The sequence below is a fragment of the Haliotis asinina genome, chromosome 10 (assembly GCF_037392515.1).
Source record: "Haliotis asinina isolate JCU_RB_2024 chromosome 10, JCU_Hal_asi_v2, whole genome shotgun sequence".
Classification (NCBI taxonomy): Eukaryota; Metazoa; Mollusca; class Gastropoda; order Lepetellida; family Haliotidae; genus Haliotis; species Haliotis asinina.
This window is the reverse complement of record NC_090289.1, coordinates 22,563,976-22,624,923: the sequence shown is the minus strand read 5'-3', so window position 1 is coordinate 22,624,923 and position 60,948 is coordinate 22,563,976. Positions and strand designations below refer to the sequence as shown.

The window sequence follows — 60,948 nt, the reverse complement described above, 5'->3', positions numbered from 1 at the left end:
TGATCACTTATTCTATCCCGCAGAGCGTATGCCTGTGTAGGAGTTTTTGCGCTTTGATATCAGGCTGCCAGCTGGGGACTTGAAGGGGTGTTCCTTGCTATCGAGTCGGTTTTACTTTTATGTAATGGTACACGTTTACATAATTTCACGCTCAAATTTACACGTTATTTGGTACGTCAACAAGTCAAAACCACGTATATAAACACATTGAACGTAACATGAACTACAGATACAAGTTTATTGTACAAAATGAACACATTTTCGGATAAGAGTTACAAATATACATGTTTCATGTCATGATCGATAGCTGCCTGGAAACCCATACATCTTATCACAAATATTATTTCCGAACAGCAACATAACTGACAACCACGTACGAAGTTATCATATGATTTTGTTCCTTCTTTGATGGCCTATCAAACTAAACAAATGACCTTTTCTTGCAGAAACCTACGGAATCCTAGACGGGACATTATGACCTATCGATAAATGTTGACACTTACTGCTTTTTTTTCTAACACCGACTGTACGACACCGAAACACTGTGTTCTCTAGGATTCCATAGGGCGCCTGTACGGTTTGTGACCCGGCAAAGGATATCGCGGAGTAAAGTCTGGGTATGCATCGGTAACCAACGGTGATCCGTGCGCTACATAACCCACACACCATTCCTGAATATAGTAATCACTTCAAATAGATAATGGCCACTGGACCGCTTTTATAACAATTCTCAGTGAGTACACTATTTGGCAAACACACCTGGTTTTGGTGTAGGGTGCTACCTGGCTGATATCAGGGACATGCCACCATCTACGCCATACTGAATATACTGTCCTACATTAACACGCACTGCCCCTATACTCTACTGTACAACACAAACACGAGTGTTACAATATCATATTGACCACATACTATACTGCGTATGTCTATAAACTGTGGAACACGTGCAACAAGTGTCATATACTGTACTTCTCTGTGTCCATATACTGCAATACACGTGCACATTGCGTCCATATACCTTTCTACACGTACACAAAGTGTCCATACATTGTACTACACATAGACAAGTATGTCAGTATATTGTACTACAGCTGCATAATATGTCCATATACTCTACTTCACGTTCACGCTATGTCCACTTCTGATGTCTGCATATGCTGTCATGTATACCCCAGCTGTTAGTTCATACTGAGTCACATGTATGTGTAAGTGTACGCTTGTTGTTTTCCACAAAGGCGCATTCCATACAAACTCAACGCCAGGATATATTGTTCACATATGTGTTGAAGTCAGGAGCGGGGAGTACGTTGGTTTACGTTCAGGACTTCCTCGTATATATTCTCAACTGCTGTGCCGTCTGCTGCAACAGGGAATAAACACACTAGCAGAATCACTACATGGGTGTCTTACACAACACCTGACGTTCTCACCCACCATCTCTCCTGCTGCAACACAGACTACACACACCAACAGGATCACTACAGGGGTGTCCTACTCAACACTTGACTTTCTCACCCACTCTCTCTCCTTCTGCAACAAGGAGTACACACACTAGCAGCATCACCACAGGGGTGTCCTACTCAACACTTGACTTTCTCACCCACTCTCTCTGCTGCTGACACACAGACTACACATACTAGCAGCATCACTACAGGGTGTTCTGCACAACACTTGACATTCTCACCCACTGTCTCTCCTTCTGCAACAAGGAGTACACACACTAGCAGCATCACTACAAGGTGTTCTGCACAACACTTGACTTTCTCACCCACTGTCTCTCCTTCTGCAACAAGGAGTACACACACTAGCAGCATCACTACAGGGTGTTCTACACAACACTTGACATTCTCACTCACTCTCTCTCCTGCTGCAACACAGACTACACACACTAGCAGCATCACTACAGGGTGTTCTGCACAACACTTGACATTCTCACTCACTCTCTCTCCTGCTGCAACACAGACTACACACACTAGCAGCATCACTACAGGGGTGTCCTACTCAACACTTGACTTTCTCACCCACTCTCTCTCCTGCTGACACACAGACTATACACACTAGCAGCATCATTACAGGGTGTTCTGGACAACACTTGACATTCTCACCCACCATTCTCCTTTTGCAACACGGACTACAGACACTAACTGCATCACTACATGGAAGCATTAACAAAGCACACTGAAGCATGTGAACTACTCTGAAGAAACCACAGCGAGGTATTATACATATGACAGTCGGGTTAACAAATACCACATCATTTACGTTCTGTATGGCTCGACGATCGTCAAATGTTGTGATGACTTGGGATGTTAATGATGCGAACCTTTGCCTTGATTTGACGAGGTGTCAGTGTCCTGGAAAGAGAAACAGGCACACCAATTTTTTGTGAAGTCCAAATATTATGGCATTATGACCACTTTATCTAAACACAAGATATACAAATAATATATATTATGTACATACTAATGCTAGTTGTTTAGGGATAGTGACATTACGATTGTAATGAGTGAATGAATACTTACCACGAGGTACGCATCAACACAGACTAAAATGATGGCCTGAAAAAGAAAAGGGAAACTGAATGAATGAACGTGTAAGTGATTCTTTAGTCTGGACATGTTCCATGACAACAACGGTTGCAGCTGCGTACTCCGACTGAGATACACTAGGTTATTTGATTAACTGGGTAACAGCAACAACCGTCACATAACGAATCCGTAAGAGATGTATATCTTGTATGTATGCAGGAATGTTTTCTTGGTTCCAGTCAGAGTGTTTCAAGGCCGTTGCATGCAATACACGAATTGGCTTGAATGTGGTTGTGTACAGTTCAATGCGCATGTTGCAATAAATGATTGAGTGAGTCCAGTATTATGACGCATTTGAGTGAGTCCAGTATTATGACGCATTTACAATATTCCATTCACGTCCCGGTTGGGGACTTCAAGAAGGGGCACCACGCGTTGTGCCAGTGTGCCAGGTAGAATCGGGGTCTCCATCGACCTTGCGTACCTTTAACACCGTACAGACTGCAAACACATACTCCAGCGTGTTCCCGTGAACGTGTGTCGTCACCATCAGCACCAGCATGATCTCAGCACAGAGGTCCAGTACCAACATAACAGTCCGAAAACCTTGTCTGGAAATAAACTTGCTCATGTTTATCAATCTAGTCTGACTGCAAAGATGGAATTACTACTTGCTTAAGAATAAATATCGCCATTGTCAAAAAATGTTTACAATGTTACCAAGTATATAATAATAAATTTATATATGTGGAAGGCTGCATATGACTGACTGCGATGACTTTGTTTGTTATTACAGTTTCCCCTTCCCTGTTCCACATCCGTATGGTGTCCAGGCTGGAGTGACAGTATGGAACAACTGGCGGCAGACTATCCTCCTGGTGGCGTACACATTCCTCAAATGAAGAAATGGTTCTAAATTTGGTGAATACTGAGGCCAACACAAACACAACACAACTGTTGTCAACTGTTCCAAGGGTGACGTCAAATGTACTGTCTAGGTAGTGTTTTTATTTAGCAATCATCCATCTGCATAGCAGTTGAAGGTGGTCCAGACATTAGGTCACTTGGGTTACTCTCTTGAATCCTACTCTCCATCTCTGAACGAGCAACGAGAAGCAGTAGTGGAATCTGTCCGAGTGATGGTTGTCATTGTAGCCCTTTCAGTTGGGCATAGTCTGATGTCTGTTTTCTGATTGTCTAACTGGTTCAGTGCAGCCTGTTAGCCTTGAAGGTGTTGTACAAAACATTTGCACGTAAAGGGTGCACTCTGGATGTTTTACACTCAGGCCCAGGACTATTCAGCAACCTTCCATACATCTACTAGCCACAAGTAGCTGAGGATATGTCAGATAGTGTTGATTAGTACACTAATTAAATGAAAGACAAGAGATTCTATATACCTCACTTACAAGTGATTCGTGTCACTCCTAGATCACCCATCAACTTAAGACTATGCATTACTGTTAATTGGCTGGTTAAAATGTCCATATGTCCCTATTTCCCTCATACGGATGCGTATTAGGGCCACGGTGAAAACTTTTTGGTGTCACTATCACCTACGTAGGACTTAGTATCTCCTACGTAGGACTTAGTATCTCCTACGTAGGAGATAGTAAGTCCTACGTAGATGATACGTAGGAGATTCTAAGCCTTTCGTAGGTGACAGTAAGTCCTACGTAGGTGATAATAAGTCCTACGTAGGAGATAGTAAGTCCTACATACGAGATATTAAGTCCTTCGTAGGAGATAGTGACACCAAAAACATTTTTCACCGTGGCCCTAATACGCTTACGCACACTCACGCTGCATGAATAAACAAATATATAATTCAGTGTTACTTAATCTGCAAGTTACATTTACTAACTTGAGAAGAATGTGTTTCCGTGTATGTTGTGTGTCCACATCCAAGTATTTTTTCATTGGCACCCCGCTCTGCATGGGTACTTTTTCTTCTACATTTCCTTCGCTGGGGTTACAGCGCCCAGCACAAGCGCACAGTATAAGGACTCCAACATGAAGCTGGAAGTAAACGTATCTAGCATGAACGTCTTATATGCATTGGAAATTGAGCTAACACGCTTAGCCCTATTACATCCCCCACAATCAACATGGGAGCGGAAGTAACACGCAGGGCCTAGTTACATTTCTCACCACACACATGGAATCGGTTGCTGGGGAAACAAGCAACACCTCCTCATATATCTAACAATCAACATGGAACCAGAAGTAGGAGTAACAAGCGTAACCACTCACATCTCTCACCACACACATGGAACCAGAAGTTGGAGTAACAAGCATAACCAACTCACATCTCCACCACACACATGGATCCAGAAGTTGGAGTAACACGCATAACCAACTCACATCACTCACCACACACATGGAACCAGAAATTGAAGTAACAAGCATAACCAACGGACATCACTCACCACACACATGGAACCAGAAGTTGAAGTAACAAGCATAACCAACTCACATCTCTCACCACACACAAGGAACCAGAAGTTGAAGTAACAAGCATAACCAACTCACATCTGGAGGTACTGACTGTGCCCACCTACCAGTAATGCCAACGCTGTCGTCCCCAGTAACGACAAGGCCGCGTCTCGTCTCGTGTTCACCCAGCATCTGAAATGAGGGGAGGTAAGATGAGACGGGTGTGTGATATAAAATTAAGGGAAATAGTGCTCCAGGGATTCAGGAAACAGTTGTAATAATATTTGCCAGACACATGTTTAACGACATACCACAGTAATTGTAAACTTGAGACAATGGAACATCATATACACATTGTCATTGTGTATATAAGTAACTACCACCCGTTTGTACTCACAGACGTGTTGTGCTGTAGCTCTCAAGACTAGCCACCAATGCTGTTGCCGCAACTATTCCTGCACCAACCACTGGAAACACAGATGTAAATTATACAAGAAACATCACTAATTTGCCACGTCTGACCATCATATATAATGGTCGATCATACAAAAAAGTGAAATGTCATGAACCCAGTCTTGGTCCTCGTAAACCTGTGACAATTGGAGTGTTTCTTTCCCAAATTTGAAACGATTTCGCATTCACTAGGGACATGAGAACACACCCACGTCCCTTCTCAGCAGTCACTGCAACCCGACTGAACATAATACTGAATATCAATCTTACAAGAGTGTTCCCATGAATCATTGTAGATAGCGTCAAGATTTCTGTACACCGAAAAAGTATACTTCTACCACACCCGCAGCTACACCCACTCTCCCCAACACACACACGCACTCACGCACTCACGCACTCACGCACACATACATACATACATACGCACGCACGCACGCGCACACACACACAGACATACATACATACATACATACATACATACGCACGCACGCACGCGCACGCACGCACACACACATACATACATACATACATACATACATACATACGCACGCACACACACACATACATACATACATACATACGCACGCACGCACGCACGCACGCACGCACGCACACACACACACATACATACATACATACATACATACATACAATAGCGGGGGTCCTGTGTGAACCTGATGAGGGTTGGTTGATGGTTTTGTGACTTACCCCACACCGCTATGACGAGAAAGAGGTAGAGCCACTTGGATGTATGTACCACAAAAGAGGTGAGATGGCGCGTGAAGATGATTCCTTGATACACCGTCTGAGCGAACATGCCTAAAGTCATGACTGTAAAGAGGAAGTGCAGCGCGATGCCGACGCCAAGGCAGAGACCCTAAACAATGTAGACTACACATTAGACACGCCTGCGACAGTCAGAAAGCTAACGTAAATACAGCTTTGTCAATGTGACAAATGCGACTACATATGTACCACGTGATATTTGACTTGGACTTCGACAATATTGCACATTACATACATACATATATGAGATATTACACACATACATATGTGAGATATGTCTTGATACATGAATTCTGACGTACATACCTCGTCCTTTGTCATGTCAATGCCTACTGCAAACACTGTGTAAGCTCCGACGATGGCACCACAGACGTTCAGGGACAAGGCAGTCGAACCAGTCATTCTGCAAAACACGACCCACCTATATGATACATCCGCCATGATTTGCAACACGTGGGTTCTGTAAACCATGACACTGACTCACCACAACGTGTATATTTAATGTTCTCCGACGTACCGAATAACACCGAACTAGAGGTATATGTGTCAGTCTGTATACGTGAAGCCACGTGCATCAAATATGTCAATGGTATACCCGAATTAGAGTAGAGGTATATGAAAATTAACCTCTTAGATGTGTAAATATGTATATGTGCCAATATGTATACGTAGAGTAAATACCTGTAGAGATGTGTGTCACTACATTTACATCGAGTAAATTAGTCAACATCCGCTAAATAAATGAGATAAATATGTGGCAGTACAGTTTTATAGACATGGGACGACTGACTTTACTAACGCTCTTCGTTTGATCCCAACAATAATGATGATGAGAGCCCCCAGCAGAGGCACTGAACATATTGCTTTCAGGAGAGTCAGGAACAGCGGTTGTATTTTCGGTGTCACCTGTTCCTGTGAAGATAGAAATGCCACCGAGTTCTGTAAAGCTGCAAATCTCTCACTGACATAATGTTACATGACATTCATTGTAGTGGTGATACGGTGATTAAGGATGTGTAAGTTGTCCACTAACTGCTTACAAGGAAATACGTGAAGCACCTACCACTGTGAGGACAGCGATGTGACCAAGCCTGCTACACTCACACACGACACCACTGCTGTCGACCACCAGCTGGCAACCGGCAGACACCCAGCTGCTCGTGTTGCTTCTAGACACAAGTGTAGTATCATTAAGTGATGTGCAACAAATTGCAGAATAACAGCAGGGCAGGAGTTTGGAAGAGTCAACTGCTGTAGGACACTGACACAAGCTAGGAAAGCTGAACAACATGACATGATATCCAGTACATTTTAAAACGTACAAGGCACAGCAACTAGTCATTTCATAAACATAACGAACGCCATAGTCAACCATTACGGAAACGAAACAGGTATAAACTTGCATAATTACCCTTCGATCGGAATGAACCTGCCGCACATCTTGTGGGTATCAGTATTGAGGGATGTCTACAACAAATACAGGAATACAACCTTGGATGGGTAATATTACACCAGACAATCGAATATGCCCAGCCAGTTCATCGTCTCAACAGAAAATCTAGAAATGTTCCAGTTACCATACAGTTCGAGGTACATATGTTCGTTAAGAACGCCCTAATCCATCATCCCGGTCTTGTTGTTTTCTGTCTCTGAATGCATATAGCAAAGAACGTATGCTCTTGATCTATTGACAGTTGGTACCATCGAGAGTCATCTACTAACCTCATCCTCCTGTATCCTCATATACATCCGGGCTCTAATAGGTGGGTGCAGTTCAGCTCCCTCTTTCGACTTCACCATGAAGGAGACAATATCTGACACGACCTTTACTCGCTCCCTCTCAGTGAATGATACCGACCTGTGGGATAATGCAGTGCAGGAACATGGCTTGGTTGATGTAGTATGATGTGGTATAAAAGTGTCCTTCCACCTCAAAGTATCATTAAATGTATTTTGCCAGAACGATAGATGCTCCTACCTTATGCTCTCCGAGTGACCGTCCAGGTTCATGATGTCTGGTAGTGTCTTGTAAATAGAGTACGTCCACTTGATCTCGTCTGTGGGGCCTGTTGAAACAGTGCTGGGTGTAAGGATTACGAAGGGGGAAACATCACCGTTCTCGCCCCTATTGCAAAAGGTATATCATTAATATGTAGTATTTTGTCACGAAACGCGTTACTTATCATGTACCTGAAAATGTAGAACTCACCGTCCATTAAGTTGACGAGAGTAGCCTTCTGAACAGCGACTGACGTGCTCTCCCTGTTAGACCTTCTGTATCTAGGGACGCCCGCTAGGGGAAATAGTCAGATATAGTAAGTTTCGAGAAAAAAATCATCTGTTATATGTGGTCATAACCATCAACCAAATGTATTCCTGTTGAAAGGGAAGCAATAACTGTGGTGATTTGTCGGAACCTGCACCATGGACATTATCGAAGATGGCACTACAAGAGATTGGGTTTGCATGTATTTGGTTAGACTTTTAATCGTAGGTCGTGATTATGTGATGATTCTTTAGCTACATGGTACAGTAGCTCGTGATGATGTATAGCTGAGAATCTATCTAGCTACATGCTACAGTAGTTCCTAATGATGTATAGCTGAGAATTTATCTAGCTACATGGTACAGCAGCTCGTGATGATGTATAGCTGAGAATTTATCTAGCTACATGCTACAGTAGCTCCTAATGATGTATAGCTGAGAATTTATCTAGCTACATGGTACAGCAGCTCCTGATGATGAATAGCTGTGATGATGATCTATACCTAGATGACACAGTGGCTCGTGATGATGTATAGTTGTGAATCTATCTAGCTACATGGTACAGTAGCTCCTAATGATGTATAGCTGAGAATTTATCTAGCTACATGGTACAGTAGCTCCTGATGATTAATAACCGTGAGGATTATCTATAGCTACAGTACATGGTACTGCAGCTTCTGATGATGAATAGCCGTGAGGATTATGTATAGCTACAGTACATGGTACTGCAGCTCCTGATGATGAATAGCCGTGAGGATCATCTGTAGCTACAGTGCATGGTACTGCAGCTCCTGATGATGAATAGCCGTGAGGATGATGTATAGCTACAGTGCATGGTACTGCAGCTCCTGATGATGAATAGCCGTGAGGATGATGTATAGCTACAGTACATGGTACTGCAGCTTCTGATGATGAATAGCCGTGAGGATTATCTATAGCTACAGTACATGGTACTGCAGCTCCTGGTGATGAATAGCCGTGAGGATTATGTATAGCTACAGTACATGGTACTGCAGCTGCTGGTGATGAATAGCCGTGAGGATTATGTATAGCTACAGTGCATGGTACTGCAGCTCCTGATGATGAATAGCCGTGAGGATTATGTATAGCTACAGTGCATGGTACTGCAGCTCCTGGTGATGAATAGCCGTGAGGATTATGTATAGCTACAGTACATGGTACTGCAGCTCCTGATGATGAATAGCCGTGAGGATTATGTATAGCTACAGTACATGGTACTGCAGCTCCTGATGATGAATAGCCGTGAGGATTATGTATAGCTACAGTACATGGTACTGCAGCTCCTGGTGATGAATATCCGTGAGGATTATGTATAGCTACAGTACATGGTACTGCAGCTCCTGATGATGAATAGCCGTGAGGATTATGTATAGCTACAGTACATGGTACTGCAGCTCCTGATGATGAATAGCCGTGAGGATTATGTATAGCTACAGTACATGGTACTGCAGCTCCTGGTGATGAATAGCTGTGAGAATGATCCCTAGCTACAATACATTGCACTGCAGCTCCTGATGATGTATAGCTACAAGGTTTATCTATAGCTACAGTACATGGTACAGTAGCTCCTGATGATAGCTAGTGCTGCATTACCATGTTCATCATTTGTATCTTCGGGGAACACAATGTCTTCAGGGGACGTCTTTCCGGCTCCAAATACTGAAACAGAATAAAGAGAGAATACTGAAAACTGAATATGGTATTGGTTCTCTATGACAGCACGGGCCACTTGTATCTTGCATGGACAATTGGTTAGAAGAACAATTAAATGTGCATTTGCGTTACTGTTGTAAGTACATTAGAAACTTACATATTGTCTCCTTGACCATATGAGCTGGGTCATCGTTGATAGCGTGTTCATCTGCAGTTAGCAATCCAAAGTCACTGACCGAGCGCAACAGAGAGCTAACTGTTGATTGGTTGAGCTGTGGCAACAAAGAGAATTATTTCGTATACTGGATGTCCATTTCAATGGCACATCAACTCCATTGGGAGTACACATTATGTACATACATGGGTTGGGCTATGTATAAGGATCTTTGGGCACTACACGTTATGTTGCTATGTACTGATGATAGGAAGTTACTACATTTTGCACATCATGGTTGGGATTGATATGAAGCTATTGACACTCACCGCCTCCTTCAGTATAATATTCCACTCCTGTAGATTACCCTTTGCCAAGGCGCTGTTCACAACGTTGATGAAGGACTGGAAAACAAGCCCCGACACGATCAATGTGCATGTGCTGTGCATACAGTATCAAAGGATGGCACCCCGAATGCTTGTGAAACAAATCCACAGTACAACAATGTACCCCTGTGACGTCATACCAAACTTATTGAATATGTGTCGAAGGTGAACATTCTCTGTACTCTGCAGTTCTCTCTTACCTCACGCCCCTCTTCCCCCAGTTTCCGCCTGGTGACCTTCACAAGGATGATGATGTCAGAGATGGAAGACACGATGCCGCCAATGTCACCACCGGTCAGATTCAACTCCGTTGCTGCAGTGTCAAGTTGCACTAGTACTGGGGTTATGTAGTTGGCAGACAACGCCCCTGTCTTCATTTTCCTCAGCTGCAAGTATACGTGCATAAGTGCGTGGTGTTTGCTTGTTGTCGTAAGCCACACTCAGCAATATTTCAGCTACATGGCGGTGTTCTGTAAATAATAGAGTTTGGCCCAGACAATGGACTGATCAACAACATGAGCATCGTCCTGTGCAAATGGTATATGATGACATGTTGTCAACCAGATCAGCGATCCTGACCATCCGATCAAGTTCGTCGCCTCTTACGACAAGCATGGGTTACTGAAGATCAATTCTAGCCCGAATCTTCATGGGTCGTAGATCAGAGGATTTCAAACATCTAAATGTTACAAATATTGAATGACGTTACTTTAACCTGTTTGATATGTTGTGTAGTTGAACAATAAAATGTTTTATTAAAACAGATCAAAAAGATTTAAAAAATCAAATATTTTTCATCAGTGGCTGAGGAAAAAAGAAGTATAACGATATGCCCAGATAAACAGCACCCCGTGTTCACACAGTTCAAATCTGCTTATGATGTAAAACATCAAAGGGTTAACTTCAACACACTCTGATTTTCGCCTTTGAAGTCATCAGAGAGAGTTAACAGCATGGTCAGTTTATGCTCAGTTTTACAAGCCAATGGGTAAGTACATGAAAAACATGTATCTATACGCTATAGATTAAATTGTACTATTTGCATCAAACTATAGGAATAAGCCGCCATTTGAAAATTGTTTTCTGTATCTTATCTCACAGGTTGACGTTCACTGCTGGACTGAAGTATGTCCTACTGCAGGTAGGAGTTGACAGAAAAGCTTTGCACAAGGCCTAGTTTGAGTGCTATATCTGTATATATTGTAGTTGACAGAAAAGCATTGTACAAGGCCTAGCTTAGAATGCTATATCTGCATATATTGTAGTTGACAGAAATGCATTGCACAAGGCCTAGTTTAGAGTGCTATGTCTGCATATATTGTAGTTGACAGAAAAGCATTGCACAAGGCCTAGTTTAGAGTGCTATGTCTGCATATATTGTAGTTGACAGAAAAGCATTGCACAAGGCCTAGCTTAGAGTGCTAACCTGTATATAATGTAGGTGACAGAAAAGCATTGTACAAGGCCTAGTTTAGAGTGCTACGTCTGCTTATACTGTAGTTGACAGAAAAGCACTGTACAAGGCCTAGTTTAGAGTGCTAATCTGTCTATATTGTAACTTACAGAAAAGCATTGCACAGGGCCCAGTTTAGAGTGCTATTTCTGTATGTCTGTCTGTCTGTGTGTGTGTGTGTGTGTGTGTGTGTGCGTGTGTATGCATGCATACATGTATGGGGTATGTGCCTGTATGTGTGTGTGTATGTATGCATGCTTACATGTATGGGGTATGTGCCTGTGTGTGTGTGTGTGCGTGTGCGTGTGTGTGTGTGTGTGTGTGTGTGTGTGTGTGTGTGTGTGTGTGTGTGTGTGTGTGTGTGTGTGTGTGTGTGTGTGTGTGTGTGCGAAGTGCAGCGTCCGCTGTTGTATGTGTAACTGTGTACCTCGCTGTCAACGTGAGATATCCGGTGACTGACACAGCGGTAGTAGTTGGGGTAAAACCACGTGGAGACATCGCTGCACAGCCGACTGGCTCTCCCTGTAATACACGTTGAAACGTATCTCAGTGGACAGTCTACACCTTTACTTGTTACCAAAATAATATCATAAAACACATGTAAATATTGAAAAGCATCGAGCAAGCGGCGTATCCTTGACAATGTGTTGTTTAAGAGACGTGTTGAATCCCTACCGGAATAGCCAACTGGACACGGTGCGACCATGGACTTGCTGGCGGGTGTCCACGGCCACTTGTACCTTCTGATGTCCACAGACACAGGGCAGCCGCGGTCAGCTGTAACATTGCACGGGTTGTCAAACAAACATGCAACAGATACAACTAATACTGTGGGAACAGGCTCTTGTACACAAATATCTATACTATATTCTGTCTATCGCTATGTATATACGAATGTAAGGTTACACATATTCATCAACAAGGTATATAAGCGTCTCAACAGATATTAAGACTGTACCTGAAGTTTCCTATATTTGTAAACACTACCGCACAGTGTCCCTAGACGCCTTGATGCCTAGGCCATCTCTAAACGCCGGTCAAGTTCTGTTTATGAAGCTCGACCACACGCAGCCTGATGAACATTAGCATCACTATCACATGCTATAATCACTTATTTTTATATAATTTTGCCAATGTACTTTTCTGACACAGTATTTTTATTTTCACTCTTGTTTGCACTGCCATTGCAGTTCGTTTCCAGACTTGTACTGATCAGTCACCGCAACATTTCTTTGTTAGTTCAACACCAAAAGCTTCTACAGGGAGATTTCCGGTTAACATGTTGTATCAACAGGGGAATGGACACATAACAGAAATCAGTATCACAAATTTATTTCGCAAAATACTTGGATTAACATTTTATTGTCTGTTATCTTGTAAAACTTGCAATCACTGTGATGTTAAGTGTTTAGTTGTGTGTAATCCAACCTTCTGCAGGGCAGCTGATGGTCACAAACTGAGATGTGGTCACGTGCCGAAACATCGGGATCTGGTTGTAAGCTTAACGCATACGACGAATAACTATTTACACACATTACAATCTTTTTCTAGGTACTGATTCAGAACAACATATATACGTCTCTACTCAGTCTACTGGAATATAGTAACTGTGCACTGTGAGACGTTATGCCATTGCTTAAAGCAAAACGATAACATGATTTGTGGTGTTTTCCTTAACCACTGTTTCACTGTTGACCGGATGATATCGTAATTTGTATGATTTGACAATAGGCGTCGTGGTTCACCGTCTAAGAGATGTGGCGGCAAAAGCTAGCTCACAAATTCGATATCGTGTGTGTCCAACATTGGCGTTGCTGTGGGCTTGACAACACGACACAAAGACGATACCAATGGAAGAGTGCTTGGGCAATATTGTTCCGTGTCTGAACTATCGCTTGTCCCAATTCAGCTAACGTCAATGGCTGATTCTGGGCTTCACGTAAACGCTCCTCAATATCATCCCAAGCGTGCTCAACAGATGACAGTTCCGAAGAAACGGCTGGAGAGGGGAGTGAAGGAATGTTCTGCCGTCTCAGGAAATCTGCCACAAAACGAGAACTATGTTGACCGGCATTATCTTGCTGAAGCCTGAAACCACGTCTGTGACGTAAGTCAGGAATGGTCCGAGTAGTCAAGCCGGCAGTCTGTAATAGATTCCATGGACGGGTCAGCCGAATGTGATTGTCTCACTGACGTGACGTCACGTGTGGACAGACGGTCCGTGGAAAATCTTTTGTTTTCCCATTATATTGAAAACGTTTCATCAGAGATGAGATCGTGTTTTGATGGACACTAAATTGTCTGGTCACTTCACATTGGACCATTCCAGTCCCCAGTATTCACAGGTCGCGGAGACTCTGATATCCCCTAAGTCGTGGCATGACGTACGCGCAATAACATGTGTTTAAACATCAGGTGTCAACGAGCGTTCATTGTGCACAAAGTGCATGTGCCATAACCGATACGTGACATCCACATTCACTCAAATGACTTTGCTTAATGTTTATTTAAGGTTATTGTTATAACTTTTCAAATAACATTTATTTTATGCGGTTTTATGTAATGCACAGTTACTTCCATCCGCTAATATATCACTCTGTAGAACGTCACCAACGGTACATCCGCAGTTTCTAAATGACTGACAGAACGAGACACAGAGGTTACAGATAACATACCGTTAGGCAGTACCTTGACCTCAGCTGTCACAGTGCAGTCCGTGCTGTTGAGGCCGCAGCCTATCACAACATCCCCGCTCACGTTGGTCAGTCGAATTGTCTCCTCTCCGAACCCGTGATAGTGGATACCGTTGTTGTCTGCAAAAAGTATGCCAGCTGTGTGTGTTTCACCACCGTCCATTGTCCACGTATACAACGAATGGGTAATATCACATACATTAATGTAAGGTCAGATGTCAGGGTTACACGCGCATACACAATTAAGTGATGTCAAAATTCTGTGTAAAGTGTACATACAGTAGTGTCATCTGTGACAAATGTACGTACTAAGGGTGATGTTACGTATCTGTTTTACACGTACGTACTAAAGGGTGATGTCAGATATCTGTAATGCATGTACTTACTAAAGGGTGATGTCAGATATATGTATTACGTGTACGTACTAAAGGGTGATGTCAGATATCAGTCTTACGTGTCATATACCAAAGTACATATACCAAAGTCAGCCTCCTGTGCTATATGTGCATACCGTAAACTAGTGCCAACCACCAGTGCTGTATGTACATACAGTTCCCTAAAGTAAGCCTCCAGTGCTATATGTGTATACAGTAAACTAGTGCCAACCGCCAGTGCTGTATGTACATACAGTTCCCTAAAGTAAGCCTCCAGTGCTATATGTGTGTACAGTAAACTAGTGCCAACCGCCAGCGGTATATGTACATACAGTTCCCTAAAGTAAGCCTCCAGTGCTACATGTGCATACCGTAAACTAGTGCCAACCACCAGTGCTATATGTACATACAGTTCCCTACAGTAAGCCTCCTGTGTTATATGTGTATACAGTAAACTACATCCGACCTCCAGTGCTACATGTACATACAGTTCCCTACAGTAAGCCTCCTGTGTTATATGTGTATACAGTAAACTACATCCGACCTCCAGTGCTATATGTACATACAGTTCCCTAAAGTAAGCCTCCTGTGCTCTATGTGTATACAGTAAACTACATCCGACCTCCAGTGCTACATGTACATACAGTTCCCTACAGTAAGCCTCCTGTGTTATATGTGTATACAGTAAACTACATCCGACCTCCAGTGCTATATGTACATACAGTTCCCTACAGTAAGCCTCCTGTGTTATATGTGTATACAGTAAACTACATCCGACCTCCAGTGCTACATGTACATACAGTTCCCTACAGTAAGCCTCCTGTGTTATATGTGTATACAGTAAACTACATCCGACCTCCAGTGCTATATGTACATACAGTTCCCTACAGTAAGCCTCCTGTGTTATATGTGTATACAGTAAACTACATCCGACCTCCAGTGCTACATGTACTTACAGTTCCCTAAAGTAAGCCTCCTGTGCTACATGTGCATACAGTAAACTGGTGCCAACCGCCAGCGGTATATGTACATACAGTTCCCTAAAGTAAGCCTCCTGTGTTATATGTGTATACAGTAAACTACATCCGACCTCCAGTGCTACATGTACATACAGTTCCCTACAGTAAGCCTCCTGTGTTATATGTGTATACAGTAAACTACATCCGACCTCCAGTGCTACATGTACATACAGTTCCCTACAGTAAGCCTCCTGTGTTATATGTGTATACAGTAAACTACATCCGACCTCCAGTGCTACATGTACATACAGTTCCCTACAGTAAGCCTCCTGTGTTATATGTGTATACAGTAAACTACATCCGACCTCCAGTGCTACATGTACTTACAGTTCCCTAAAGTAAGCCTCCTGTGCTACATGTGCATACAGTAAACTGGTGCCAACCGCCAGCGGTATATGTACATACAGTTCCCTACAGTAAGCCTCCTGTGTTATATGTGTATACAGTAAACTACATCCGACCTCCAGTGCTATATGTACATACAGTTCCCTACAGTAAGCCTCCTGTGTTATATGTGTATACAGTAAACTACATCCGACCTCCAGTGCTACATGTACATACAGTTCCCTAAAGTAAGCCTCCTGTGCTACATGTGCATACAGTAAACTGGTGCCAACCGCCAGCGGTATATGTACATACAGTTCCCTAAAGTAAGCCTCCTGTGTTATATGTGTATACAGTAAACTACATCCGACCTCCAGTGCTATATGTACATACAGTTCCCTAAAGTAAGCCTCCTGTGTTATATGTGTATACAGTAAACTACATCCGACCTCCAGTGCTATATGTACATACAGTTCCCTAAAGTAAGCCTCCTGTGCTCTATGTGTATACAGTAAACTACATCCGACCTCCAGTGCTATATGTACATACAGTTCCCTACAGTAAGCCTCCTGTGTTATATGTGTATACAGTAAACTACATCCGACCTCCAGTGCTACATGTACATACAGTTCCCTACAGTAAGCCTCCTGTGTTATATGTGTATACAGTAAACTACATCCGACCTCCAGTGCTACATGTACATACAGTTCCCTAAAGTAAGCCTCCTGTGCTACATGTGCATACAGTAAACTACATCCGACCTCCAGTGCTACATGTACATACAGTTCCCTACAGTAAGCCTCCTGTGTTATATGTGTATACAGTAAACTACATCCGACCTCCAGTGCTACATGTACATACAGTTCCCTAAAGTAAGCCTCCTGTGTTATATGTGTATACAGTAAACTACATCCGACCTCCAGTGCTACATGTACATACAGTTCCCTACAGTAAGCCTCCTGTGTTATATGTGTATACAGTAAACTACATCCGACCTCCAGTGCTACATGTACATACAGTTCCCTACAGTAAGCCTCCTGTGTTATATGTGTATACAGTAAACTACATCCGACCTCCAGTGCTATATGTACATACAGTTCCCTACAGTAAGCCTCCTGTGTTATATGTGTATACAGTAAACTACATCCGACCTCCAGTGCTACATGTACTTACAGTTCCCTAAAGTAAGCCTCCTGTGCTACATGTGCATACAGTAAACTGGTGCCAACCGCCAGCGGTATATGTACATACAGTTCCCTAAAGTAAGCCTCCTGTGTTATATGTGTATACAGTAAACTACATCCGACCTCCAGTGCTACATGTACATACAGTTCCCTAAAGTAAGCCTCCTGTGTTATATGTGTATACAGTAAACTACATCCGACCTCCAGTGCTATATGTACATACAGTTCCCTACAGTAAGCCTCCTGTGCTATATGTGTATACAGTAAACTACATCCGACCTCCAGTGCTACATGTACATACAGTTCCCTACAGTAAGCCTCCTGTGTTATATGTGTATACAGTAAACTACATCCGACCTCCAGTGCTACATGTACATACAGTTCCCTAAAGTAAGCCTCCTGTGTTATATGTGTATACAGTAAACTACATCCGACCTCCAGTGCTATATGTACATACAGTTCCCTACAGTAAGCCTCCTGTGTTATATGTGTATACAGTAAACTACATCCGACCTCCAGTGCTATATGTACATACAGTTCCCTACAGTAAGCCTCCTGTGTTATATGTGTATACAGTAAACTACATCCGACCTCCAGTGCTATATGTACATACAGTTCCCTAAAGTAAGCCTCCTGTGTTATATGTGTATACAGTAAACTACATCCGACCTCCAGTGCTATATGTACATACAGTTCCCTACAGTAAGCCTCCTGTGTTATATGTGTATACAGTAAACTACATCCGACCTCCAGTGCTATATGTACATACAGTTCCCTACAGTAAGCCTCCTGTGTTATATGTGTATACAGTAAACTACATCCGACCTCCAGTGCTACATGTATACATATGGAAATTAATTAAGCAACACCAAATTCAAAGACACATAAAAACTTAACAAAGTTTAACGAAGTAATTTTGATGATTGATTATTCAATTTTGATGTATTGACATACAGCATGAGCTTTTCATGGGTTGATATGACGCGCGTGAAGCTTGCACAGCGCACGTGCATTGCTTTAACCTCAACTTTCGAAAAATGCACTTTTTCCCTGGGGTGTTTACAAGCGCAGGTTGTCGATTGCATTCGGTTTTTCATTCATTTCAATGTCATGGCACGTAGGAAATTATCAGAGGCCACTCGTTGGCAAATAATCGGCATGAGGAATGCTGGTATGTCTCTAAGACAAATCGGGACTCAAATCGGACGACATCATTCCATAATTTCAAAACTTTTGAAAAAATACCGGGCCACTAATGAAGTTAAAGACCTGCCTAGACCAGGAAGACCCAGGAAGACCACAGTCCGGGAGGACAGAGCTTTACTGAGACTTGTACGGCGCAGGTCCTTCGACTCGAGCTCTCGGTTGAGACAGGAGTGGCTTCCAGGGAGACCCATCTCGAACAGGACTGTTCGGAATCGTCTGAAAGCTGCAGGATACCGGGCAAGGAGGCCAATCAAGCGACCCAGACTGTCTCCAGCCCATAAGGCAGCCCGACTGGCCTGGTGTAATGACCGTTTGCACTGGAACATTGCCTCTTGGAGGAAGGTCCATTTCTCAGATGAGAGCCGGTTCTTGCTGCACATGGTGGACGGTCGTACTCGGGTCTGGAGGCAGAGGAACACAGCAATGGCTCCACGGAACATCCAGGAGACTGTGGCCTTTGGGGGAGGTTCCGTTATGGTATGGGGGTGCATTTCCATGAACTGCAAGTTGGATATCATTACCATCCGTGGCAACCTTAACGGTGTTCGTTACCAACAGGAGGTTCTTGACAGGGCTGTGGTACCTCATTTTGAGAACCATCCTCTGGCAACGAGACCCATATTTATGGACGACAATGCTAGACCTCACAGGGCGCATGCTGTAAATGATTTTTTGCGGCAAAATGCAATTGACAGAATTCCATGGCCTGCCATGAGCCCTGACCTCAACCCCATTGAACATTTGTGGGACTTTATTGGCCGTCGTGTGAGGCAGAGAGACCCACCAGTCCATAATCTCAACGAATTGACGGCTGCCCTGCATGAGGAGTGGAACAGGATCCCCCAGAATCAGATCCGGAGACTCATCCAAGGAATGAGGAGGCGTCTGGAATCGGTGGTGCGTGCGCAGGGAGGACACACTAGATATTGATGAAAGTCGGTGTGCAGACTCTCAGATGACTGTTCTTTCTTTCCATGTGACATTTGTGTTAATACACCTGACAACAACGTCTGTGGATGAATAGTAAATTGTGTCCATTTTTTCATGAATTTAAGACAGTTTTAAGAATTTGGATTTCGTTGCAATAAAGCAAAGTCTTGATACTTTTTCCCTTTAAGTTGTTTGTCAGAGATCGTCTGTTGAATAAAAAAGTGTCAAACTATATCAACCCGGCATATTTTGATTGTCAGAACACTTCAAAGTTGCTCCAATAGAAAAAATTGGGGTGTTGCTTGATTAATTTCCCTAAAGTAAGCCTCCTGTGCTACATGTGCATACAGTAAACTGGTGCCAACCGCCAGCGGTATATGTACATACAGTTCCCTAAAGTAAGCCTCCTGTGTTATATGTGTATACAGTAAACTACATCCGACCTCCAGTGCTACATGTACATACAGTTCCCTACAGTAAGCCTCCTGTGTTATATGTGTATACAGTAAACTACATCCGACCTCCAGTGCTATATGTACATACAGTTCCCTAAAGTAAGCCTCCTGTGTTATATGTGTATACAGTAAGCTAATGTCAGCCTTCTTTGCTATATGTATGTATACACACTTGCATTGCTGAGCCCTCGGTGACACCACTTCAGTTTGATGCCGGTTTTGTAGTATGGGTTGGTTTTGTCCAGATTGACAATCCTGCACGTCAGATCCACCTTGTCCCCGGAGTAGACAGTGCTCAGTGAGGGGTGAATCTCGATCTCAGGACTGTTGAAGATCGTCAGATTGACGGCGTGGCCATATTTCTCACGACCTGAGGTGACAATCATGGTGTATGTACCTGAAACACCAATATGTCCCTGCCAGGTCTATCGTTTACAAAATATAAATTCCCCTATCACACAATTATATTTCAGTGGTAAACTATAGGCAGTTAAGTCAACATTGAACTTTATACATGTATCGCAACACAACATATTCATTTATGTATCAGAATCTTACCTTTCACCACAGGCAAACTTCGATACACTTGCCGTCAAGAAATAATTAAATGACTAAAGGAGAGAAAAGTTTTGGTATAATCTTAAAAGAATGCATGGCATAAAATTTACTCAGTTTTTAACCGGTGATAACTATGGCCATATGACAAGCTTGCTCATTTTCATGATTCTGGCATGCAATCCTCAATAAATCACATAGATATAATGAACTGAGTACAGTGTCTGTTGTGACCTACGTTCATACCTCTGACCCTCCTCTTTAATGACTGTCCGACGTTCAATATGACGTGCTGCCTTCTTGATGGAGGGGCTTGTTCAGTGCATAAATATTTTGTAGACAGCTCTCTGACTAATTCTGCAACCCACACTACCCTAAATATGCTCTAAGAGATTGAGATGTTGACTCCTGGCGGGTCAAAGAAAAGTTGCCGGGGTCTTAACGAACGAAATCACCAACGGCATATGCATGATTTGGCCTCGTATTGTTGGACATGAAGACATGGGTTGTCATCAAACGTCATTACTTTGCTGCTGGTCGATAGATGACATCATCACTTGCAAAGGTCCTTAATGACATGCCAGCATTGTGCATACCAATAATTTGAAAACAATGAGCAGATTCATTTCAGGAGACCCCAACAGTTTGCTGAAACTTTATATTTACACAAACATACGATAATACTAAACTAGCGTCCAAAAGAAACATCTCCAAATATTTTTGTTGTCTAAAACAAAACTTTAGCTAAATATGGTAACATTAAATGTTTTATAGCAAAAACCAGTCATTCAGCAACAGTATTTAATGGATAACAAGAAGAAAAACGACGCAGCTCGTGATCTAATATCACATGAATGACACTGGGGAGCATTATCCAGTATTTGGTCATCAATGCAGAATCCACTTGGAGCTTTTACAACTTTCTGGATCGCTCATATAGTTCAATGAGGGATGTGGCAACATTTAGAACTGATGCAGGCCCGAACCCGGCATCGACTGGGTAACAGGGTGTTCTGACGACTTGATTGGGATCCGACGCCATTCTCTTAGCAGAGCAGCTGCCAAAGCGTTCTTCGTCAATGGCTGATTTTGGGGTTTAACGAGGTGTTAACGAGGCATGTTCCTGGTTAATGATTAGAATGATGTGAGGGAATAAACCTGGTTAGTTTTTATACCCTAATTTGATACGGGTAACTCTGTGCACAGTTTCCGTTTTATTCGTGTAAATCAGGGGTTTTATTTCATAAAATACGAAATGCAAGTGCAAATGTTCACTGGGAATAGACATGTTGTTTTCGAGATATGTGCTTCTACCTATTTTCAAAGAAACTGACAATTATTTTACAAGTTACAGTCGTTTTTATTTTGGTGGCGTTTAATTTGGCAGCTAGTTTATAAATGGCCCTTTTTTAACAGATACGAAACTCCATAGATACGTGATTCTGTAACAGACAAGGGCAGTCTCACCGGCGTCGTCACTCTGTATTCTATCAAACATTAGATGTGTTTCCAAACTCCGACAATCTCGATCCTTGCAGGTCTTCATGCTGTGGACTCGGCCACGTCCGTTCGGCAGGGACGTGCGACCCTTATACCATTCTACCTGCACGGGTGTGGTAGAGTTGACCCTGAGTTGGCAGGACAAGCGTACATCCTCCTCCCCTATGGCAGCGTTCTCCTGATAGGAACAGTCTCCCCTCACCGTAGCTGAAATCGGAACATGTTGACAGGCATATTGAACAACATCAAAACCGTCACATTCCATTAGGGATGAAGGAGGTTCCGAAACCACAAGTTTAAGGATTTGTTGTTGTAGTGGTTGACGGGGTGGGAGGGGTAATTTACCTGTGATGAAGGCCTCCACGGGTGACCACCAGCACGACTTGCCGCAGGGGAAGTTGCAGCACCGACCCATGTTCAGGCAGTCGGCATCAGAGTGGCAGGGATAGTGACAACGGAAGTCCCGGGGGTCTGAGGGGGCCGGGCAGATGACGGCCTTGACTAAACAAACACGTCACGTCAGACACAGAAAATACTTTTATATTTGGTTTGATGAATATTTGTTTAGATTCAATATGTTCGTCTAATATTACAGTCATCCTCAGGCAAGTTTTAATGACGTTTCACAGTAAATCGTGGTTGTAATTGGCGGCATTACTGATGCTGGTGTCCCCATGTCATCAATCATCACTAACCCTTCTCATACTTGATTGGTGGGTAGCAAGTGAGGCCGCAGTCTGTGTGACTTTGGCAGCATTTCCTTCCTCCCTGACAGTCACTGTCTGTCCAACACCCATTGTAGCAACTGGTGGGCTGGATCTCTGTGTGGGCTGGGCAGTTCAGCATGTCTACACCAACAAACGTTCAATGTACATGAGCAGCCTTGGATCAGGCACGATATACGAGTCTGTACACATGAATCTACTAGACCACGTGGCTCTGGAATGCGACATCAGGTACACTGGACACTTGGTTTGCTGATGGGGGTTTCCTGATATGTATTGTATATATGTGACATTAACATGCGCTAGAGACACAGACATGTGGTTATAATAGACAGTCGGCATGAAATAAACAATGGACATTTTACTGTATATCGTGTCGTGGGAACTACCAGCCAAGTACCAAACAGTTCGTTGGTGACTCATTACTGACGATGTTTGTCGGCTACAGCAGTTTACCTCGATTGTATTGCACCAGCGACCAGCACGAGTAGGTGTGGTCGATGGCGCAGCACTTGCCGTCGCTGGTACAGTCACGGTCGGAGCGGCATTGGTGGCCACGGACTTCCCTGGCCACAGGACATTCCCAAGACACTGTAATAAATGTATACGTCAACCGCATACAATGTGTAGTTAATGCCTTATATATATTCACAAAACATGATAAAATATATGTCATGTATGTGTCGTCTCCGATACGGGTCGTTGTCCAGAACAAGCTAGTTAAAGGTTCCTAGGCGAGATCTATCTTCTGTTGTGCTGCTTGACACATATCCGTGTCAGCTCTCCCAGCGGAGTGAGAGAAATAGGAAACCTGGAAAAAGCTGCAGCAATGTTGGTAATCTCATATCCGAGGTGATCTGTATATGAACAAAACATAACAATGAAAAAGAAGGGACAGTAGCACCTGTAACTGAGAAAACCTGAAATCTCCTACATCACTGAGAACACACACAGGTCAGACAGGCAGGTGGACGTAATACTGGCAGTCATACCTACAACCTCCTACGTCACTGAGAACACACACAGGTCAGACAGGCAGGTAGACGTAATACTGGCAGTCATACCTACAACCTCCTACGTCACTGAGAACACACACAGGTCAGACAGGCAGGTGGACGTAATACTGGCAGTCATACCTACAACCTCCTACATCACTGAGAACACACACAGGTCAGACAGGCAGGTGGACGTGATACTGACAGAAATACCTACAACCTCCTACATCACTGAGAACACACACAGGTCAGTAAAGATGTTACTGGTAGTTTTTAACTACTGAATCTGAATGTGAGTGTGAACCTTGTCTTCCACCCATCCCGTTGCTTTACCTGCTCCATGCCAGATGAGGACCAACGCCAGTAACACTAGTACGGCAGAGCAACTCATTGGTGATCTCTGAAATATTGGAGAAGACAGTAAATACATGGATATGATTGTATCTTGCGAATACATGTACGCTGATACTGGTATGTTCCAAAAATGTTGTCTTTTTCCGAGCATCGATCTGTCCCTTCTTTGTACCGTACTAATCATGCTCACCACTAAACCAGTGCTTCATACTAACAAATGTCCATCGTAATGACCTCTCAATCATCGTACTGAACATATGTATGACTAAAATGTTACTCGCTAGTAAGGGGGCTAAAATGATTGGCTTTGCCAATCTGTAAATGACATCTATGTGGTAGGTAAGATAACGGATCATGTAGAGCGCTAAAAGCTTGAGTGAGGATTTTGATGAATTCTCTTCGTAATGGTTTGAGAGTGGACGTTTTTCAGGGCTGGGGTAGTGTGGTCTGTATTCCGTAATCCTGATTTCTGTGTGCTGCTGTCTGTTGGACTCTTTACAGGTATAGATTATAGCTCTGCCACTGAGGAGGGAATTGCAGTAATCCAACCTGCTTAAGACATAGGCGTGCATTAGGAGCTTGGTGGTTCCCTCGTCACCCTCGTTACTAACTATAAGATGAGGCCAATAGCCTCAATCTATTCCCTCGTCACCCTCGTTACTAACTATAAGGAGACGCCAATTGCCTCAATCTATCTACTCGTCACCCTCGTCACTAACCATAAGATGAGGCCAATTGCCTCAATCTATTCCCTCGTCACCCTCGTTACCAACTATAAGGAGACGCCAATTGCCTCAATCTATCCCCTCGTCACCCTCGTTACTAACTATAAGATGAGGCCAATTGCCTCAATCTATCCCCTCGTCACCCTCGTTACTAACTATAAGATGAGGCCAATTGCCTCAGTCTATCCCCTCGTCACCCTCGTTACTAACTATAAGATGACGCCAATTGCCTCAATCTATCTCCTCGTCACCCTCGTCACTAACCATAAGATGAGGCCAATTGCCTCAATCTATTCCCTCGTCACCCTCGTTACTAACTATAAGATGACGCCAATTGCCTCAATCTATCCCCTCGTCACCCTCGTTACAAACTATAAGATGACCCCAATAGCCTCAATCTATCCCCTCGTCACCCTCGTTACTAACTATATGATGACGCCAATAGCCTCTATCTATTCCCTCGTCACCCTCGCTACTAACTATCAGGTGACGCCAAAAGCCTCAATCTATCCCCTAGTCACCCTCGTTACTAACTATAAGATGACGCCAAAAGCCTCAATCTATCCCCTAGTCACCCTCGTTACTAACTATAAGATGACGCCAATTGCCTCGAGCTATCCCCTCGTCACCCTCGTTACTAACTATATGATGACCCCAATAGCCTCAATCTATTCCCTCGTCACCCTCGTTACTAACCATAAGATGACGCCAATTGCCTCGAGCTATCCCCTCGTCACCCTCGTTACTAACTATAAGATGACGCCAATTGCCTCAATCTATCTCCTCGTCACCCTCGCTACTAACTATAAGATGACGCCAATAGCCTCTATCTATTCCCTCGTCACCCTCGTTACTAACTATCAGGTGACGCCAAAAGCCTCAATCTATCCCCTAGTCACCCTCGTTACTAACTATAAGATGACGCCAATAGCCTCAATCTATTCCCTCGCTACCCTCGGTGTTAACTATATAGACGGTGGCGCCCAAAGCATCAAACTGCATGGATACGCTTATAAGATTTATACGTTATCTGCAGCTGGAATGTAGCCCTCAGTGTGTATATAGGCCACTGTTGATGTTTTCTACTGACGTCAGTTCGACAACCACGTACTAAGGCAATGAACAGCATTGCATTTGTTATATTCGAACGTCAGAATACCTGGAGGGTAAACTGAATAGTTTTCGCGAGGTGACAATTTTGGTATTTGCTCACGACTCATCCAGTAAGGCCAGAGATGGGGGTAACACTTGCAGCATTTAAATCTCTGTCGAGCCCATATAGGAGGTTCACGTTTGACCCTGGAGCAAATGTCATGAAGAGCTAGTCGTCTGTTGTTTTTGTCTGTAAATGGGAGTCAATATTAGCACGAGCCAACCGTCCTCATAACTGAAGTATGGAGGCGTGTGTGCCACTGCAGAATCTTAAATGTCCTTTCTGAATCAATTCAAGCTCATGCGCTACCTGTGATGAACCATATCAGCTTCTGTCAGGTAATTATATGGAATATCACATGTCTGTTCCAGACTCCTATGCCCATTGGAGGAGGTAGCCATACCAGCAAAGGCCTACTGTCGCCCACATACATCAGAGCTGCTGTTCCGCCTGTATAGACAACTCACAGTGTATACAGATGACCAAAACCAATGTGTATATACCGAATACAATGTAATACTCGGACATGTTGCGACCTGATAATAAACGTTTATAGTGAATAAATACCGATATAGTTGAAACATGTGATGAGTTGAACTCCAGACACACACCGTGGGGAGACGCGCGATGATGTTTATGTGAGTTAAACAAGACACTGAAAGTGTTTGTACTAGATGGTAACTGTCAATATTAACAAACGCCTTTACACTCCAAGTTCTGGTTAGCTGAAAAGATGTTTTCATCCCTCCATCCACTGTTGTCAAACCACAATGTAAGACCTGGCAACCTGACTGCAGACTTTCACCCACTACTGCTCTGTTGCCTAATATGGCACCATTGTTCTTTAAGCCAGAAAATGCTACCTTGCATTTCAAAGATAGACAAGTGGACAAAGGAACTTATTTTCTTAAAATCGTTAGATGACAAAGTACAGGACATTTTCTCAATGAAAATTAAATATATATATGATTAACAAACGACCATGGAATGAGTAAAACTAGGATTTAGATATATATATATATATATATATATTAGTTATGTTTGGTAGTGGGTAAGGTCGGTTCTGGCACACAGGTTATTTTTACCGCTTTATCACTTGTAGGGTGGCATGACTTGCTTACACTGTATGCTGATAAGGCAACATGTAGCCCTACCTAAAATCTCAGAGATATCCATTAAACACATTTGAAATTAATACCTGAGAATCGTGAATTTTCTCCATTTTCATCGAAAATTCTCACCTTAACGCCGCAGTTCCGGGGAAGAACAGTAGTGATTATTATCCGTAAATTGTTGATCTGACTGACTACTTCTGAACTGAAAGCCACTGTGAAATGCTGAGATTGTCCACCGGGTCAAGCAGATAGGGCGTTGTGAGACGACTACAGGTAACCGGGCGGTCTGTCGCCTGTGCCCGACTTAATGCCAACAGTGACGGCGGTGTAACCTACTTTCAAACACATGTAGTCCACTCGCTCGTTAATTATTACCATACATGTTTCGTTTATCTGCACATCGCGGATCGTTATGTAGGATTATGTAATATATGCTCATGTTCATTCATATTCTTTTATCCCGGTGCATTGGCTGTCTAAATGTATTATGTTTATCATGACTAAAAACGAAGATCGGTTGTTATTTTTGTTTGTTGATAGCTTAACTATGATTTTAGGAAGTTCAACTTATTTCCGATTTTGGTCCTTCCTTGTCATCTCTTGTGTCTGTATGCCAAAAGTCATGAGTACATAGACAATCCTCCTTACACCATTCATTGGAATACTCAGGGTAGTTTCAATGCTTTTACACATCCAAAGAACATCATCACTTCCTGGTTACCTTGTTGCATTTAGATACTAAAGGAATGCACCAACACATGACAAAGATGAATGTTTAGGATTATAGCACAATGATATATCCGGTGTTATATCTGTAAGCAATACTGCTTGACGCACAGATTTGGTTACATTGCACTTTCTTAATATAATCATTCAAGGTGGAAGGACACATATTTTGATACTGTGTGTTAACTTTGGTTATTGACGATAAAGTCGCCAAGTTTTCCAAAGACAACAAGAAACGTACACTTAGGAGAGTAGGTTAAAACCCATCATACCAGACTGTACTCGACATACTCTGACTCGTCGCCCTTTTAGTAAAGGACGTATTCCTAACAAGGCAGGTCGTATTTTGAAAGATTCCAACAAAAATAGGCCTTGCATCATCTACATAAATGACGTACAATGACGTATGACAAAAGTCACTGAATTTTCGTATCTGTTCGTGTTAAGAATTGAAACGTGAATTCTGTTACATGTGCCATGAAATATCACTATACGAATTTGTGTCAACGTTTCACGTATAAACACCATGGCATGTGGTTAGTTGTTGCATAAACACTGTTATTTGTATCAGTGCTCTGATTAGGCTGCATAAAAAAGTAAAATGTTTCTCGGGCACATTTTGTTCAAAGGTGACGTGGGAGGAACACATGTTACGCTCACAAGAGAAACGTGAGAAACGTCTCACTACTGCATGTGTCTTTATTACCTGCTGACACGTTAAGACTGATGTATCAGTACTAGTTAGTCAACTACTGCATGTGTCTTTATTACCTGCTGACACGTTAAGACTGATGTATCAGTACTAGTTAGTCAACTACTGCATGTGTCTTTATTATCTGCTGACACGTTAACACTGATGTATCAGTACTAGTTAGTCAACTACTGCATGTGTCTTTATTACCTGCTGACACGTTAAGACTGATGTATCAGTACTAGTTAGTCAACTACTGCATGTGTCTTTATTATCTGCTGACACGTTAACACTGATGTATCAGTACTAGTTAGTCAACTACTGCATGTGTCTTTATTACCTGCTGACACGTTAAGACTGATGTATCAGTACTAGTTAGTCAACTACTTCATGTGTCTTTATTACCTGCTGACACGTTAAGACTGATGTATCAGTACTAGTTAGTCAACTACTGCATGTGTCTTTATTACCTGCTGACACGTTAAGACTGATGTATCAGTACTAGTTAGTCAACTACTGCATGTGTCTTTATTATCTGCTGACACGTTAAGACTGATGTATCAGTACTAGTTAGTCTACTACTGCATGTGTCTTTATTACCTGCTGACACGTTAAGACTGATGTATCAGTACTAGTTAGTCAACTACTGCATGTGTCTTTATTACCTGCTGACACGTTAAGACTGATGTATCAGTACTAGTTAGTCAACTACTGCATGTATCTGTTTTAACGACATAAGCATTACCATATATACATTATTTGCCTGCTCTGTTTATGTGTCCATGTTTTACAAAGTCGCAAACACTTGGCAAAAACCGACGTCATACCGTGTACGTCTTGGCTTACCTTGAAAGTAGGTGACTAGCTATAAGACTCCACTTACATTAGTTTACATTTAGAGAACTTGGTATAGAAGTGTGAGTCACTGAAATAAATGTCTTCACATGTACCCCACATTTTTACTGTCTCAGGGAACATAAAAACAGAACAAATAACGCCCTTTTACCAAGACGTGTTTTCGCATACTTCTTCCACATGTGGTACAGATAGATCATCCTTGTGTTAAGCAAACATTTAACACAGTTACATTGTGATAAAGAAATCCGTAAACTTGATAAATCATCGGAATTTGCTGGAACAATACTCGAGGGAAATGCTCCGCCTTAGCCTAGCTTCCGGTCACGCAATTCCGTGGCGCATTGTGCGGAGACCATTTACTCACTCGCCGTGTCGGCCTGTACGCATTGTTCCTGGCCATGCTAGGTCTGACCGAACAACAGGGCGCCCCTTCTCACAATCACTCGATATCTGAAACTTATTATCGATCTAATCCAGCCATGTACTTTTTATGGGTTATTTTGTACAAACATACACAGAACAATCAAGATGGTCGGTACGATTGGTTGCGAAAAGAACTAATTCATGTTTGATATTTCCACGACATGTGTTTGCCACGATCAGTCACTTCCTATATATTTTCACACAAACGCACACCATCTATGGCTATGGCTCATATCCTCATTTCACGTCCTGCACATTTCCTACAATCTTACGAAACCCTGACTTGGTCATATTCTATGCACAACCAGCAAAGTGTTGTTTCATATCTTGAACAGGTCACGATGAAATACAGACAGCACTTCAAGAGTACATTTACCCCGACTACGATATGGTGTGAACCACACGCTTGTGAGATCAAGACTTGATCATTAACTGCCTGTAGTGACACAGCGGCACAAAACAACATTCACTTATAAATGCAGTGGTCAAATCCTCTCAACTGTTCATCCTTAAAAAACCCCAAACTAATAAATCTAAGATTCAACATTTTCACCCTTTCACAGTGTTTTTCTGCTGTTACTTGTCACCCCCTCCACATACCACAGCGCGAAACTGCGGTGTGCTTTGTATTAAAAAAAACCCATACTGGTAAATAATCCGGTATGATATATTTGTTCAGGTCCCACAAAGCACATTACGTTTTCTAGGACGACATAACTAACGGACGGTTTGAGGCATTTTATTTAGTCAACATGTCCAGGCCCCTGTCACTCGTCGACGTATGTAGCAACATATAGTGGTGTAAAACTGGATGCTGTTATATTTTTTCATGTAATTATGTACACAGATAAGTCACAAAAGGGATGTCAGCTAATGTATTTCTCGTATGTACTTTATAGGGCATGTAAAAAGGTCAGGTACCAATAGCGTTATTGCTACGTATATCAGGTGATGCAGTATGAATCCGTTCCCGTACCGTGTCCTAAGTGATCAATTACAAAGTGGCTCTAAAAACGTGAAGATGAATCCGTTCCCGTACTGTGTCCTAAGTGATCAATTACGAAGTAGCTCTAAAAACGTGAAGATGAATCCGTTCCCGTACCGTGTCCTAGGTGATCAATTACGAAGTAGCTCTAAAAACGTGAAGATGAATCCGTTCCCGTACCGTGTCCTAAGTGATCAATTACGAAGTAGCTGTAAAAACGTGAAGATGAATCCGTTCCCGTACCGTGTCCTAAGTGATCAATTACGAAGTAGCTGTAAAAACGTGAAGATGAATCCGTTCCCGTACCGTGTTCTAAGTGATCAATTACGAAGTAGCTCTAAAAACTTGAAGATGAATCCGTTCCCATACCGTGTCCTAAGTGATCAATTACGAAGTAGCTCTAAAAACGTGAAGATGAATCCGTTCCCGTACCGTGTCCTAAGTGATCAATTACGAAGTAGCTGTAAAAACTTGAAGATGAATCCGTTCCCATACCGTGTCCTAAGTGATCAATTACGAAGTAGCTCTAAAAACGTGAAGATGAATCCGTTCCCGTACCGTGTCCTAAGTGATCAATTACGAAGTAGCTGTAAAAACGTGAAGATGAATCCGTTCCCGTACCGTGTCCTAAGTGATCAATTACGAAGTAGCTGTAAAAACGTGAAGATGAATCCGTTCCCATACCGTGTCCTAAGTGATCAATTACGAAGTAGCTCTAAAAACGTGAAGATGAATCCGTTCCCATACCGTGTCCTAAGTGATCAATTACGAAGTAGCTGTAAAAACGTGAAGATGAATCCGTTCCCATACCGTGTCCTAAGTGATCAATTACGAAGTAGCTCTAAAAACGTGAAGATGAATCCGTTCCCGTACCGTGTCCTAGGTGATCAATTACGAAGTAGCTCTAAAAACGTGAAGATGAATCCGTTCCCATACCGTGTCCTAAGTGATCAATTACGAAGTAGCTCTAAAAACGTGAAGATGAATCCGTTCCCATACCGTGTCCTAGGTGATCAATTACGAAGTAGCTCTAAAAACGTGAAGATGAATCCGTTCCCGTACCGTGTCCTAGGTGATCAATTACGAAGTAGCTCTAAAAACGTGAAGATGAATCCGTTCCCATACCGTGTCCTAGGTGATCAATTACGAAGTAGCTCTAAAAACGTGAAGATGAATCCGTTCCCGTACCGTGTCCTAGGTGATCAATTACGAAGTAGCTCTAAAAACGTGAAGATGAATCCGTTCCCGTACCGTGTCCTAGGTGATCAATTACGAAGTAGCTCTAAAAACGTGAAGATGAATCCGTTCCCATACCGTGTCCTAGGTGATCAATTACGAAGTAGCTCTAAAAACGTGAAGATGAATCCGTTCCCGTACCGTGTCCTAGGTGATCAATTACGAAGTAGCTCTAAAAACGTGAAGATGAATCCGTTCCCGTACCGTGTCCTAGGTGATCAATTACGAAGTAGCTCTAAAAACGTGAAGATGAATCCGTTCCCGTACCGTGTCCTAGGTGATCAATTACGAAGTAGCTCTAAAAACGTGAAGATGAATCCGTTCCCGTACCGTGTCCTAAGTGATCAATTACGAAGTAGCTCTAAAAACGTGAAGATGAATCCGTTCCCATACCGTGTCCTAGGTGACATCCTCCTGTGAGTGCGTGATTGAGTGCGTGAGTATGGTTTTACACAACTTTTATCAATATCCTAGCACTATCACGGCGGGGAAAACCTGAAATGGGCTTCACACATTGTACCCATGTGGGATTCAAACCAGTGCCTTCGGCGTGATGAACGAAAGCTTCAACCATTAGGCTACCCCACAGCCCCTATGACGCTATGAATACCAACGACGTGTGGACGTTGTCTTCGCTGTATAGATGCTCCTCTTGCTGGGAGATTGTCTGAAATGGCGTAGGATGCAGATCGGCTGCTGGAGCTGTATTTTGGGTCCGTTTCCCCTGAAATTTCGATGGAGCATCTGTTTTAATATTTTCACTTTTTTTCAGCCTAACTACAGTTCAAGTGGTAGAGGGGTAGGAAAAGTGAAAAAAAAGGACTTCATTGAGGAGGGAGATTAGTGCAGAAAAGAGCAATGCGGATTTTTTCATAGTCCAAAGCGACTTATTTGGAACAGACCATGGCTTTATGCAAATTGGTGTGCGATGATATTGTGTTATAAAAGACTTCTTTTAAATGCCCATTTTGAAACTAGGCTTAGCTTAATTATAAACGATAGCTGTCGTGAAAACTAATAATTTTCATGCTGAAACTGTTAAGGATGTAGCTACCAATTTCACTATGAATATAAAAAGAAACAGGTAGGAGGGGTTGTCTCAAAACCAGGACGGGTGAAGCAGACTCTGCTTGTGGTCGGGTGGCGGAATAAATACATTAGCTAAGCTATGATAATCCCATAGAGGAATTAAAGTAGGGAAGTACATGGCATGTCCTTACCTATACATATTAACAATATCCACTCTTGTCGATCTTCAGGTTGTCATGCCACCTGTATATTTTGAGACATTTGTACGATACTTTACTTCCCCATACTTTTAACACATCTTTACACAACCTTCAAAGACAACAAAAACTTGAAAGGAAGACATGTAAGATGTTAATCAATAGATGGGACATGTTCAACTCACATGAAAACGCACAAAATATCTTTGTTGTGACCCCTTGCGCCAGTAGGCAGCGCATGCATTTTATACTAGGTGACGCGACTTTCCGTCGTCATACCTGGCTGAGCGATCTATAGTCTAATATATTGTTTCCAAAAGCTGTTATTTTCTCTACGTTTTGCCCGACGATGCTTTTCTGGATATCCTCTTACGCATCCCAATGAATGCCGAGGTTATTTCGACATAATTTTCTTATCCTATTTGCAGTTGTACAAATTTGAGGGATACAGAGTAACAGCCTGCTTTTGTTTGTTTGTTTGTTTATATTTATGACAGTACTACAGTTACACGTCTTATCAGTAATATAATCATGGTTGTCTTGGGAATATGTGACTTGGTGACCTCAAACGAAACGAACTTTCCTGTCAGCAAAGGCTTTTGTCACACTGACAGAGCAATCGTCATTTCGTTGTTAGAGTAACCCTAAAACTCAAAAGTCGCAAACTAAACGGCAGATGAACAGCTGCAGATGCGTGAACAGCTGCAGATGCGAAATGTCAGTCCACCTTTGATTCTACAAATGTCTAACATATACCGCACAGTAGAAAAAACGCAACTCTGTCTTTTTGAGAAGTGTTTACCTTAAGGACATATACACGAACGATTACATTTTTCTCTAAATTTGCGTGTCTTTAACTGTTCAGTATACCGTTAAACGTTCAAAACACCACTATCTCCACCTCCACAATATCGTGCGATTGACGACCCACTTACACAACCATCATTGTTTGTACATGGCAAACCCTAACGTCCACCAGCAAACGTCCTTTCGCATTAAATAGTACAGAATATGACACGAACTTATAAGAAACGTTATACCCTTGTCAGGAGCCCAAAGCATAACATTTCCTCAACGTAAATTTGCAATGCTGTTATTACGTTGTGACATAAAGTTATAAAATGACGTAACATTAGCGTTGTTGCAAAGTTGTGTTACGTGTCGGTACCAATCTTCAACCTTCCCACAACGTTGCGAAACAATCGTGTTTCGTGTTGCTCGGTGAATGAATAATATAGTTTTGTATAACTTCAGGGTGGGAGGGTGGGTGGTGGGGTCGGTGTGTGTGTGTGTGTGTGTGTGTGTGTGTGTGTGTGTGTGTGTGTGTTAATGACGTATTAACTCATCAGTGAACAGCAGACAACTCCAGTGCAGCTGCACCCAATACACGCGATACAAACTGTTTGCGTACAGTGTCAAATAGCCAATTATGCCGTCAGGGTTTGTCAACACACCTTCTCGCAATATATTTTAAGAACGCTTCACCAAACATATATCGTCCCATAAATCACCTCATAAAAGTAATCACATATCACTCAGTCGTATGTTGAAACATGTTAGCGTTAAAGGCGTGTGATAAAAACGGAATTGCTTTCGCTTTTCATCTGTAAACAGCGACTCACAGATGTAGCACCTGGATTCTGGGAACAGCTACCCACAGATGTGGCACCTTTCTCACATGCATCGTTATGACATTTGTGAAGTTCTCTCAAGACTGTGACGGGTTATGCTCGTGCAAGGCAGTCTGATGATACATGGGCGAAAGTCCTTCTTGTTTGATTCTGGTGACTTTTTCTTACATATACGTGATTAATTCCTGAGATGAAAGTTGTGTTCTGACAGGACAGATAATGCATTCACTCACATTATACAGGCAGGCATTATACATTATACTCTATGTACAACAGCTGTGATATTGTTCACCTTAAAACATCGAACTTTGGTTTTACAATGCACTCAGCAATATTCCATACATATGTCGGCAGTCTGTAAATAATCGAGTCTGAACATTCCAATGATCAACAGCATGAGGATCGATGCGCAGTTGGGAATCGATGACAACCAAGTCAGCGAGGTTGACCACCCGATCCCGTTAGTCTCCTCTCACGACAAGCATAATCGACTTTTATGGCAAGCCTCGGTTGATGAAGGCCTATTCTGCATGGGATCTTATCATTGTTGGATTCCAGTCCACGTTGGTTTACCTGGAAACGAAGACGCTGACGAACTTGAACAGATGTCTTGCAACCATCAGCAGCCAGATATTGAATACTGAATTCCAATATTACTTGTTTGTCGTTTCGTCTTCACTAAATGCATCTTGGCTAAATAAACGGGACAATGAAACTACTGGTAGACTGCATGCACACAACTTGTCCTGTAGTAAACAAACATTTTAAAATTTGTCGACGGGGTCGCAGAGATGAAGTCATTTATACTCGCTTCAGACTAGGGCATTGTGTATTGAAGGCATACAGAAGTATTTTAGATAAAGCCCTCTCTCCTCTATGTGAATGCTGTAACTTACACTCCACGGAATCAGTTGAGCAGTATCTCACTGAATGTCCAGCTCATGCAAAACCACGTCACACTGTTAAAGAAACTGGCTTAGGAAAACCTAACAGTTTTACAACACAGCATATTCACAACACCATCTACCGACTCCACTAAGTGTAGCGCAAAACATTCTTACTGGTGTATTTACATTCTAAGCATAAACCGATTCATATGTCAAGGCTACTGGTAATCAATCAAAATCACAAATAATGGCACCAGTGCATATATGACATTGATACCGTTGACCAATGTCCTTGTCAGATAAATACATTGAACAGATACACATCATTAGAAATGGATTCTATTCTCGTTTCAGGACTGTTGTTATCAAGTGATCTGCACGCTGACTCTTTTGCGCTTCTGATCAATGGATCTTTACATCAAATCAGTACATCTTCTCGAAGACACATGTGTAGTGTTTACGGATAACTAGATAGCAAAGTAGCTGACACGACTCAACACCCGCACTTATCTAACTCCCCCGCCCCAGACTCGCTGATGCAGGTAATCGTATCCCATTTTGTTTATTGAAACTTTTACATATTTATATGTATTTGTTCGATGTTATAAGGTGAACTGACTTCTGTATTTGACAAATGCCCAACTAGTTGAAGCCTATAATTCACAAAAATAACAAATTCACGAATTTTATCACTGAGTAGTCAAAAGTTACAAATATATAGTGAAGCGTGCTACATTTCGAGTTTTCCTGTGCCCGTTACTCACGGTATGGTAACTCAAAATCGCTTGAGACGTTAAACGTATCGGTATAGTTGGATAAAAAAAAGTGACTGCTAAATCAGATAACATATCCCATGAAGAAATAGAAAAGTAATCCCAGGACATCGATGTCCAATAACTCGTCCTTGGCTCTAACTCTCTCCCCCGTCAATAAAAGCCATACACCCCACCACCCAGCACAAAGGGGAGAGGCGTATCTCGGCCAAGTCGACTGCAGCAAACACTAAAACAGTTACAAAGCAAACACTATCGACTTTCGTCCACCTTTTAATTGCACACATGTGGATTCGAGTGTTTGCGTGTAAAACAATGGAGGGAAAAAATCGACATGGTATCACTTATTGAGAAGATTTACATCTGCTATATAGAGATAATCCCATGAAGAGCTATCCCGTACTTGTAGGACCAAATGGACGTGCTACCCATAGCTCCAAAAGAGGCTCCACCAATACCCCAAGAAGGATGCTCTTCTCGTAGTTCCAGCATGACTCCGTACCACCAGGGACGCTCAACTCATCAGTTTTAGGCGTGAGTACTCGAATTTGTATAACACAGTATTTCAAAGACAGTGCTTCACACAGAATGGTAAAGTATCTTATGCAGTGTAATATAGATATGTCTAGTACCGGGATATATATAGGTTTTCTTCTATACAGAGTGGTAAAGTATCTTATGCAGTGATACATAGGTATGTTCGATACCGTTACATAGACGTTGTCTTTTATGTTATATATGTAATATACGTATCGTTAATAGCGGCCTAAACTTCATATAGATCGACTTTCACAAATGAAACCAAAAGGCAAATGAAACCATTTAGTTCAGAACTTTGAGCATACACCAGAAGTTTTATTGGGAATTGCTTGTAGGGAGTGTTTCATTTCAAGAGTCTCAAGGAAGTAGACACTCGATATATATGCCAACAAATCCTACGCTTTAGGAAAGTTCAGGACATTTCAGGGATGTTGTAACAACGGCCTCGTGTTGCCGCCACACTTCACCACCAACCAGTCGTCCAATATGGACTCCGTGAGGAACGTTACCACCTTACCGACAGACGACGCCATGCACTACCCAGAGGAACGTGTTGCACATTACATCAACCTCATCTATGTCCCTGTCTGTGTCTCATTTGGGATCATCGGCAACAGCATGTCCTTCTGCGTGCTGGTGATGACACCACTTCGTCAGACGACCCCGTGCCTATACCTAGCCGTCATTGCCTGTATGGACAGCGCCATCCTGGTCATGAACTTGGTGTTTTACATCAATAGGTACGCTGTTGCAGTGTGTAACATCTCATTATATTCTCCATAATGCTATAAACTGACTTACAACAGATCTACACGTGTAGTGTTTTGGGACTATTTTCCAGAAAACAAAGTAAATATTTTCAAAGTGTTTTAATTGTGTGTGACAAGATCCAAAATTGCCGTGCCTCCCCTATACATGTACGGTTGTACTACAGTACTGCTTGCGTCGTGTTGGGTGGGGAAACAATGTGTTACGTCTGTATGTTGGCGTTTGATAAATACAATTCTGTATTTATATGTAGGTGTTCGCGCGTGTTCACTGTGTCTAGTAAGCTTCTGTTTTTCAGGTACTTTACCTACTCACACACAGACATATCGTGTGGGATGATGTTCTTCATCTTCTACACCTCCATCCACTACGATGTGCTGTTGATGTTGTGTATGACTGCAGAGCGATATGTCGCTGTACGCTTCCCGCTTCATGCACATTCACTCATTAGTGTCAAAAAGACCGTTATCAGAATACTAACATTGGCATTGTTTTCTGTAAGTGTAAATTTGCACAACCTGTTCACTCGCTCGACAGATTTTGATGATTCAACAGTTTGTAGTTATGACGGCGAACTAAACACATTTTTCGTCACCAAAATATACCCATGGATAGATTCCGCCTTGTACTGTTTCATCCCTATTACGTCACTGTTCATCCTCAACTTCCTGATCATAACTAACTTGAAGAGAGCGGCCAAGAAACATCAGAATCTGACCCATATGAAGAAGACAGCTGGGAACACCCACAGTCAGCGTCAGTTGACAATCATGCTGATGTTGGTGTCCTTTGCTTTCCTCTTCTTGTCAGCACCAGTGGCTGTTCTCATCATAGTCCAGCGTTACACCTGGTTCCCAAAGACACCTCATGAGCTGGCGGTGTTTCATCTGACCCATGCCATCATCGACAACCTGATGTACACCAACCACACCATCAACTTCCTGCTGTATTGCATCAGTGGGAAAAGGTTCCGCAAGGAGCTCCGACGTCTATGCTGTTCCCGACGACGGACTCGGAGAAACAATATACCCAGTTCTGAAAACGTCATGACCGTCACTAACGGCAACATTGGTGTAGTCTTTGCGTCTTGAGAGTCTACATTACACACAGATTAGTCTGACAAATTTAGAAAATTTAAGAGATTTCGATAAACTACGATGCTAAGCTGAGCACATCACAGACGCTCCACTAGCATGCTTCTGCTGGCTATGGGATATTTACTTTATGATCTCATGATAAATCTATGTATGTCTGAACACATGTATTGATCTGAACACCATGTGAGTCTGAACACCATGTATTGATGCAAACACTATTCATGTCTGAACACCCTGTATTCATCTGAACACTATACTTTGATCTGAACACCATGTTTTGATCTGAACACCATGTAAATCTGAACACTATGTACTGATGTGAACACTATATGTATGTCTGAAAACTAAGTCTGAACACAATTTATTGATCTGAAGACTATGTATGTCTGTACACCATGGTTTGATCATTTTGATTTATGTTAAAACACCATGCGTGGTGGCATGTCTCTGCTCGTCTTTGTGCGACCGTTGTATCAATGTCCACGAGGAGTTCATTGTTTGATTAGATGACAATACAACAGCTATAACTTCATGTTCATAGACAATCTATAAGTCGGGAATCTTGTGTGACAGTTTGATGCAGTGCGTTAGCGCAGACAATAATCATGTTTCTAAACACATAGATTCAATTGATTAAATGTCGCCTCTTTTCCTGATGCCATGGACATTATGTTTCTATATTATGTTTTTTATATATATAAACTGCATGTGATGTGTCTCATGAATACCATCATCTCAATGGCAAAGTGAACATATCCGATACCACTCCAAACAGTGTTTGCAATGCTTAAATTTGCCAAATGACCATCAGGGCCTATTGGCCCTGAATGAAATCTGCAGTTGAAAAATTAAAAAAAAACTGTTGCAAAAATAAATTGCCAGATAATTTATTGTAGCCCACAAGGACCTGCAGTTATTTAACACTGCAGGCCAGATACAAAAACAACCGGCACTGGGCCTCCAGGCCGGCGATTATCTCTAACGCTGACTGCAAACAGTGTCTGTTTGTTGCAACATCAATGTGAATGGCAGCGTGAGACGACTCCAGATGGCCACTGTCTGATACAACGTAATTATTTGCCTGTGTCTATATGTCCCGATCATCAATATATGTGGGGAGGAAGTATACTGAGAGTATAATGCACTTGCATGGGGAGCTCAGTAGCCAGTCGTAAACATGCTGCGAATGAATCTGCAGCACCGTGGACACGCTCTGGGACTGCCTGAAGCTGGTATATCATAATGTCGTTGCTAGGCGCCGTAATGTCAACAAGCCCACCACTAGCCGTCTTGTCGATCATCAAGAGATGACTGGGAGCGTTGCCGACCGCCCTCGACCAGGACCACTTACGGTTACGACGGCCAGAGAAGATCGACAGATGCGACTGGTTCGTCTTCAAGATCGCTCCCGAACGACAACAGCAACAGCCACGGCACCAGGAACGGCAGTAGCAACGATTGGTTGCCATGGAAGAAGGATCCACCCATCGACAATCATTCGAGACAGGCCTCTGCCCTGTACTTTTTGATTTGTCGCCGCCAATCTCCGACGTCTGTTCGCACAGCAGTATGCGCAACAACAACCCAGCAACAACAACAACAAAAAAAACAATTAAAAAAACCAAACCAAACCAAAACAAAAAACAAAAACAAAAAACCCCAAACTATTGTTCTCTATAAAGTACGGATGTTTTAGAAAACACGGAAACATCCGTTTTCCTAAATCGGACAGATTCCCATGCACTGTCGGTAAATGGCACTGTGGTCAGATGAAACATCTGCTTCCCAAGGTTGTGAAACAGCGTGATGAAAAAGCAGTAACTCCTTTTATAGTACTACCTTCCTTAGTGGCACAACTTAGTAGTACTACCTTCTTTGTGACAACTAATACACAATGTCACGAACTTGTCCTGAACTTTAAAAGAAACACAAATACTTGTACAATTATTACAAAGTATAAAATTCAATAGTACATTCAACAGCACCACACCCCAAAGACGTACATTCCACATCACTACACCCCGTAGACAACACTTTCCATGAAGCCACACCCCATAGAAGATTATCCCATGGAACTACACCCCACAGATGTATATCTCATGGAACTGCATCCATTACACGTATATCCCATGGAACAACACCCCGTAGGTGTACATACCATGGAACTACACCCCATACATGTATATCCCGTGGAATTCTTTGCAGACAGTACCATACACTGGCTGAACCGTGAAGGTCCGGGGTAGAATAGGCCGTCAGCAACCCACGCTTGTCATAAAAGGCGACTATGCTTGTCGGAAGAGGCGACTAATGGGATCGGGTGATCAGGTTCGCTGACTTGCTTATCACACGCCATCAGTTCCCCATAAACGTATATCCAATGGAACTACACCCCACATATGTATATCCTATGAAGACACGCCCCACAGACGTATATTCCATGAAACTATACCCCACTCACGTATATCCCTTGAAGCTACAGCCCGAGACGTATATCCCATGCAGTTACATCTCAAGACGTGTATCCTAAGAAACTAGACCCCATAGGTATTTATATCCCATGGAACTACACCCCATAGACGAATATCTCATGGAGCTACACCCGATAGACGTATATCTCATGGAGCTACACCCGATAGACGTATGTCTCATGGAACTACATCCCACAAACGTATATCTCATGCAGTTACACTCCATAGACTACGCCCGATAGACGTATATCTTATGGAATTACACCCCATAGATGTATATCTCATGGAGCTACACCTCACAGATGTATATCTCATGGAACTACATCCCATAGACGTGTATCTCATGGAATTACACCCCATAGATGTATATCTCATGGAGCTACACCTCATAGACGCATATCTCATGGAGCTACACGTAACAGATGTATATCTCATGGAGCTACATCCCATAGATGTATATCACATGGAACTACATCCAATTAACGTATATCTCATGGAACTACATCCCATAAACGTATATCTCATGGAACTACATCCCATTAACGTATATCTCATGGAACTACACCCCATAGACCTATATCACATGGAACTACATCCCACAGACGTATAGTATTCCCAGAAATTATTGAGAATCATGTTGCGTCATGTAACTCATTACGTTTATTAACTTCTGGCGTTTTACTTACATAAACATGTTAAAACATCATCCTTTTACAGTCTCAGTCTTGTTTTAGTACTTTGTTAGACCTCCTCGCTCAGCAATGCATGCCTGAATACGCCTAGGCACACTACCCATCAAAGTTTGTAGGTAATCGTGTGACAGGGTATCCCAATATTGGACCACTTCGGCCTTCATATCTTCAATATTTCTCAGTCCCTTTTGGTTTATTCTGTCCTTCATGACTCCCCACACATTCTCAATTAGGTTTAGGTCTGGGCTGTAACTGGGCCAGTCTAAAACTTGAACATTTTCGCCCGACAACCACTGTTTTGTGTAGCGCGCAGTGTGTTTTGGGTCATTATCATGCTGGAAAATCCAATCATCTTCATACAATGTTTGTGCTGTCGGAAGAAAGTGACCATTTAGAATGTCAACGTATCTTTCTTTTGTCAAGTTTCCCGTGAAAACACACAATGGCGTCACTCCGCGAGCCGATATGCCACCCCACATGTGAAACTTCGGGCTATGTTTTGGTCGCTGGTAGATAGGTTTGACAGTATCTTTGGTCCAAATTTTCACACGAAAACATTATCCCAATCTTGATTTTCATGAGCCCGACACCAGTTTAAACGTTTTTCCTTTTGTGCATCTTTCATCAACGGCGAGGGAATTCCACGTTTTTTCACCCAATTAAGTCTCTGTAATTCCTGCCTAACTGTTTCATTGCATACCTGAGGACTTCCACTGCTAATCATTTCATTTCTGATGTTCTCAACACTTTTCAATTTGCCCCTACTCACAATCTGCCCAAGTCTTCGGCGATCCACAACACTGAATTTCCTAGGCCGACCTGCCCCTGCTTTGTGCTCTATCCCGATTCCTGTTTGAATATTCTTCAAAGTTCTGTATACTGTAGACAGAGGAATACCGTGTCTACAAGCTAACACTTTAGCATCAGCCTCACCCCTTTCAAAATCATCTAGAATGATTCTCTCTTGCTGTAAATTCTGCCATGTCAACACAGGAAGCCGTCTGCTCAGACAAGGGAGATAACTCTTGACGTAATGAGTTGCCTTCTAAGCCTTCAAGAGTTGTCTCCCTTATTTAGTATGCTTAGTGCATAGTGAAAGCCCTTTTTCCAATCTTAGCATCATTAGAAAAAAACAAAGATTTTCTCATTAATTTCTGGGAACACTGTATATCTCATGGAGATACACCCCATAGACGTATATCTCATGGAACTACACCCCACAGATGTATATCTCATGGAACTACATCCATTACACGTATATCCCATGGAACAACACCCCGTAGGTGTACATACCATGGAACTACACCCCATACATGTATATCCCGTGGAATTCTTTGCAGACAGTACCATACACTGGCTGAACCGTGAAGGTCCGGGGTAGAATAGGCCGTCAGCAACCCATGCTTGTCATAAAAGGCGACTATGCCTGTCGGAAGAGGCGACTAATGGGATCGGGTGATCAGGTTCGCTGACTTGCTTAACACATGCCATCAGTTCCCAATTGCGCAGATCGATGCTCATGCTGTTGATAACTAGATTGTCTGGTCCAGACTCGATTATTACAGACCGCCGCCATACAGCTGGAATATTGCTGATTGCGGCGTAAAACTACACTTACTCAGTCATGTCCATACTAGTATGTGAAGTTTCAGTGCAATACTAAACTTGAACGATAAGTCGCATTAAGGGAAATAATTATAAAACGCCGTGGGTATTGCTGTGTGCAAATAACTGCGGCCAGTGTAGCTCTTTGTACATAGTTCTTTGAAATATTTTACATATATTTCTTATAAATATCTAGCTGTCAGTTTTTTGTCAGGGTTTTGTAGATTGTTTTGCAGATATAATGCATGTGAATCTTTTATTGTATATGTACGTCTGTTGAGACTTAAGACCTGTTGGGGTTTAAGGGCCGCACATACGTCATTATATTATATACAGTCTACATAAGTTGTATGTATCATCATTCAAGTCCAGGAAAGCATTACTCCATGGCAGTTGAGATGAACATTATTTTCTGTACAAGACTTGGGGTAATGTAATAGTATTCAGTTCCATAACACATATATTTCTGTACCAAGTCTTTGAACAGTATGTTTACGTTCGGTGTTTTTATGCTTCGCATTTAATTCATCTGTTTTACCAATTTGATACATAAGATTGTATTTTGCAATATCATTGTATATATTATTCTGTTCTATGCTATTGTTAAAGGATGACTGGTATGTGAATGTACAAACCATTGTGGAAAGACTGATATTCATAAGCATGGGCCTCTTGTGATATTGCTCTGACTTTGCCTTTGATATTAATCAAAGACGATCTTCACAGACAGAGGGGCTTTCACAAAATCAGGTTCTGAATATTTAAGAGTTATTCCGTTTAAAATCTGATTTTTGTATGGCTGACATGCGCATTACGTACACATAGATGTTTCTACACATGATAAATAGAATATTACACACGAGGGCGTGGATATTAGTGGAATTACTTCAGTCACTAAACATTGTGACTATATTTCGCTAAACGTATGTGCGGCCCTTAAACCCCGACAGGTCTTAAGTCCCGATTGAACATGAATAATCATTAGTGGGCGGGGCTTATGTGCTACGTCACATATGGGCAGCAATGGTTTCTGTTGAACTAAGGATAGAATACATGTTTCAATGACAGGCCTCTTTGCGTTATGCAATGTCTCAACCACAAGATGCATACGAGATATGTGTAAGTATTTAGTATATGTGCCGTTTATTCAATATGATGTGCTTTTGATTTTTTTAGACGCAGCTTCCTACAGGTAGCATTGGCTGAGCTGAAGCGATTTCCAAAGCCATCTCGAAAACATCCACTGGCTGACATTAGACTATATGCCATGTCTCAGCCCAGTCCTAACTTTTCATTGCAATCCTTCCATACACAGTAAAATATATTGTCAGCCGACATAATAGCGGTGTCCATATGTTTACGGAAGTGACGTCACAAACCACGCTCACTCAGACATGGGTAGGCAGAAAGCCACAATGGTTGATGATAACGATGGGAACCGGTGTAGCGTGAAAGGCAAACAATGGTCGGATTATGTACTTAACATTTTATTTCTATCTGATAGACACCCCAGGTCAGTTCACCCTCGAATCTGTGAGACCCTTCAAGTAACTGAAAGCATATGAATATGTGGAAAGTGGACACGTTTTTCCGACACAGTACCACAATGTCGATGACAAAACACTTCTGTGCTTGCTGGATATCTGCTACGAGAAAATTATGTCTGTGAGATGACTGTTTAACTTACATATTGAATTGTTAGGAATAAAGAATATATTGCTGATGCCTACTACAAGTGTGTCTGGAAAGTTTTGAAACCACCCTGTTGGTGAGATTAGCCTAGATCAAGGCTGCTTTTGTATGTGTTTTTTATAAGTAGGAATTAATGTGATGACATGGTAACTCAATGCCATTTAAAGATTTAGCTTAGATCAATGCTACTTCTTTATCTGTTTTCATAAGAAGGAAAAGCTGTGATAAAATGGTAACTCAATGCCATTTAGATGCATGTGTTGTTATAGTTGACAAGGAAGGTTTGGGGTGGTGTTTATGTAACATGTATGACTGGCAGGTGAGGCAGATTACTCACCTTTCCTGATTATGTCATTGACAATATGTAAGCAAAGAAACAGTAAGTGAGGGATTATTTGTTTAAAATTTGTATTGTTTGAAAGAAATGCGAGACAAACACTTGGGAGTTTTTGCATTACATTCTTGCTTTAAAAAACGAAGACTTGCAGTATTGGACCAGAGTGAAGTATGAAATCTGGATATTGTCAATTAGATACTTTCCACAAATGTTTTAGAAAAATAAAGGTTGTGTACCTGTCTCATTATACAACACACCAAACGAAAAAAGAAAACCAGATCGGGAGGAGTTGTTACGCATGACAAGTCAACGATCAAATGTATGCAGCTTGTGTGGTTCTCTCGTGTTTATGTTTAACTTCTGCCTACCGGAAGTACTCGGGCGCGTCACGTGATCAAAACACTGACGTCACCGTGGCCTCTCCTATACTTATGCGATGCACATTGTCACACCTAATTAGGCTATTTCCGCGCATGTCAAAAGTGGGTCAACTCTGATAGTGCACTGATGTAAGGCAGGTTACCCAGGCCGAAGCAATGCTAGTCACGCTATGTGCTAGTTCACATTTTGAAAAATAAAAGGAAATATATATATCCCCAATTTTTCCTAGAATGACAACTCATTCTTCTGCAATTTTGGTCTTGTATCTGAAGTAGACAGATAAATTCTGTGTAATAGTGTAATAGTTTCTGGTATGAAGCCAAATTAAATATAAAGCATAAAAAAACCCCACTATACCAAAACCTTCACCAGTTAATATGTGTGCAAGAGGCCAGTTCTCTCTAGAATACAATTGTGTAGAGGTTGTTGTTAAAGACAGCACACTTATTAACTCTTAAATGTCATTTATATTTCTTTCATAACTGGAAATCACTTAAATATCAACAATTTCGTAGTATTTATGGAATTATTTTTATCCCTTCTTGACAATCTTGGTAATCCCTGATCACTTGGAGCCTATACAGCCTTCTGTAGACCAAATATTTCATTCACTCTCTCTCTCTTTTCAGTCACCCCTTTCCGCACTCTCGGCGCTTCATGGCGAACAGTCAGCGGGCAGATGACAGGTGGTGGCAGCTGCTCAGGGGAGATCCATCCAGCCCCAGGCACCCCAAGAGACTGGTAGGACATGAAAAGCATCTTCATTTTGCCCTACCTTTTCAGAAAAGGACCAGTCGGAACTTAAGACCCTGTTTGAGTTTAAATATTTAAATATTTTAACTCTGAAAAGGTCTTCAGTCCCGGTTGAAGTCTTGCCCCCTACCTGGCCCCTCATGGTTGATTGTGGCTGGTGCAGACCATTCCCCTGATCACTTGGAGCCTGTACAGACCTCTGTAGACCAAATTTTTCATTCACTCTCTCTCTCTCTTTTCAGTCACCCCTTTCCGCACTCTCGGCGCTTCATGGCGAACAGTCAGCGGGCAGATGACAGGTGGTGGCAGCTGCTCAGGGGAGATCCATCCAGCCCCAGGCACCCCAAGAGACTGGTAAGACATGAAAAGCATCTTCATTTTGCCCTACCTTTTCAGAAAAGGACCAGTCGGAACTTAAGACCCTGTTTGAGTTTAAATATTTAAATATTTTAACTCTGAAAAGGTCTTCAGTCCCGGTTGAAGTCTTGCCCCCTACCTGGCCCCTCATGGTTGATTGTGGCTGGTGCAGACCATTCCCCTGATCATTTGGAGCCTGTACAGACCTCTGTAGACCAAATATTTCATTCACTCTCTCTCTCTTTTCAGTCACCACTTTCCGCACTCTCGGCGCTTTAGGACCCTCTCTGTACCCTCTTGGTTGCTTTGTCTTGTGCAGAGACCCCACCGCATCCCTTTTACCATGTGCAATGCCCTCTTGACTCAACATTTCATTCATTTTCTCTCTCATCCCAGCCCACTTTGGCCACTTTCTTGGCATGTCAGGCAGACAGTCAGAGTGTACCTTGGACCTGCAGCCAGCAGCCCCAGGAGAGCTTCATCCAGCCCTAAGCAACTCTGGGACTGGTAGGAAATGAAACGCACCTTCTTTTTGCTGGGCCTGTTCTTGAAATGCATTGTGTACAGCCTTCAGTGCTGACCGAATCATCTGACATTTGTGATTTGATGATTTTGTGTAAGAATTTTGTGTTCTTGAAATTTTGTATCCATGCAGTAATTACAACTAATTTCTAATATTTAGTTGCTTCTTTTCTAGTCTGATGACTTCTGCAGAATGTGTGGAGAGCAGTTTTTAAGCATGCTGAGTCAAAAAAGAAATATTCTTTCTTTAGGGCACTATGAAAGAACAAGAGATGGTAAGGTGATTAAATTGTTATTATTTCATCGCTGAGAACTGAGTGATGTACTCGATACACTGACAGTGCCACAATCAGTTCCATTAGGCTACACCTCCTTTCCAAAACATGGGTATACAGAATGTCAAGTCACAATATTATTAAAATCTAAATATTTTAGATATTTAAATACTTACCTTACCATAGGTCTTATGCATATTACCTCAAGCTTCGCTAGTAGAGATCAGACAGACGTTGATTCGCCATTCCCTGAATGGCTACCTCGTATAATCTACGGATGTAGTCACGGAAGTGACGTGATCTCCCTACTCGCGGGAAAGCGAGCCATCCCAAAATTCACTTTTACTGGCAGCAGGAAAGAAAGGTCCGATGAGTCCAAAGTGGGGAGGAGCATCCAGCGTTGGGAGGGAGTCACCGCCCTATGGTAAGGTAAGTATTTAAATATCTAAAATATTTAGATTTTGATAAATTTTTAACTTACCTTACCATAGGTCTTATGCATATGGCTTCGACAGAGAGGACGGTGGTGTGGACTCCGGAGGACCTTCACATCTTCAGCAGACCAAGCACATGCACAGGAGACCCGGGAGACCAATGCCAACGTCACAGGGCAAACCTGGAAACAGGACAAAGGATAACCCAAGGGAACTCCAAAGAGAAACCGACGCACCCAGAGGGTGAGGTTAATCTTAAGACCAAAGGTAAGAACAACACAATTACCTAATGGGCGGAAGGCTGGGTGAGTTGCTGTGCAACCACCAACGGGCCAAAAGACTGAAGCCCCTCCATGTCCTCGACAGCCAAGTCCCTCAGGTAGTGTGAGGCAAAAACGGTGGACGACTTCCAAAAACAACCCTCCATAATCCGTGGCACCGTACAGTTCCTGTGGAGGGCCATAGTGGACGCCAGGGCTCTAATTTCATGGGGGTTGTTCGCCGTCGGATGGGGGAGTTTCTTGGCATCGTACGCCGCCAGGATAGTCGCACGAAGCCACAGAGCAATAGTGTTTCTATTAACTTCCCCCTTGCACGATGAAGAAAAAGGGATAAACAGTCTCTTTCGGGAATGTCTCTTCAAGGCAGACCTCTGGATGTAATATCTAAGGGCCCTGACTGGACACAGGAACTCCTCCTCCGTATCATGTCGTCCGAGGATGGTCGATAAAGGCGGGATGGAGAACCGTCTATCTGGTTGCCCGGGAAGCTGATTCTTGGCAATGAAGTCCCACAGCAATCCCAAGTGGACTCGACCATGCCTAGCTTGTTCAAAACGCACTTGTGTGACATCCAGGGCATGAATCTCACTAACTCTAGCTGCCGTAGCTAGGGCAAGTAAGAAGACCGTCTTCCTGGACAACAGCTCGAAGGAAGCATCCTCTAGGGGCTCATATGGGGAGCCTCTCAAGTGTTGCAAAACAACATTCAGATCCCAAGCCGGAGGGCGGAACTTGACCTTCTGGTCCTCCAACTTGAACGCCTTCAGCAGGGCAACCAGTTCTGGAACTTTAGAAATCTGACGATCCGTCTTGACCGCCAAGACGGAGTTCAATGCTGACAAGTAGGTACCCAACGTACTCCCTTTGAGATGCTTGGAATTACGTAGAAACATCAAAAAATTCGCCACGAACTGTGGGGAAGCTGTCATGGGATCCTGTGATCTCTGAGCACAAAAGCTTTCAAATGAGCGCCACTTGTCATCATAGAGGGATCTGGTGGATGTCCGATGAGCTCGGGTTATGGCATTCGCCACATGCAAGCAATAGCCTTTCGCCCTTAATGTCTTCTGTAAATGGTCCAGCCGTGCAGATGGAATCTCAGCGGATCTGGATGGAGTTGTTGGCTGTGCGGATGACGAAGGAGGTGTGGCCAATCTGGAAGCTGAACCGGATCTCCACTGACGAGGCGTCGCAGATCGGGGAACCACGGTCTGGCTGGCCACCAGGGCGCGACCAAAAGCAGTCTCAGGTTCTGTGTCTGCTTGATCTTGCCAATCACTTCTGGGAGAAGAACGGGTGGTGGAAAAGCGTACGCGTCTAGACCCTCCCACGACAGAGATAGAGCGTCGACTGCCCAAGCCTGTGGATCCGGTACGGGAGACACGTAAGTTGGTAGCTGATGGTTGAAGCTGGTGGCGAAGAGGTCCACCAAGGGTCTCCCGTGGCGAAGGCAAATCTGACGAAACACGTCTGGATGAAGCATCCATTCCGTCGGTGAAGGTCTGCCTGGGCGCGACAACGCGTCTGCCAGAATGTTCTTGCAGCCGGGTATGTGTCGAACCCTGATTGTGATCCTGTTGCTGTCTAGCAGATCTGCTAACACGAACATCTGGTCTAGAAGTTGCTTGGACCTGGTCGTGCCCTGATTCCGGATAACCCAGACGACTGTGGAGTTGTCCGACGCCACCAGGAGCTTGGTGTTGGACAAAATCGGTAGCCAGCGGCGAACTGCTAGAATGACGGCTTGCAATTCCAGGTTGTTGATGTGCCACAACCTTTCGGCGTCGGACCACAGCCCTGAGGTCGTTCGGCCCGCCAGATGGGCGCCCCACCCTAGTAGAGACGCATCCACGAACAACTCGTGGTCGTGACTGGAGTCTTCCAAACAGACGCCGACGCAGACATTCGATTCTACCATCCACCACCGGAGATACTGATGTAGATGTGGAGGTAGAAGAACCCGTGACTTGAGGTCGTTCATCTGGATGAATGGTGACAGAAACCTCTGTAAGGGCCGTAGCATAAGGCGCCCTCTGAGAGTAAGATCCTGCGCCGATGTCAAAAGACCCAACAGAGACTGCCACTCTCTGAGGGTCATGGGTTGAGAGAGACCTCGATCCGCAAACGCCAGAATCTTTAGCCATCGATCTGGAGGGACCCTGACAAGATTGTCTTTTGTTAAAAATAATCCCCCGATGAAGGTCAGTTCTTGAGTTGGTTCCAGATGTGACTTGTTGGTGTTGACCATCCAACCCAGTTGATGCAGCAGGCGGGTGGAGAAGTCCAAGTGTTTGCGTAGCAGTAGAGGACTGCCGTGGTTGAGAAGGCAGTCGTCTATGTATGGATCGAAGTCCACTCCCCTTAGATGAAGAAACCTGGTAACCGGAAGCGTGATGCGTGTGAAAAGCCACGGGGCCGTAGAAATGCCAAACGGAAGCACCCTCCACTGGTAATGTATTCCGTTGAAGACGAACCTCAGGTACTTCCTGTGACGCGGATGTATGGGAACATGTAGGTAAGCGTCCTGTAGGTCCAGACTGGCTAGCCAAGCCCCGGGAGACAATTTGGCTCGAATCTGCTCTAGGGACGTCATTCGGAAATGAGGAGGGTCGGCCAGATACTGTCTGTTGAAGACCGCCATGTTGTGAATCATGCGCATCTTGTCGGAATCTTTCTTTGGCACCAGGAAGATGGGTGAGTAGAACCCCGGGGAGCGGTGGGGTTCCAGCACTGTCTCTATGGCTCTCTTGGATAACAGAATGTCGATATTGGACTCTAGGAGAGCTAGTTGGTGTTGAGGATATATCCGCGACTGGGGAGTAGATGTCAGCGGTGGAGTCTCGACCAATGGTAGTTTGTAGCCGGACTTCAGAATCTTGCTTACAAACGGATCCTCTAGGAATGACCAGTTGGGCCAGAAGATCCCTAGTCTCCCACCTACTGGAGTCGGATGGACAGGTACGACTGGGGGTGGGAGGTCCCAGTCGGAGACATCCACGGCTTCAGCGACCAGAGTAGGGGCGCTTGCCTCTGCCTCGCCCTGGCATCGAGGGGGTGTCCCGGCTGCGCTCCTGGGGCTTCCGCTGAGTGTCATTATCCTTGGTGCGGCCCCGTCCCCTCCCAAAGGAGGAGCGGATGGATTCCCTCCTGGGAATATAGCGCTTCTTTCCACTTCCTCTGGCTCTGCCACGAAAGGCAGAACCAAGCGCCTCAAAGGTAGACAGCGCGACTTCAGTGTTCGTTAATTCCGCGTGCGACTTGTAAATATCTGGAATCTTGTCGGCGAACAGAAACTTGGAAGTGAAGGGAGCCCGAAGTAATTGGCGCTTAAATTCCTCCTGCCAATTACATGTATCCAGGAAGCCGGAGCGGCGAACCGAAGTTGTCATAGCCAACGCTGCACGTAAGTGACCGAGTAAGTCATGAAGAACTTTGCCCTGCCACTGGAAGATCGTCGTGAGATGATCCACCCTGGAGGCGTTGTCTTCTGATAGGTCTGCTGCAGCCGCTGAAGTAGCTGAGGCTAACGCCGAAATGGGTTTAAGCATACGCTTGAGTTCCGTGTCAATAGCTGCTAATTTGGAGTCCTGCACTTTATAAGCTGAGAGTGAAGAACTTGACAAGCGCTTGAGTGAGTCGTCCTGGGCTGCACCATTATCTGTGAAGTCTAGGCTGTGGAACTTGTAATCCGACTTCCTTGACTTAGACGCCTTGATCGTAGGATTCAGAGACAGCTTGGCAAAATCCTCGTCCAGGAGAGACACTGCCTCCGCCACCATAGGATGAGGTGGAATTAGTAGTTCCGGGGACAAACGGATGGACGCCGGATTATTAGGATCGACTGACGGAGAAGGACAGTCAGGTAGCCTGTCAGCAATCCACTCAAACACTGCCGATAGTGGTAGATAGGTGCCATCATCCTCGCCTACACCTGCCTCTTCTTCATAGTCAGGGCAGAAGTGTTGCTCCTCCAAATCTTCCCAAGAGACTGAAGTCGATTCCCGCCGCTGGGTGGAAGAGGTAGAAGGCGTCCGAGTAGAAGAATCCTTCAGTGAAACTCGCGAGGCCTCTGGTGAACGTGAACGCCGGGTTCTGGAAGAGCGCCGAGGAGATCTGGATCGCGAACGGAAGCGCCGTCGTCTAGGAGAGCGTGAGCATGAGCGCGAGCGCCGGCGCCGACTACGGTGAGGAGAACGGGAGCGCCGATTCCTCGGAGATCTGGACCATGATCTGCGTCTCGAGCGCTCAGCTTCTAAGCGCCGAGCGCGCTCCTCGTCTAGCTGATGTTGTAGCACCTCTTCTCTAGATAGCGTGTGAGAGATCCTGGGGATCCGGTAAGGCGCTGGCGGAGGCACAGGAGCCGGCGTCTGAACAAGCGCTGGCGTAGGTATAGGTGCTGGTATTGGAACCAGTGAAGGTGTCCCCATCAAGGCTGTAGACGCTGACGTGGGCATAGGCGCTGACGTAGGTGTCGGTGCTGGCATAGGCGTAGGCGTTGACGTTGAAATTAGTTCGGGAATCAAGGCAGGCGCTGACATGGGCGCTGGCACAGTAGCTGAGGTCGGCGCTGGCTCTCTAGTAGAAGTGCTGGGCGTCAGGAGAGACCGTAATAGCCTCTGAACTTCTGGGTGCGCTAAGGCGTCCGGACGGGATAAGTCAACAAAGGCGTCCGAGCGAAGTGGCTCCGGAGACGATCGAACCGGCGTCGTAGATGAGCGCTCCAAACCAGACGTCGGCGTTGGTGCTGTAAAGGTAGGCAGCTCCGGGTCGTCCTGTAAAGAACCTAAAGAAGAAGCTGGGGAAGACATTCTCCTCTTCCGCTGAGTAAACCTCTTTCTACGGACAGCTAAAAAGGTCTTGAAATCCGCCACAGAAAGACTAGTACAATGCTGACAGCGGCTGTCAAGGGAACAGGTCTGCGATGCACAATCCGGACACCAGGGGTGGGGATCCTTGGCTGACTTCTGCCCCTTGCAGACAGTACAAAACTGCCGAGTCATACACAGTTAACTGCAACAGATAAAAACATACCCGAAGCGTGAAATAAAACAATAACGCTAGAGGTAGAAACGAAAAACACCCCTACATAAAAAATGCAGCAAAAGCGCACCCCCAACCTAAAGTGGGTACGCCTGTAAGCTCGCGACAGCGACGGCTAGCAACCAACATGGCTACCTGTGAAACATGCCACGTGGGACAAAAAAACACATGAAAAACGGCAAAAATCGGGAGGAAATACCATACAAAATAGCAGAACAGATGGAGGAAGTATTCCTGACGGAATAAAGAACCTCCAAGGCCGCCATGACACCTCACAAACAACGCAGGAAAACCCACATCGAAGTGAGAAAAAAAAGAAACATTTACAACACGAGGTAGCAAGGTAAGTGAAGTTAAATTCAATTTAACTAACCACACACCTAGGGAAACAAGACATACCTACCTGTTGAACGACAACTTTATTCAACACAATAGAAAACTCCGAGCGAAACAAACACGTCTGATCAGACGAACGCTAGAAGTAAAAAGTGAATTTTGGGATGGCTCGCTTTCCCGCGAGTAGGGAGATCACGTCACTTCCGTGACTACATCCGTAGATTATACGAGGTAGCCATTCAGGGAATGGCGAATCAACGTCTGTCTGATCTCTACTAGCGAAGCTTGAGGTAATATGCATAAGACCTATGGTAAGGTAAGTTAAAAATTGGAGGTTGAGAATGGAGACTGGCTGCCTGCATATGATTTCAAATGGTTCGTGAGGACAGTTGACCTCTTAACATCTCAGCCCTGGTTCGTGTAGCCAGCAGAAATCTGTCACGTAGGTGACATAGGATGATCTGACGGTCTTCTGCTTGTGTCGTCACACATGGACAACCTGACCTTTTGCAATCAGAAGCGGTGCCAGTTTTTTTGTAGATGACCTCTCAAGTCATACACAGTACGATATCTGCATCCCATTGCTCTTGCGACGTCAATAACGGATCTTCTCGCTTTTCACATGCCAACGGCACATTCATGTTGCACAGTCGTGCCATTTAAAATATCGTTAGAACTGTGGTTTAAAGGTGTTTTTTATCCCCCCGTCATGTAATGTGGGGGGATATAGTTGACGCCTTGTCTGTCCGTCCATCCGTAATCATTTTGTTTCCGAAACATAACTCAGAAACCATTCAATATTTTTAGACCAAACTTGACAGATATGGTAATCTCAGCCAATGGTTGTGCCTTTTGCTATTTACAGATTTTTGGCATTTATAATTTTTTTTTTTACGTGGAACATTTTTGTGTTAGTTTTATGATTGGGTGGGCTTCGTTTCCGGAGCAGAACTCAAAAACCCAGTGGTATTTTTCTGCAAAACTTGGTAGATATATCAGTCAGAACCTGAAGTGGTGCCTTTTGCCATGTACAGGATCTTGTGATGTATTATTTTCTCGGTTTCCATGGAAACATTTCAGACTTAGTCTCGAAATGGGGGGATGGTATTCGTTTCCGGAGCAGAACTGAAAAACCGTTCAGTGTTTTTTCTGCAAAACTTGGTAGATATATCAATCAGAACCTATAGTGGTACCTTTTGCTATGTATAGGATCTTGTGATCATGGAAACACTTTGGACCTTGCCTGAAAAGTGAAAGGTGTGTTTTATTTCCAGAGCAGAACTCTCAAACTTCTCTCAAAATGGAGGGGTGGGCTTTGTTCCCAGGGCTCAACTCGAAAACCATTTCATATCTTTCAACAGATCTTGGTAGATATATCAGACATGTCTTGAAATTGTGACTTTGCTGGTTACAGATCTATGGCATTTATAATTTTCATGATTTCCATGGAAACAATTCAAACTTAGTCTATAAAAACAATGAGTAACTCTCAGATTATTTGTCCTTTCAAACATGTGGGGGCCGGATGGATATGTCATCTTCTGATGACTCTTGTTTCACTTCTTGAGGCCAATGCAAACATGTGCAAATGAGGAAAACTTCGATGCAAAGATCACATGAACGATTGCACATGCAAAACCTGATGTGGCACTAACGTCATTTGCTCGACGAATTGATGGGTTTGAGTGGGTTTTGCTAACGGTTTTCTGGAGTCGAAAGTTTGGGATCCCATTTCGGATATACAGATGTATCATCAGAGAAAAATTATTCATTATTATCCTCCCGGCATATAATGGAAGAGGAGAATACAGTGTTTTGTGTAAATGGGCTGTTCTGTCTGGGCTCAATTTCTTCAGAGTGACTTGTGATAGCTTTCATTGAAGATCAGATGAAAGACGCTGAACTTTACTGACATTTCTTTTGGTCCACAATCTGCACATTGTATTGACTCCACCCATCCATGATTTGACCCCAAGTTCAAGGTTGTTTAGAGTGTTTCAGATTGAAACTTCGGGTGACCATTGTTGACAGTGGACACAGCAAAATTGAGATGGTCATTCCATGCCGATATGGCTGTCAAATAGTAATTGCTTCCTAACAGTTATCGCCAGTATATCAGTATCAGTGTGCACAGTTCGGGGCATTGAATTAACAATTTCTGTTTTGTTTGCAGTGTTTTTTCACAACACTAGAGGACAGCTCAAGAATCTTGTGCGATGTAACATAAGAGGAAAATTAAAGAAAAAGTTATGAACTGCATAAATGTTTTCACCTTAGTCGGGGCAATATCACACAATCAACATAATAGCAATCTATATCATACATAATAGTGCATGTTAACAAAAGTGATTAATTGCTCCATTCCCTATCAGTCTAGCGCAAATATCAATCAACTAGTCACACATTCAAATATCAGAGCTTACTGTATCATGATACAAACAAACATTAATTCACAAATGAGACAAGGAATTCTGAAATGGCGATAGAGTAAATTGTGAGGAAACACCTATTTGTACTGCCATGATTCTCTTCTGCCATCTTATATAAAAACATGATCAGCAGCAGTGAACTGACAGGCCATATTGGTGAATAGCTCAGTAAGTACCATGACTAAATCTTATTGCACGGAATATTTTCGTAAATACTGCTAAAATATGGTGATAACTTTTCAGCAACATGTTAACAGCCTGTTAAGAAAGGATATTTTTCAATGAAACATAATGTTGCTGTGGAAGTTAGTGGGAAAACACTTCAGTATTAAGCAACCTGTAAAGGCAAGTACACACTTTAATAATTCATACTTTTATGCTTTCCTGTTGATATTTTACCATGGATACCAGTTGGCAAATAGTGACAGATTTCATAGTACTGGGCGTGAAGCTATAGTTACTTTAAATGGAATGGATTGTGTAGTGGCCCAGATTTGAACACAGCTTTGTTTTGTGGTCTATCAGTGACAAGAGCCCACATTGTCGAGTCATTGTTACCTGGTTTCTAAATTCATAGAACCGATAAATTTGACAACAAATTAGGATAAAGTCACCTCTGCCACTATTTGGGTGTCTGAGTTAATCTTTTCAGTGTAAAGTCACAAGATGTGAGTATTGTGAGTATGAAATGTGTTCACTGTTGTTGGCACAACATGCCACAAACCCTTTTGATTGAACTAAACAATGTTGCATATGATTCATTCATTCTGTTTGACCCTTTTGGCATATGAATAGACATGGTTTTCTTTTTAAAAAACACTTTTTTCATTTATGACTTTCAAACAAGTATGTAGTCTCATGGCTGTTAATTTCCTATTTGACATTTAACATGATATTGACACCATTTTCAACTGGTAGAAAGACTTGTTGTGACAGGGGAGGTGTATCTTTGCACAATCAGCATAATCAGAAGCCTTCACATCCAAGTTAGGCTAATGTTGGCAGTATGTAATCAAGCACCCTCATTTTGCACTGATATCCTCTACCACCTTGTAGATGCTGTCACAACTGGACATGTAGGTACATACCATGTTTAGTAAGTCTTCTGGTCCAGGCTGTGTCTCAATATCAAATTTAATGACTCACTTACCCTTATTCATTAGATTTGTATTTCTGAGGGGTTTTTTTCACTTTGAGAAGAGTAACCAATAAACTCCTTAAGTTTTCTTCATTTTTTAAAAAAACTGACTAATGTGTGAAATGTGGGTTTGTTGAAGCAATTTTAAATCTCAATCACATGAGGTCATGAGTATCAAAATCATATTCCTTTAATGTAGTAGACTCTGATGTGTCAGCAGAGGAAGGCAAACAACTGACCATTAATGAACAGGAAGTTGTGTAGTTACTAGTTTTTAGGTTTAAACATTATTCGATATTCGAAATATGCCTTTGCTTGGAACTATCACATGCCCCCCTTCTTTTGTGACAAATGAGTGAAATCCCATGGTATCTGTTTGATTATAAAAGATTCTTCATTAATGCAGAAATACATTTTGCAAAGCATTTTTGAAATAATGTTACCTGAGGGTTATAATAGACCTAATTTGTCTCTAACAGCTATTTCAATGCAACAAATCTCCTCTTTATGGATATGTTGGACAGGAGAAAGTATTGAAGTATCATTCAGTTGCCTTTTATAGTCGACATCTCATCTGTCTGTCCGTCTGGTTGTCCATAATGATTTTCTTCCCAGAGCATAACTCAAAAACTGTTCAATATTATACAGTAAAAGTGGTAGATATACCAAAAATACATTTTGGTGGTGCCTTTAGCTATTTACAGATTTTTGTCATTTTTTTTCCTGGAAACAGTTCAGACTTTGTCTCAAAAGGGAAGGGTGGAGTTCGTTTCCGGAGCATAAATCAAAAAACGTTTCATAATTTTAGACCAAAATTGATAGATACAGTAATCTCAACCTATGGTTGTGCCTGTTGCTAGTGACAGATTTTTGGCATTTTTTTTTGGTTTTCTATGAAACGTTTTGGTCTTAGTCAAATGGTGCAGTGGGTTCGTTCCTGGAGCAGAACTCAAAAACCGTTGAGTATTTTTCTGCAAAATTTTTTTTTGACAGTCAGAATGTAAAGTGGTGCCTTTTGCTGTTTACAGGTTTGTGTGAGTTATCAAATGGAGGATCTTAAAGTGGTGCCTCTCTGTTTACAGATATATGGCGTTTATATTTTTCTTGATTTCCATGGAAACAATTCAAACTTAGTCTAAAAAGTCATTAAGTAACTGTCAGATGATTTGTCCTTTCAAATATGTGGGGGCTGGGGGGGATATGTCATCTTCTGATGACTCTTGTGATTTATTATTATCTCGGTTTCCGTGGAAACATTTAGGACAAAAAGTTTCTCAAAAGTTATAGGTGTGTTTCCGGAGCAGAACTCAAAAAACTTCTAAATATCTGTCAGTAAACCATGGTAGCACAACTCAAAAACCATTTCATATCTTTCAACAGATCTTGACACATATATGATACAGATCTTGAAATGGTGACTTTGCTGATTACAGATATAATTTATACTTTTAACCTTAAGTGAGATATGATATGATATGATATGATATGATATGATACGATACGGTATGATACGGTACGATACGATACGATATGATACGATACGATATGATATATGATATGATATGATATATGATATGATATGATATATGACATGACATGATATGATATGACATGATATAGGATATTTATATAGCACACATATCCACACATTAGTACATGCTCAAGGCACTGGTATTGTTTCCCTCGATCACTGGATGTCAATCTGAACAGCACACTGGGACACATAGTCACAGTACTTAGTCCAAGTTCACTGCATGTTGCTGTACTGGAGTTTGCCAGTATCCATTTGGCCACCATCTGGTCATATGCCAACGGATTTGTGGGTTGTGCACTGTACATTAGAGGTCTGCAACACAAATAGTCTGCACACAAAGTTGACTTCAAGGTTCTTTACACCCGATCACAGTTGGGCTCGATCCTGACACCTCAACCTCGCTGGGTCACTAGCCTGGCACCTTAGCCAGCTCACCTACCATACCCCCTGTAACTATTCTTTTAAATATTTGGGGACCAGGGGAATATGTCAGCTTCTGATGACCCTTGTTTCATTGTGGTTGTGACATGATGCTGATTACCACTTTTCCAAGATATAAAACATCAATAATTTGGAAGAACAACAAGTGTATAGGTTAGATGTAAAGTAGTTTTATAGTCCTCCTTTTTGGAAGCAATGATATTTGAATCCAGCAATCCAGCAGGACAAACAGACTTTTTCTGTAGGCTGGTGCATTGGATCATAGACACATTTTGGTCAGTGTCCAACACTGTAAGTTGTGCAGCAGCATCAACATGCACATGCTATGTAAGTTAAGGCTTGCTAAGATTATTTGGAGTGCAGAAGTCAACAGTAATCATCATGCTCATGTATTTTTGGTTTGGTACTAAGGTTTGGAATGTACAAATCATGTTTTATTTGGAACACATTTTTCAGCCAGGACTATCATGGACATGTATGATTAATAGTCATTCTTCTTTAGTCAACACATTATATAGGTTGAGATAGAAAAATGTTATCACTAAATATACTGCCAGTGCCCTGTTGCCAATACCTGTGCATTGTAAGGAAGTCTGTCTTCTTCATGCACTAGGCTGTTGTGTTTGGGAGTTTGAATCAAACTTGGTGCTGGTGTGTTTCAACACCCTTGTTTTTTGCTGTTTTTGACAATGTTTCTTTTCACTCAAACTCAACGAATATTGAATTATATTTAAAGTGACCATTAAGCGCACAAAAACATACATTTATCTAAGAGTATAAATGACTTCACCATGATTCAGTTTATGTATATATATGACTATCAAATTCTGTGATGTTCCCACTTTCTTTTTTTTTTTGTTGTTGTTGTATATAATGAACAATATACAATTAAGGAAGAGTCAGTTTTTGAATAGTATGTCCTTGTACTTAAAATGTATTTTTTCACA

General features: G+C 42.8%; 2 protein-coding genes across 4 annotated transcripts; one reads left to right on the top strand and one right to left on the bottom strand.

The window, feature by feature from the left end:
• Positions 1–221: 221 nt before the first annotated feature.
• On the bottom strand, positions 222–27,757 carry LOC137298381 (adhesion G protein-coupled receptor L3-like). Of its 3 annotated transcripts, XM_067830632.1 has the most exons (29): positions 27,569–27,757; positions 24,429–24,495; positions 23,557–23,691; positions 23,071–23,223; positions 22,721–22,876; positions 22,343–22,582; positions 20,493–20,717; positions 14,811–14,948; positions 12,811–12,912; positions 12,563–12,657; positions 10,883–11,068; positions 10,626–10,700; positions 10,300–10,414; positions 10,083–10,148; positions 8,413–8,496; positions 8,182–8,269; positions 7,926–8,061; positions 7,615–7,670; positions 7,267–7,372; positions 7,003–7,115; positions 6,510–6,606; positions 6,126–6,294; positions 5,362–5,431; positions 5,090–5,156; positions 4,393–4,547; positions 3,013–3,139; positions 2,523–2,558; positions 2,324–2,354; positions 222–1,360 (listed from the first exon to the last, which is right to left on the bottom strand). In XM_067830632.1, exons 2-29 carry the CDS (start codon positions 24,484–24,486, stop codon positions 1,290–1,292), a joined length of 3,150 nt encoding a protein of 1,049 aa, XP_067686733.1. In that variant the 5' UTR covers positions 24,487–24,495; positions 27,569–27,757; the 3' UTR covers positions 222–1,289. The 3 variants fall into 3 exon arrangements, 2 of the variants coding, with proteins under 2 accessions (XP_067686733.1, XP_067686734.1); XR_010957740.1 differs by lacking the exon at positions 23,557–23,691 and having other exon boundaries at positions 2,251–2,354; positions 27,569–27,753; XM_067830633.1 differs by lacking the exon at positions 23,557–23,691 and having other exon boundaries at positions 222–1,357; positions 27,569–27,753.
• On the top strand, positions 25,067–26,221 carry LOC137298580 (mRNA decay activator protein ZFP36L3-like). The gene has a single exon (XM_067830878.1). It carries the CDS (start codon positions 25,067–25,069, stop codon positions 26,219–26,221), a length of 1,155 nt encoding a protein of 384 aa, XP_067686979.1.
• Positions 27,758–60,948: the final 33,191 nt, after the last annotated feature.

Coding starts and splice junctions, on each gene's coding strand:
- LOC137298381 (XM_067830632.1), bottom strand. CDS start 24,486: ATGAGTTGCTCTGCCGTACTAGTGTTACTGGCGTTGGTCCTCATCTGG. Junction 7,671..7,925: donor TGAGGATACAGGAGGATGAG/GTTAGTAGATGA, acceptor TATTTGTTGTAG/ACATCCCTCAATACTGATAC. Junction 7,116..7,266: donor ACATCGCTGTCCTCACAGTG/GTAGGTGCTTCA, acceptor CTATCTTCACAG/GAACAGGTGACACCGAAAAT.
- LOC137298580 (XM_067830878.1), top strand. CDS start 25,067: ATGAGGCCAATAGCCTCAATCTATTCCCTCGTCACCCTCGTTACTAAC.